Genomic DNA, 72,089 nt, shown 5'->3' on the forward strand with positions numbered 1-72,089 from the left:
TAGGTGTAATACTTATTGTGCCCTGCAGTATATAGGTGTCTAATACATTCATATATTTTTTGTCAGTGTAGGAAGAGGTTGGCGTTTCCAGCAGCGACAGACTTTAGCGACACAAATCGTTACCTAACAGGTCCACAAAATTCCTTTCAAGCACTGATATAGGTGTGCTACTTGCTCTGCAGTATATAGGTGTGTAATACATTCATATATTTTTTTTCAGTGTAGGGACAGGTTGGCATTTCCAGCAGGGACAGAGTTTAGCGACACAAAACGCTACCTAACAGGTCCACAAAAGTCCTTTCAAGCACTGATATAGATGTGCTACTTGCTCTGCAGTATATAGGTGTCTAATACATTCATATATTTTTTGTCAGTGTAGGGAGAGGTTGGCGTTTCCAGCAGGGACAGACTTTAGCGACACAAATTGCTACCTAACAGGTCCACAAAAGTCCTTTCAAGCACTGGTATAGGTGTGCTTCTTGCTGTGCACTGCAGTATATAGGTGTAATTAGACATGTGCATTCGTTTTCGTTAGAATGCATTTTCGTCCGAAAATCTGTTTTTTTCGTTATCGTTTTAACAAACGATAACGAAAGTGCAAGAAACGAAAACTGAAAGATCCGACATAAAAAATGCTTTATTTTTGTTTTCGTTGCGGTAAAAAATCGATATAGAGAGATTCGACATTATAGGGAAAAGATTCGACATCATAGAGAAAAGATTCGACATTATAGAGAAAAGATTCAATGGGACACGGACTTTTAGAAAAAAAAAATGCGCGGAGGTCCCCGCAAATTCAATAACCAGACCCTTTAGGTCTGGTATGGATATTAAGGGGAACCCCGCCGTCATTTTAAAAAAAAAATTATGTGCGGTTCCCCCTAAATATCCATAACCAGACCCTTCAGGTCTGGTATGGATATTCAGGGGAACCCCCGCCGTCAATTTAAAACAAAAATGACGTGCGGTTCCCCCTAAATATCCATAACCAGACCCGTTATCCGAGCACGTTGACCTGGCCGGCCGCAGAAAAGAGGGGGGGACAGAGTGCGGCCCCCCCCCTCTCCTGAACCGCACCAGGCCACATGCCCTCAACATGGGGAGGATGTCCCCATGTTGATGGGGACAAGGGTCTCATCCCCACAACCCTTGCCCGGTGGTTGTGGGGGTATGCAGGCGGGAGGTTTATCAGAATCTGGAAGACCCCTTTAACAAAGGGGACCCCCAGATCCTGACCCCCCCTGTGTGAAATGGTAATGGGGTACACTGTACCCCTACCATTTCACGAAGGAAGTGTAAAGTATTGTACAAAAACACACTGACACCATAGAATAAAGTCCTTTATTAAAAAAAAAAAAAAAAACACTCGTTCCCGGCTTCCTGCGTTGTCCTGATCCTGCGACGGCTGATCTCCCGCGATGAGAAGATCCTGCGATGGCCGGGTGACCTCCGATCCAGCGATGTGAAGATCCATCCGGAGCGCAGAATCCCCGACCTCCTCATCGCCGGACACAGCCCAGCGGAATGACGCACTGGAGCTGTGACATTACTTATATAGAGGAGGCAGGGACACCCGTCACGTGACCCCGCCCCCTCTGACGTACCCTCTGATACGTCACTGGGGAAGCCCAAGAAGAGGGAAGACTATGGGCTTCGCCAGTGACGTAGCAGAGGGTACGTCAGAGGGGGCGGGGTCACGTGACGGGCGTCCCTGCCTCCTCTATATAAGTAATGTCACAGCTCCAGCGCGTCATTCCACTGGGCTGTGTCCGACGATGAGGAGGTCGGGGATGCTACGCTCCGGATGGATCTTCACATCGCTGGATCGGAGGTCACCCGGCCGTCGCAGGATCTTCTCATCGCGGGAGATCAGCCGTCGCAGGATCAGGACGATGCAGGAAGCCGGGAACGAGTGTTTTTTTTTTTTTTTTAATAAAGGACTTTATTCTATGGTGTCAGTGTGTTTTTGTACAATACTTTACACTTCCTTCGTGAAATGGTAGGGGTACAGTGTACCCCATTACCATTTCACACAGGGGGGGTCAGGATCTGGGGGTCCCCTTTGTTAAAGGGGTCTTCCAGATTCTGATAAACCTCCCGCCCGCATACCCCCACAACCACCGGGCAAGGGTTGTGGGGATGGGACCCTTGTCCCCATCAACATGGGGACATCCTCCCCATGTTGAGGGCATGTGGCCTGGTGCGGTTCAGGAGAGGGGGGGCCGCACTCTGTCCCCCCCTATTTTCTGCGGCCAGGTCAACGTGCTCGGATAACGGGTCTGGTTATGGATATTTAGGGGGAACCGCACGTCATTTTTGTTTTAAATTGACTGCGGGGTTCCCCTGAATATCCATACCAGACCTGAAGGGTCTGGTTATGGATATTTAGGGGGAACCGCACGTAATTTTTTTTTAAATTGACGGCGGGGTTCCCCTTAATATCCATACCAGACCTAAAGGGTCTGGTTATTGAATTTGCGGGGACCTCCGCGCATTTTTTTTTTCTAAAAGTCCGTGTCCCATTGAATCTTTTCTCTATAATGTCAAATCTTTTCTCTATGATGTCGAATCTTTTCCCTATAATGTCGAGGGCATGTGGCACGTCATTTTTGTTTTAAATTGGGGTCGAATATTTTTTGACCATTAGACAGAAACCAACAAAGATTCGACGTTCCGGCGAATATTCTTTTGACCATTCGACAGAAACCAAGTATTATTGGATTTTCGGACGAAAGCTATTCCCCAACGAAAAACAAAATAAATCAAAACGATTTTCGGGAGTAACTAAATAAATGTATTTTCCAAACGAAAACGAAAAAACGAAACAAAATATTCCAGTCTGCACATGTCTAGGTGTAATATACACTTATAATATACTTTTGAATATAGAAAGCACATTATAGTGGATTTGTATTGTGCAGCATTGTGACTGGCGGTGTATTTGGTTACTGCTGGATTTTTGCATCTTTCGATGCGTTTCCTCTGCTACACACATTAAAAAAAATCCTGAAAAAAAAAGTTTTATAACCGGTGAAATAAACCAGTGGCCCCCCCAAACAACAGATTTTGTTATATACCTTCTTCCACATATACTGCACTTCTCTAGAGACTTTTGGCACAGGGTCATTTAAAAAATGACAGGCAGAGGAAGAGGCAGGCTCTTCCGCAGGGGTGGTAGGGGTAGTTTAGGAGCACCAGGCCGGAGCCAAAGTGGGAAGTGGCACAATGTTCATTCGATTACGTCAAAGGACGCACCAGACTTGGTTGAGTGGCTCGCCACCACCACCACCACCACCATATACCCTCCGCTTGAGTCACAGGAATTATTTTCTGATCCATCAGAAGACATTTCGGATGCGCAGCCATTCTTGGCATTGGATTAAGAAGAGAAGGTAGCAACAGCCAGCACTCAGCAGTCTGACGACAGTACTCAGATCAGCCCAAGGTGGTTGGTGCCCGCTGTTGCTGCCTACTCCGAGATCTCTATTGTTAGTGATGGGGAAGGTGACGTTGATGATGACTTGTCTACAGACGTCACGTGGGTGCCCACAAGAGAGGAGGGGAGTTCAGAGGGAGAGATGGACCAACAGATAGGAAGGAGAAGCAGGCAGAACTTACATTGCACAGGAGGGACAAAGCAGACTCCTAATGTAGCGGGAGCGAGCCATCAACCATGTTTGGTCACATCTGGCGCTCCCAGGGCGCCGGCCCATGGCTCTGCAGTGTGGGCTTTTTTTAATGTGTCCGCTGCAGACAATAGTGTTGCCATCTGCAGCCTTTGCAGTCAACGCATAAGTCGCGGTAAGCCCAACACTCACCTAGGGACGACCGCCTTAAGAAGGCACCTGGCCTCCCATCACCGAGCCCAGTGGGAGCAACGCCATCAGAACCCACAAAGCCACACTCCAGGCTCTCACCGTCCAGCCTCTTCTCCTTCTCCTTCCCCTCTGTGCTCACAATTGTCCTCCACTCCACCTTCCATCATGCCTTCCTCACGTTTTTCTGCAAAAAGGCAGGCTTCCGTGGCCCAAATGTTCGATCGTAAAAAAAAGATGACGCCGGATAACCCTCTTGCCCAACGGTTGTCCGCTGGCTTGTCGGAACTGATAGCCCGCCAACTACTGTCATATAAACTGGTGGAGTCAGAGGCCTTTAGAAAATTTGTGGCCATTGGAACACCACAATGGAAGGTCCCAGGAAGGAAACATTTTTCACAGAAGGGCATCCCAGAGCTATATGGCCATGTTCAGTGGCAAGCGAATGTATCTCTGGCACACAGTGTCGGTGCCAAGATACATCTGACCACAGACACGTGGTCTAGCAAACACGGGCAGGGAAGGTATATAACTTTCACTGCCCACTGGGTGAACCTTCTGACGGCCGTCAAGCATGTAACCCATGGCACCCATGTAGATTTGGTTTTACCGCCACAAATTACATGCAGGTCTGCCTCTTCTTCTCCTCCTCCTCCTACTCCATCCTCCCTCTCCTCCTCGGCTGACTCCTCATTTTCCGATGCTACCGTCTCTTCCGCTGCCCCACCAAAGATTCTCAGAACCTATTCGACATGCCAGATGAGACGTTGCCATGCTGTGCTGCGTCTGTTGTACCTGGAAGACAAGAGCCACACTGGTCCTGCACTCACTTCAGCTTTGCGTTCACAGGCAGATCAGTGGCTAAAACCGCACAATTTGACAGTTGGTAAAGTGGTGTGCAACAACGGGGCCAATCTGCTGAGCGCACTGAAACAGGGCAAAATTACACACGTGCCATGCATGGCACACGTCCTGAACTTGGTCTGCAGCGATTCGTTGCCAAATACCCAGGGCTCCAGGACGTCTTGCGGCAGGCCAGGAAAATCTCAGCCCATTTCAGAAGATCTTACACGGCCATGGCTCGCTTTGCTGACATTCAACGGCGACACAACCTGCCCGTCAGATGTCTTATTTGTGACTGCATGACACGATGGAACTCAACATTGTATATGCTTGATAGGCTGCTCCAGCAGAAACGTGCAGTTAACGACTACCTATACAAACTCTGCGGAAGGACTGGGGAGCTTGTTTTTTTTGCACTGCGCCAGTGGCTGCTCATGCACGACTCATGTAGACTTCTGTGGCCATTTGATGAAATCACCCAACTGGTCAGTCGCAGCCAGGGCGCCATCAGTGACTTCTTTCTGGAGCGTGCATTGCATTGTGTCATTGATTAAGCCATTGAGGAGCAGGAGCAGGAAGATGAGGAAGTCGCAATGCTGGATGAATTCCCAGGGGGGGCTACTCCACCTGAGACAAGAGGAGTCAGAGGAGGATGGTGCCTGGGTGGAGGAGGAGCAAGAAGATCATGCTTCAAACCTTTCTGGGATCCCTGGTTTTGTCCATGGATGGGGGGAGGAGAACGAGGACAACATTATCCTGGATGATGAGCAGGAGCCAGGCCAGTACAGCCCTTCCAGTTTAGTGCAAATGGGGGCCTTCATGCTCCGGTGTTTTAAGAGGGACCCCCGTATTAAAAGAATAAAGGGCAAGGACCAGTACTGGGTGGCAACGTACTTGGACCCCTGGTTCAAACAAAACATGGCGGAAATGTTACCACCATCACAGAGGGCTATCAGAATGCAGCACTTCCAGGCCTTGCTTTGAGAAATGCTGCATTCTGCTTTTGTGTCCGCTGGCAGAGGAATTTCCACTCACAGAGAAACAGTTTTGGGTACCAATCCAACAGCGCCTGCAAGAAGAGGGAGGTTTGAAGATGCCTTATGCCACATACACACGATAATTTTTCGGCATGTAAAAAACTACGTTTTTAAAAAATGTCATTTAAAACGATCGTGTGTGGGCTTCACATTTTTCGGGTTCTGAAAAACAACAAAAAAAAAATTAAACATGCTGCATTTTTTAACAACGTTTTAAACTATGTCATTTTTCGGGTTGTAAAAAATTATCGTGTGTGGGCTTAAACAACGTGAAAAACCTGCGCATGCTCATAAGCAAGTTATGAGACCGGAGCACACCTTCTGGTAAAACTACCGTTCGTAATGGAGTAAGCACATTCATCACGCTGCAACAGACATAAAAGCGCTAATCATCTTTTACTAACACAAAATCAGCTAAAGCAGCCCAAAGTGGCGCCATCCAAATGTAACTTCCCCTTTATAGTGCCGTTGTACGTGTTGTACATCACCGTGCTTTGCTAGAGCATTTTTTTAACGATCGTGTGTGGGCAACGTCGTTTTAATGATGAAGTTGGAAAAAAATTTGTTTTTTATAGAGGCTGAAAAACATTGTTTTTTACAACCCGAAAAATGATCATGTGTATGCGGCATTAGTCACTAATGATATGAGATCATTCTTTCAGCCGACCCATCGACAGCTGTCCTCCGGATCCAGCATCAGGGAACGCCTAGACCGACAGGTGTCCGACTACATTGGGTTAATGGCCGATGTGGACGCACTGAGAAGTGATGAACCCCTGGACTACTGGGTGGGCAGGCTTGACCTCTGGCCAGAGCTTGCACAATTTGCAATGGAACTGTTGGCTTGCCCCTCGTCCAGTGTCCTGTCCGAAAGGACGTTCAGCATAGCAGGGGGGGTCGTGACCGATAAGTGCACTCGCCTAGCTCACAACAGTGTTGACTACCTCACATTTATAAAAATAAATGAAGCATGGATCTCAGAGGAATTCAAAACATGTGACCAGTAGACCATGTTTCATTCAAATTCTGGTGAACGCCTGTGGGCAAATTTTTTTGGCCTGTACTGGCCGACACTTTATTCTGTATCCAGTGAATGCCTAATGTACCACCAGCCACATAATACAAAGTTGTTTGCTGCTTGGTGAACGCCTGTGGCCGTGGGCTAATTTTTAGGGCCTGTAATGGCCGACACTAACTTCTGTATCCGTTGAATGCCTAATGTACCACCAGCCACAGAATACAAAGTTGTTTGCTGTCCAGTGAACACCTGTGGCCGTGGGCTAATTTTTGGGGTCCTTAATGGCCGACACTTACTTCTGTATCCGGTAAATGCCTAATGTACCACCAGCCACAGAATACAAGGTTGTTTGATGTCAGGTGAATGCCTGTGGGCTAATTTTTGGGGCTTGTAATGGCCAGCACTTACTTATGTATCCGGTTTTTCACTTAATACTTCTGGTAGGTCAGTGTCCATGTTGTGGGACTATTTGTGCACAGCTAGTAAGTATTTTGTGGCTGCAAATATGACCTGAAGGTTTTTAATATTTGCCTGCCTTGAAAAAAACTTGCGGTTTGCGGACATTTGCGATCGTTCGCTGTTAGAGTTTGCGAACCGTCCCGTCGGATGTTCGTCCATCACTAGTGGTGAGCAGGTAATGAATGACTCAATATTGTACTTCCTGTTAGTTACTGTAGATGGAAAGGTCTCGCATGTGCTAAACATTCTAAGTGATACACCACACTGCTTTCAAAAATGAAAGTGAATAAATGTAGCGCTATGTGTCTAAACCTATTAATATCTAATAAAATAAAAGTGCATATAATCATGAATCATAACATGAGTGATAAATAGTACATACATGTGTCTAAACCTATTAATATCTAATAAAATAAAAGTGCATATAATCATGAATCATAACATGAGTGATAAATAGTACATACATTTAATTGAATAAATAAATGCTCTTCTTATGATCATTGTTTCAACACTAATCCACCACGCTCCCCTCCCAGATGAGTTAAATCTCATGAATAGATCTCCCCTTGAGTTCACACAATCTCCTCCTTTAACTGCTTGCCGACCAGCCGCCGCGAGAGCCCGTAGCTATACGTTGGCTCTCAAAATAGCCACTAGGGGCGCGTGCGCGTCGCCAGAGGCGCGTGTGCCCCCCGCTCGCCCCCGACACCCGTGCCCGGCTGGCGCGATCACCGCTGGGCACAAGCAATCTCTCGTTGCAGAGCGAGGACCGGGAGCTGTGTGTGTAAACACACACCTCCCGGTCCTGTCAGGGAGAGAAATGCTGATCTTCTGTTCATATAATGTATGAACAGAAGATCAGTCATTTCCCCATGTCAGTCCACCCCCCACAGTTAGAACACACCCAGGGAACATACCTAACCCCTTCCCTGCCCCCTAGTGTTAACCCCTTCACTGCCAGTGGCATTTTTATAGTAATCCAATGCATTTTTATAGCACTGATCGCTATAAAAAAGCCAATGGTCCCAAAAATGTGTCAAAAGTGTCCGAAGTGTCCACCATAGTGTCGCAGTACCGAAAAAAATCTCTGATCGCCGCCATTACTAGTAAGAAAAAAAATATTAATAAAAATGACATAAAAATACCCCCTATTTTGTAAACGCTATAACTTTTGCACAAACCAATCAATAAACGCTTATTGCGATTTTTTTACGAAAAATATGTAGAAGAATACGGATCGGCCTAAACTGAGGAAATTTTTTTTTATATATATTTTTTGGGGATATTTATTATAGCAAAGAGTAAAAAATATTAATTTGATTCAAATTCTATTTTTGTTTATAGCGCAAAAACTAAAAACCGCAGAGGTGATCAAATACCACCAAAAGAAAGCTCTATTTGTGGGGGAAAAATAGACGCCAATTTTGTTTGGGAACCATGTTGCACGACCGCGCAATTGTCAGTTAAATTGATGCAGTGCCGAATCGCAAAAAGTGCTCTGGTCTTTGACCAGCAATATGGTCCGGGGGTTAAGTGGTTAAACAATCGATGGCAGGTAATCCAACTATTTATTTTTGGGAACTCAGCACACTTGCTTCCCGGGAAACAAACAACCTCTCAGCTTTTGCTCAAGATTCCAGGGATTTCAGGGCATGTAAATGATAAATAGAGAGACCATAGTGTTCTCTGTATACAAAATGTATTTAAAGCCCCCAAAAACAAATCACACTTACAAGATAAAAACTTTAAAACCACATGTAAAAAATCCACAGTAGCACCACCGTCTTACACACTCACGGTGCCTGGCTAGACATCTCATTATCAGCTCCTTCTCTCTAGATGCGTATCGGCCAATCACAGGCCTTCCTCAGTAGAACTTGAAGTAGGTATTAGTAGTAAGACATCCATTCCTGACTACAATATTAAGGTCAAGAAAATGGATCTCTGTCTGGATTGCCTCATATTGTAAGGAAATGCCTCTATCGTTTTTATTGAGCTTTACAAAGAAAGCTTTGAGAGAGGGAAAATCTCCATCCCAAAGGAGAAGGACATCATTGATGTACCTTCTCCAGAGGTGTAGCTCTTTGGGGGGGTTGATGTCAATCACCTCTGATTCCCACCTGGCCATAAATAAATTGGCCAGGCTGGGCACAAACTTAGCACCCATAGCCACGCCACAGGTCTGCAGGAAAAAATTCTCCTCCAAACCAGAAATAATTGTGGCTTGTGGCAAAATTAAGAAGTGTCATAATGAAATCTTTCTGCACTTGTGACAGGGAATGATCCTGTTTCAAATAAAAATGAACTGCTTCAAAACTCTGTTGGTGGGAGATCACAGTATAGAGCGAGGCTACATCGGCCGTTGCTACAATGGAGCCTTTACTCAACTCACACCCATCCAACAGGTTAATGACCTGGGTAGTGTCTCTCAAATCAGAGGGGGGTATTGACTACCAAGCGCTGAAGGAATGTGTCCACATAACGACCTATCCTAGCTGTAACAGAGTCTATGCCGCTAATGATAGGGCGACCTGGAGGTTTTGAAATATTTTTGTGGATTTTAGGCAGATAATACATAAGCAGTACCATTGGGGCAGAGTTCACCAGGTATGCTTTTTCTTTTTTGTTCAGAATATCCTACTTTATGATACAAAAAAAAAGAATATCCCTCTCAAACCCTTCATCAATCAAATGCAAGAGCTCTTTTTTGTATTTTAATGCAAGATTGGTAGCTAAGGGGTATATGTGACACGATCAGATAGAAGCCTCTTCATTTCCTCTAGATAACTGGATTTATCAAGAATGACAATGCCACGCCCTTTATCTGTGGGACGTATAACTATGTCATTACGTTCACAGATTTGTTTCATATTATGATGAAAATCATTTTTTATTGCAGTTTTTTTTTTTGTTAGTGCTACCAAATCTTTTAGTACCAGCTCTTTAAAAACTTGGACTGAAGGTGCAACAAAACCAGGAGGGTTAAATATTGATGTGTTGGTGAGATCTGTATGGTGAATAGGGACATGATTGACACATGTTGCCAAGTTATGAGATAAAGAATCAATACGAATAGATTGAGATGTACCAGCAGGAAGTATTTGACTACAATTGCCAATTGGATTTAAAATGAAATGTCTCTTGATATTGACCTTACGTATAAATCTATGCACATCGATGAATGTTTCAAATTTATTCAATCAATGAGGGAGTGTGAATTTGAGTCTATGGTTCAAAACTCTCTGTTCACCTTCAGACAACTAGACTGAGCTCAAATTGAAGACTCCACTAATATCTAGTGTTTTCTTTTCTTTGGCCCTGATCCTCCTACCCCCTCTAGTACCTCTCTTTCTTTGTGACCCCTTTTTCCTCTGTTGGCCATAGGAAATAAACTAGCCTGACCATTGCTAGAAACATTCGGAGGTGATTCCGAATAGTCATCTCTAGGTTGGGCTGGAAAATCCCTATATCGGTTAGGATGTCTAGTGATGACTTGTCCTCATATAGATCATCCTGATGGTAAGAGAGGAGGGTAAAGCTATTATGGAGGGGGACCTGTCTATCTTGGGGAATAGGTTTTCTTAAACCGGGCCTGTAGTGATCTCTAGGTTCTCCCCTGTATTCCCGTTGTCCTTGGTAATTGTCTCTGGGGTCCCCCCTAGTGGTCCATTGTCTCTGATGTTCATCTCTAGGGTCACCTTTACGGTCCCCGTCCCTTTGATAACCATAGTTAGGGAGTGTGTCCTGTAAGGGATAATTTCCACGAAAACTGTTCCTACAAGGTGAACCTTTATGGTAGGTATGTTGAAATGGTTTAGTTGTTTTATGTTTGGGTTTAACAGCAGGTTGACTCCTCTGGCTATTCAGGGAAGAGATATTAATCGAAGCAGCTGTTGTGTTCCTAATACCTTATGATGTAGATGACACAGTCAAGGAAAGGGTATGGAGAGGGGCTGTGATGGAGGAATGGGGTTGGTAACCATTCCATCATCAGTGTTGGGTTCATCTAAAGCAATCTGCCATTTATAAACCACTTTATTAGTGCAACGTATTGTTCCAGGTAGGCAACATCCCAGCTGGTATGTAGTTCAGATGTTAGCAGATTTTTTTTAATCTGAGAGAGAGACCACCTATTTCATCAGTCTGTTCTATGTTTCCATCAAAAACCCCTTCAGTGTTGATATTGTGTTGGGTTCTATAATCAAAGATATCCATGATGGCTATTCAGCAGCAACTCCTTGATAACTAACAAAGTAAAAATAAAAAACAAAGCCCTAGGGCTGAAGTTGCGCTAGAAAAATAACAGTGATATAAAAATAATTGTGAAACATAAATATAAAAAGACGCCAGCACCAAAAAGTCCAGTATCAAACTCAGAGTGGTCAGTACTCTGGCTAATTGAGTTCACAGAGAATCCATAAAAGTAAAAGCTGGCAACTTGACAGCTCCTCCATAGAAAATGTTGTTGTAGCATTATAGCACTAACATCCAAAAACATAAAAATATGACATTAAAAAACAGGTATATATAAAGAAACAAATCCCCTGAAATTAGAAAGTCAGAACACTTACATTTGTGATGATATTCAAGTGCTTTGTATAAAATATGGCAACAACGGAGTCCCCCCGACGCGTTTCATCTGCTAGGACATCATCTGGCCCAGATTTTGATCATCTCCATCTGTAACTAATTAATGAGATGTTTTTTAATCGAGCTAATACTGCCCCTCTCATTTCAGGGGATTTGATTTTGTTTGTTATATATACCTGTCTTTAATGTCATATTTTTATGCATTTGATTAAGGCTTAGGCCGAAACTCATCAGCATTTTGGATGATGTTAATGCTATAATGCTACAACAACATTTTCTATGGAGGAGCTGTCAAGTTGCCAGCTTTTACTTTTTATGGATTCACTGTGAACTCAATTAGCCAGAGTACTGACCACTCTGCACACTAACTACATTAGACAGCGGTAGAGCTTGGATGAGTTTTCTTTTGTTATTGGTTAGGACTGTCTTATGACCCCTTGGACAATATCAAAACCAGTTCCGAGGTCAGGGCTGGTAACAAACAAGTGTAGTCCAGTAAACAATCTATGGTCACATTTAGGGGGTAATCCAAAATAATTTGGGTACAAAGCATAGTTCAGTAACAAGAGAATCCATAATTACAGCAGATCTGGGTCAAGCAAGAAAACAGACAAGGAGCCGGTAAGCTAATGCTATCACAAACACAGAGTCACAGGCTGATGATGTTTAAATAAGGCACCTCCTGGTCTGAGGGGGTTCCAGCTATGGGCTTTGTGGCCAGACTCAATACCGTACAGCTGATGGAAGAAGATAGAAGACGTGTTAACCCGCAGCTGACAGAAGAAACTGGAAGGCCGCACAACAGTTTCCAGGTCAGTAGTTCAGAATGTATTTAGGCCAGTGGGTCAAGTTAATTGTTAGGCAACTGGCATTCTCAAAAGGAGGCCAACAATATTAGCCAACATGTTTCTTTTATGAAAGGTTTATTTTAAAGTTATGCTCAGTTTGGAAATCCAGAATAGTTGTCTTTTTTTATTTTCAATTCACTATGTCTATATATACCAGAAGGGCCTTACTTTGTACAATATATTTTTGTAAAAATCGAGTGTTTCTGATAAAAAAGGAGTCCTGCTTCTCTTTGTAATTTAGCTCATTGAAATTTTTATATGCCCCTGGAAACTGAAGTTTTTTTAATCAACCACTACAGTATAATTTCAACTTTCAATATAGTTATGACATGCAATGTTCTTGTTAAGAATTGACTGCTGCATGAATTATGCTATTTTACTAGGGGTAATGCAGGTGTGAAGATACATTCCAAGTTTAGCATAGATGAACAAATTTACCACAGTTTTTCCTGCAGAATTACATTTTGATGAGTTTTCTTTTTTGTGTGCTTAAATAATCAGTATTTCTAATATGATTTCAACATTATTTATAGCCTTACTTCTATACAATGTGTGATACAAAACAAAAATTAAAATAACATTTGCATTGTTACATACTGTTCCAAAAGTAATCAGTATACTGTATATATAGAGCCTAAAGTGTATCTAAAGCCAAAGCTATTTTTTAAAATGTTTTATAGAATTAGATAATTCTAGAATACCTTTCAGGATTTATTGCTGTCTGTGATCCTGCTAGGGGGATATATCCTCTCAATTTGCTCTGGTAAAAACAGCAAAAAAGTATAGATTTTAAATAGACCCTTTTACCACCCCCTTCACAGCAGGTAAATGTACTCACATACCAATACCCTAGTCTTCCTTTTATACTTAAATCTGTTTCCCCTGAACGGTCACAGCAATAAGCTGGACCACCATGGGTTAGCTCAAAGGGGTAGCTTGCAGTTCTCCCTGCTTTGTTTCATGTCCGCAGGTTACCAAGGGTTGCAACAGTATCCCTGTGTAGCAACAGCCTGTCAGGGCTCCATTCCCGGCTCCATTGAGCTCCCGCGCATGCGCGGTACGGCAGCGCGCCGTGTGCGTGGAAGCGCGCACGTGCAGGTATGCGGCAACCCTGGGGCCAATCAGAGGCCGGACACTCCTATTTAAACCAGCAGTCTTCTCTGAACAGGTTGCTGGTTTGTCTTCAGCTCCTATGTGTTTACCTGTTGCCGTACCTGCCTGTTTTGACCCGGAATTCCTGACGACTCTCCTCTCACCTGGAACCTCTGACCCTTTGGCTAATGTTACCTGGATTGCTGTTGTCTCCTGCCCCTTGACCTTGGCTTGCTCTCATGGACTCCCTCTGAACTCTCCTGCCCTTGACCCTCGGCCTGTGACTCGGATTTGCCTTCATCTCCTGTGGACCCTACCAGACTTACCTACCAGTTCCTGCCTGACCAACGCTTGTCTCCAGTCTTCTGCACCTGCCCTGCTTCTGTCAGCTGCACCAAGTCTGCCTGCCAGCTCCCGGCACCGGTGCCTCCTTGTGCCGTCCCTCCTCTGTCCCAACTCCAGGGAGTGGTCTGCACAGGGTCGCAAAGGTGAGCCGCCCTCAGCATCTCGGTCTCGGTGAGTACAGGCTCTGACAGTACAAACCAGCCAGATGTCTGAGACCGACAGGGCGCGCTCACCCTTTGAGACGCTGTGCCAACAGGTCTCCGCCTTAGCGGAGGCAGTCCAGAAGCTTCAGGAAGGCTACCTCCAGATTGATGGCCGCCTCCAACAACTGGCCGGTTCCCCAGGTCCATCCGCTGCAGCCCTAGCCTCTTCACCCGGACCTTCTGCTGCCCAAGCTCCTGCAAGCCCTGCCATGATGGGGAGTAATCCCGAACCCCGGGTCTACATGCCCGAGCGATTCTCAGGCGACCGCCGGAAATACCGGGCTTTCAAGAATGCCTGTTCCCTTTACCTGGCCTTGCAACCTAGAACTTTTGCGACCGAAGCTGTTAAGGTTGGATTCGTAATCTCTCTCCTTTCTGAGGAGCCTCAAGCATGGGCACACTCCTTAATGGAACAACGCAGTCCAATACTTGACTCTATGGACACCTTCTTCACCCACATGGGGAAATTATACGACGATCCTCTACGTGCAGCCACAGCAGAGGGTACTCTGCACAGCTTAAATCAAGGGAGACGGCCGGTGGAAGACTACACCGCCGAATTTAGAAAGTGGTCTGCTGACACAGGCTGGAATGAGCTGGCCCTCAGGTACCAATACCGCCAGGGCCTCTCTGAGAACCTAAAGGATGAGCTTGCAAGGTCGGCACCCCCTGCCTCTCTGGAGGATTTAATCCAAACCGCCACTCAGCTGGATAGGCGCCTTCGAGAACGTCGTTCGGAGAGGTTCCAGTCCAACCGGCCTAACTGGGTTCCACCAAGATATGCTCCAGTACCTCCGCCTCACCCAGCTCCACCAAACACCTCATTACCCGACCCAGAGCCGATGAAGCTTGGTATAGTACGGGCCCCTCTGACTCCAGAAGAGAGACTCCGGAGGCGTCAATCTAACCTCTGTCTGTACTGCGGAGCCGCCGGACACTTTTTGCGCACTTGCCCAGTAAGGCCTTGTAAGTCGAAACCTCCATCTGCTATCAATTTCCCTGTTACCAGTTTGCCTCAGACTTATGTTATCCTCTTTCTTTCCCTACAGCTCCCGGAAGGGGCAACACGTCTGCCGGCGATAATTGATTCCGGGGCCTGCAGCTGCTTCTTGGACTCATCCTTGGCCCAAAAGCTGCGTATCCCCTGCCGTACCAAGGATTTTCAGCTGCAAGTTCATCTGGCTGACGGCTCTCTTCCCCGTTCCGGATTGATTACCCAGGAAACCCTTCCTCTTTGTGCCATCTCAGATTCTGGGCACCGGGAGTTCCTCTGTTTGGACTTGATCCCGTCCCCCATGTTCCCTATCATTCTGGGTCTCCCTTGGCTACAAGTTCATCTGCCCTGCATTGATTGGCTCAAGAAAGAAGTCAGCTTCCCTTCCACCTACTGTTCCCAGCACTGTCTCGCACCCGTTCCAGTCTCCTGCTCCACGTTAGCTACTCCACCTGAAGACCTACAGCATGTTCCTCCAGCCTACCTAGACTTCAAGGATGTCTTTGACAAAAAACAAGCCGATTGTCTCCCACCACATCGGTCATATGACTGCCCCATTGACCTCTTGCCCGGATCTGAAATTCCCTTTGGGCGCATATTCCCCTTGTCAGAGACTGAGTTGAAGACCCTCAAGGCCTATATTGAAGAAAATTTAAGTAAGAAGTTCATCCGTCCCTCCTCCTCGCCAGCGGGGGCGGGGATCTTCTTTGTCGAGAAAAAAGATGGATCGCTTAGACCCTGCATTGATTATAGGGAGTTAAACAAAATTACCATCAAGAATCGGTACCCGCTGCCTCTAATCCCCGAGCTCTTTCAAAGGTTCCGATCAGCTCAGGTTTTTTCTAAATTGGACCTCCGGGGCGCCTACAATTTGGTCCGAATAAGGGCAGGAGATGAGTGGAAGACTGCGTTCAGGTCCAGATTCGGGCACTTTGAGTATCTGGTCATGCCCTTTGGGCTTTGTAATGCGCCCGCCACTTTCCAGCATCTAGTCAATGACATTTTTCGACAATTTTTAGATGACTTCCTCGTAGTCTACTTGGACGATATTCTCATCTTTTCAGCCACAAAAGAATTACATCGGCAACATGTCAGGCAGGTTCTCACCATCTTGAGACAACACCGGCTTTATCTCAAATCAGAAAAATGCGAGTTCGAAAAGACATCAGTGCAATTTTTAGGATTCATCATTTCTGTGAATGGGGTAGCCATGGATCCCCAGAAAATCAGTGCTATCCAGGAGTGGGCACCTCCAACAGACAAGAAGGGCGTTCAGCGCTTCATTGGCTTCGCCAATTTTTATAGACGATTCATCATCGGTTTTTCATCAATTGTTTCTCCCATCACCAAGTTGACCCGCCAGGGGCACCGCTTCCAGTGGCCACAAGAGGTTCAGGAGGCCTTTATCAAACTCAAAGCGGCCTTTACCTCGGCACCTGTACTTTGTCATCCGGATTCTACGTTACCTTTTGTTCTAGAAGTGGACGCCTCGGAATCTGCTACAGGCGCTATTCTTTCCCAGAGACAGGGACCGAAGTCGCTTCTTCACCCAGTAGCCTACGCCTCTCGGAAACTAAGTCCTCCTGAGCGCAATTACGACGTAGGCGATAGAGAACTACTGGCCATAAAATTTGCACTGGAGGAGTGGAGGTACCTGCTGGAGGGGGCAGCGCATCCCATTATCATTTTCACTGACCACAGGAACCTGGAATACTTACGGTCTGCAAAACGCCTTAGGCCCAGACAAGCCCGTTGGGCTCTTTTTTTTGCTCGCTTCAATTTCCATATTACCTATCGTCCTGGCGCAAAAAATGGAAAAGCTGATGCCCTCTCCAGGATGTTTCCAGAGACGCCCGATACTTCCGAGCCCAGCACGATCCTGTCACCTCAAAATTTTTTGCTTCTCCCTCAAACAGATTTGTTGACTGCTCTAAAGACCGCATGCCAACGGTGCCCTGATCATGAGGTTTCCTCCTTGGAGAAAAAGGACGACCTGCTGTGGTCTCGTGGGAAGATTTTTGTTCCAACAGAGGCAAGACAGTTAATCCTCAGCACCTTCCATGATCGTAAATTGGCTGGCCATTTTGGTACCCGTAAAACTTCCGAACTGGTCTCTCGCTCCTTCTGGTGGCCTAAATGGAGGTCCGACTGCAAGGATTATGTCTCTTCCTGCATTCGCTGCCAGCGGAGTAAGGGGCCAAACACGAAGACCTGGGGGCTGCTGAAACCCCTTCCTATCCCAGAACGGCCCTGGATTGACATCTCCATGGACTTTATTGTCGATTTGCCTCCTTCAGCCGGGTTTACCACGATCCTAGTCGTGGTGGACCGTCTGTCCAAGATGGCGCATTTCTTGCCCATGGTGGGTACGCCCTCCGCGGCAGACACAGCCAAAATCTTTTTTAAAGAGATTATCAAGCTCCATGGAGTGCCCAAAAGCATAGTATCTGACAGAGGTACTCAATTCACATCCAAATTTTGGAAGGAACTTTGCAGAGCTTTGGAAGTGAAGATCTGTCTGTCCTCGGCCTATCACCCTCAAAGTAATGGCCAGACAGAGCGCACTAATCAAACGCTAGAACAGTATCTACGATGCTTTTGCTCAGTCTCCCAAGACGATTGGTCCTCCTTGTTATCTACAGCCGAGTTCGCTTACAATAATTCCATACATTCTTCCACAAACCAAACCCCGTTCTGGGCTAACTTCGGTTTCCACCCTTCCTTTTTGCCGGACTCCATCCCGGAAACATCTGTGCCAGCGGTCCAGGAACGTGTGACCTGCATCCAGCAAAACTTTCAGAAGTTACAGGAAAGCATGCAGCAAGCTCAGCAGGACTATAAGAGGTTCCATGACAAGGGGAGGAAGGATTGCCCTGTCTTCAAAGTGGGTGAGAAGGTCTGGCTATCCGCCACCAACCTCAAGTTACCTATTCCCTCTCGGAAGCTGGGTCCAAGGTTCATCGGGCCATTTGAGATCAGGCGAGAAATCAACCCAGTAGCTTTTGAGTTGGCTTTACCCAGGTCCTACAAGATCCACCCTGTGTTTCACGCCTCCCTGCTTAAGCCCGTTGTGTCTGACCCCTTCAACGGTAGAGAAGAACTGCCGCCACCACCAGTGGAGATTGAGGGGGAAAAGGAATTTGAGGTGGAGGCCATCTTGAATTGTAGGAAGAGAGGAAGACAATTACAATACCTCATCAAATGGAAGGGGTATCCCCCTGAAGACAACTCCTGGGAGCCTTCCCGAAATCTCCATGCCCCTCGTCTGATTCGGGCCTTTCATGCGGAGCACCCTGAGGTGATGGACAGTTTGGGCGTCCGGAGTCCGCCCCTTGGGAGGGGGCACTGTCAGGGCTCCATTCCCGGCTCCATTGAGCTCCCGCGCATGCGCGGTACGGCAGCGCGCCGTGTGCGTGGAAGCGCGCACGTGCAGGTATGCGGCAACCCTGGGGCCAATCAGAGGCCGGACACTCCTATTTAAAACAGGTTGCTGGTTTGTCTTCAGCTCCTATGTGTTTACCTGTTGCCGTACCTGCCTGTTTTGACCCGGAATTCCTGACGACTCTCCTCTCACCTGGAACCTCTGACCCTTTGGCTAATGTTACCTGGATTGCTGTTGTCTCCTGCCCCTTGACCTTGGCTTGCTCTCATGGACTCCCTCTGAACTCTCCTGCCCTTGACCCTCGGCCTGTGACTCGGATTTGCCTTCATCTCCTGTGGACCCTACCAGACTTACCTACCAGTTCCTGCCTGACCAACGCTTGTCTCCAGTCTTCTGCACCTGCCCTGCTTCTGTCAGCTGCACCAAGTCTGCCTGCCAGCTCCCGGCACCGGTGCCTCCTTGTGCCGTCCCTCCTCTGTCCCAACTCCAGGGAGTGGTCTGCACAGGGTCGCAAAGGTGAGCCGCCCTCAGCATCTCGGTCTCGGTGAGTACAGGCTCTGACACAGCCATGGGATTGGTGGATGAAGGCAAGCCACTGATTGGGCAAATTTGGCGGTTTACTAGCCGGCGCGGAAGAAGTAAAAAAAAGGACCGGGAGCAGTGGCATCACTGACTGTTCCTGACCAGACAGTGACGACCACCCTCCCTATCTCTAGAGAGTCATGTTGTTGTCCAAATTGAGGAGTAGTCATCCAGCTTTGACTGGATGGACACCATTTAATTTTTGCTAAATATATTTTAGCCAAGATGGCTTATTTATTTTAATTTCAAAGATTCATGTTAACCCCTTATGGATAGCACCGTGGCCATTTAAATTCCAAGTTTAAATAAATATGTGTTGAATTATGATGATGTGTTGTCTCATTTATTTTGAAATACCTTTGTGCTAGCCCATGATTTACAGAAGCCATAGATTAAATGTTTAATTGCATCATACAATTCTAGGAGTGTCTGATTCTGTGCTTGCTAGAGCAATGGGGTCTTGGTGGATGTCAGATAGGGGGAGCAGCTGTACAGCGGGCAAGTGAAAATAATACATAAATAAAATTAGATTGACATGTATGTAAATAGATTTACCTGCTATGTCTAACGATGTCCAAGGGGTGGTGACACAGTCTCTTTCACAATTTAATCCCAAATTTCTTGGATATAAAATATGTAAATAATATAAATGTACTAAGGAACCTTTTTGTTGGCTTTGCAATGAAAACTCCAACCAGCAAGTCATATTTTGCTAGTTTGTCAGTCATTTAATTGTGATAAACAACAAAAGTGTTGTGTTTTACCTTGTCCCTTGGGTTCACTGTCAAAACAAAAGACTTTTATATCTATTAAAAATATGAAACTTTTCCAACTGATATATGGTTTTATTTTTGCTACTTAGATTTGAAAGATTCAATCTATGAATATATTTATTTCTCTGAACTTGGTAAGGCATACGCATTGGTAGGCTGCTCTGGCAGACATTTAGAAAAAAATATACTGTAGGTATATGCAGCTAATGATTGCCTCTTAACATTTCAATTCATTATTTTGAGTAAAGACTGTTCATTTAACAAAATTAATGTTTGCTGAACTTAATAAACAAGGCGTGGGTTCAATTCAATCAGCCAATCATGTGCTATCAAGAATTTGTATTTTAATTATCTTGTGAATGGATGGATATTTAAAGTGAGCACATTTAACTGTACAGTGGAACCTTGGATTACGAGCATAATCCATTCCAGGAGAATGCTTGTAATCCTAGGAAATCACATATCAAAGCAAATTTTCTCCAGCTACGAGTAAGCATCACATGATGTGAAACATGTCAGCCACCTTTTTCCATTTGTTTACTTCATTTTGACTGCATCGATTTGGTTGTTTTTTTATAGATTTTATTTGTATAATAAAGACATCGTTTTAAGGAGTGCGGCAGTCCAGGACCTTTTTCTAGCCAATGCACCTGTGCATAGCCAGCACCCTTTTGGTTTAGTGGGACGGAAGCAAAGCCAAGGGATTAGCAGTTTTTAGAGCAGTATAATTTCTCACAAATTTCCCCATAAACGTCAATGGAAATGAAAATAATTTGTTCCGCATTGACTTCTATGGCATGCAATACCGCATGTGGCTAGAGTTGGGGGGGCGGATAGCCTGGGAAATACTCAGAAAGGTTTAGGGACAGCTCGGCTGAACTCGGATAGCCTCGGAAAGATTCAGGAGTTTTCCGAGTATATACGAACAGCTCTGAACAGCTCCGATCGGCTCCGCTCAGCTCCGGGGCCCCCGCACCTTAGGCCAACTGAATGCATGGCTAAATACCTGGTGAAGGAGGGAAGGATGTGGGTTTCTAAAACACAGGGCTGAACTTTCACTGGGGTAAAACCTGATTGCTAAAAATTGTTTGCACCTTGATGGAAGGGGGTCTGTTGTGCTGCTAGAGAGGTTTATGGGAAGGCTGGAAGAGTATGTGAACTAATATTGAGTGGGAGGGTATATTTGATTATAATGAGGCAGACAGGTCAGGCAGGCGTCAGTCTCTAATGTTGGGTGGAATGGGGGAAGATGGGACAGCTCGGCTGAACTCGGATAGCCTCGGAAAGATTCAGGAGTTTTCCGAGTATTTACGAACAGCTCTGAACAGCTCCGATCGGCTCCGCTCAGCTCCGGGGCCCCCACACCTTAGGCCAAATGCGGTACTGCACACCACTGTGGCTTGAATCCTGCTTGTTTTGCGAGAGAACACTCGCAAACAGAGTCAGGATTTAAAAAAAAAGTGCTTGTTTCACTGTAAGTACCAACATACACTTTGCTTATCAAAATAGAAGTATTATTTTTTTACTTTTCTTATAATATAGTTTTGATTGCTGGTGGCATAATAGCAATTCCGATGCTTAGTGTATTACTCTACTGATGTGTCAAATGTATTTATTGTTGCAGTACACTTTATGAAGCAAAAAGTAATTTCAATTCAACATGGCACTATAAATTCAATACATTTTAGTTTTTTGACCAGTATAAATAAGAATGTCAACTACAGGAAAAATATTACAGTAAACTGAATTGGCTGCCTTTTATAATGATTAACTTTGGTTTTATTTTATCCAAAATTGAGACAATATACAGTTTGGCTTTAGATCTATTTTAAAGTTATATTTGTTGTGTGTATTATGAAATGTTTTCCATTTAAAAATTTGTGTTTTCAACTTATCTTTTAGTGGACCCTTTATTATTTGTAACGTTTTACTGGTTTTATATCAAACATATACTTGAACCTTTATTTATAGATATTTATTTATTTTTCAATTCCACTTCTACTTTGTCAGAATGCCAGATTGTGTTTATGTTATGATTTGTTTGCATTCCTTTTGAGGAGAAAGGTGGACTTTGCAAGGAATAGGAGGGCACTGGGCAACAAAGAATAGACCTTCGAGGTGATCTTTTCTGAAATATTGTTTGTGCCATGTGCAACACTGGGAAGCCATGGGGAGCTTAGAAAACTGAATGCATGGCTAAATACCTGGTGAAGGAGGGAAGGATGTGGGTTTCTAAAACACAGGGCTGAACTTTCACTGGGGTAAAACCTGATTGCTAAAAATTGTTTGCACCTTGATGGAAGGGGGTCTGTTGTGCTGCTAGAGAGGTTTATGGGAAGGCTGGAAGAGTATGTGAACTAATATTGAGTGGGAGGGTATATTTGATTATAATGAGGCAGACAGGTCAGGCAGGCGTCAGTCTCTAATGTTGGGTGGAATGGGGGAAGATGGGGCAGGGCTATGGCAGGTCATGAACAGCTTCCCATGTTACAATCAACCATTGGAAATGGTAATATTTGTAAAAAAAAAAAAAAAATACATGTGCAAAATGTGACAATGAATTAGTGTGTTTGCTTTGGTGCATAAAAAAAATAATGTTGATTTAATTGGTATTGCTGAATTGTGGCTTCTCTCTTCATGTGGTTGGGCTAATAATATTCCAGGCTATGAGCTCTGGAGCTTTTGGAGAGACAGGGTAAAATAGAATGATGGTGTTTGTCTCTATGTGAGAAGTGATCTCAAAGCGAGTGTGAAACCTAGTTAATGGAGAGTGGAATGAGGCTGAAGCATTATGAGTGGAACTGCATATGGGTGTGTACTTCAAAGTTAATAATTGGAGTTTGTTATAGGCCATTCAGTGTTAATGAGAAGGTGGAGACTCAGCTCCTTGCACAGATAGAAAAGGCTGCAACGGCTGGCCAGTGGTGATAATGGGGGATTTTAACTACCCTGAAATTGATTGGAGTAATGGAACTGCTGAACAGTTAAAGGACAAAAATGTACATACCATTACAAAACAATTTTATGGGACAGTTCATAGATGCCCCAACTAGAAACTAGCCCCATCCGATCCAGCGATATTCATGATAACCTTGGTTGTATGGGGACTCTGCTTCCTCATTGACTGAGACATCAGCAGAAGCCCATTGGTTCCCACTGCTGTCAATCACAGCCAGTGAACCAATGAGGAGAGAATGGGGGACAGGGCCAAGCCACAGCTCTGTGTCTTATGGGCGCAGGGGGCTGTGGCTTGAAAGCAAGCACACAGTGGCTTTCTCTGGGGGCACTGCTAGAATGGGAGGGGCCAGGAGTGCCAGTGGGGGGGACCCGAAAAGAAGCGGATCGTACCTGCTATGTGCAAAACCACTGCACAGAGCAGGTAACTACAACAAGTTTGTTATTTAAAAAACAAAAATTAAGCTTTAATATTACTTTAAGGTCATCACAGAGGACAAGGGGGCACTCTTTACGTCTGGAAGAACCACTTTACAACCAGCCACCGTCATTATACTGCGGCAGGTCGGCACCTTCCCCCAAATCGCCATAGCTGTATGTCTGCCTTTTAAACAGCTCTAGCAGGCATACATGTGCCCACTGCACGGTGGGGGACACGATGCACATAATCGGTGGCCACAGTGTCTGCTAGCCAATGCGCAATCGTGGGAAAGAGAGCCAGAATGGGGATTTGGGGGTGTAAACACACAACTCCCCATTCTGTCAGGAGAGGAGAGACAGATTGTCTGTTCCTACTAAGTATGAACAGCGATATGTCTCCTCCTCTAGTCAGTCCCATCCCCATACAGTTAGAAATACACAGGAGGGAACACATTTAACCCCTTGATTATCCCCTAGTGTTAAACCCTTCCCTACCAGTGACATTTACACAGTAATCAGTGCATTTGTATAGCATTGATCGCTATATAAAGGTCAATGGTCCCAAAAATGTGTCAAAAGGGTCCGATCTGTCCGCAGCAATGTTGCAGGCCCCCAAAAATTGCAGATTGCTGCCATTACTAGTAAAAATAAAATGCATAATAAAAATTGCATAAATCTATTCCCTATTTTGTAGATGCTAAACTTTTGCGTAAACCAATAAAAACGCTTATTGCAATTGTTTTTACCAAAAATATGTAGAAGAATATATATCTGGATAAACTGATGAAGAAATAAAAAAAAATTGGGGATGTTTATTAAAGCAAAATGTATAAAATATTATTTATTTATTTTCAAAATTGTTGCTCTTTTTTTGTTTATAGCGCAAAAAATAAAAAGCTCTATTTGTGGGGACAAAATTACGTAAATTTTGTTTGGGTACAGTGTTGCACAACCGTGCAATTGTCAGTTAAAGCAACACGGTGCCGTATCGCAAAAAATAGCTTGGTCATTAAGGGGGGAAATCTTCCAAACTAATATTTATAGGTAAAGTTTATCCAGAGAATATTTGATTGCCTCTTGGTGGATCAGGAAGGATCTTTTTCTCCCCAGCTTGAGAAGATTGAATCATACTTTATTGGATTTTTTTCAGCCTTCCTCTGGATCAACTGTGGGTATAGGATTGTGTATATGAAGGTTTTGATTTGTGTGTGTGTGTGTGTGTGTGTGTTTTCTGTGAGTTGAACTGGATGGACTTCAATTGCATATGACACAATTTGTCTTGCAGGCAACTAGACAATTCTTTCCCTACAATGAAAAAGGACAGGTTCCCCAATGGGGTTTTTAGGCAGCAAAAATTATTTAGTGTAGGAAATTACAAAGGCGTACCAATAGTTGTAAAAAAGTAGAAAGAATATTTTAATAAATAGAGAAAATTGATTGTAAAACAATGAGCTCTGGTACAGTTTAACATTGAGAACACATACATATGACGATATAGCATCAAAACTACATGTAATAAAAACCCCATTGGGGAACCTGTCCTTTTTCATTTTCTATTTAGGGGTGAGCAGCACTTTCCCCCATCCTTTTGTGTCCTTATCCTTATTCATATTCTTTCCCTACATAGATAGTAAAGCAACAGAGAAAGAGCAGTAAGCAGAGCAGGTTGTAGAACTCCAGCAGCTTCTTTCTTTTTAACCACTTAAGGACCCATTCACGCCGATATACGTCGGCAGAATGGCACGGCTGGGCACAATCACGTACCTGTACGTGTCTCTTTAAGCCCAGCCGTGGGGTCGCGAGCGCACCGCCGTCGGCGCGCTCGCAACCCAGTCCGAAGCTCCGTGACCGCGCCCGCGGGACCCGTGGACCTGATCGCCGATGGTGTCCCGTCCCCTACAGTTAGAAACACATATGAGGTCACACTTAACCCCTACATTGCCCCCTTGTGGTTATCTCCATAACTGCAATTGTAATTTTCACAGTAAAAAGTGCATTTTTATAGCACTTTTTGCTGTAAAAAATGACAATGGTCCCAAAAATGTGTCAAAATTGTCCGATGTGTCCGCCATAATGTCGCAGTCACAAAAAAAATCGCTGATCGCCGCCATTAGTAGTAAAAAAAAACATTAATAAAAATGCAATAAAACTATCCCCTATTTTGTAAACGCTATAAATTTTGCGCAAACCAATCGATAAACGCTTATTGCGATTTTTTTTACCAAAAATAGGTAGAAGAATACGTATCGGCCTAAAGTGAGGAAAAAACATTTTTTTTATATATATTTTTGGGGGATATTTATTATAGCAATAAGTTCTATTTTTGTTTATAGCGCAAAAAATAAAAACGCAGAGGTGATCAAATACCACCAAAATAAATCTCTATTTGTAAGAAAAAAAGGACACCAATTTTGTTTGGGAGCCACCTCACACGACCGCACATTTTTCAGTTAAAGCGACGCAGTGCCGAATCGCAAAAAGGGGCAAGGTCCTTAACCTGCATAATAGTCCGGGTCTTAAGTGGTTAAAGTACTTTCTATTGGATTTTTTTAACAGAGTCATAAATCACATATCACTTTGATGATCTGTAAAATCAGTACACTATGAGGTAAGCATAGCAATACCAAGATAAGTCCCCTGTAGCAAGGGTTAATAGTCAATGTATACAACCATGAGATGCAACAAAAGGAAAGTAGGTTCTTAATAGCATATAGTAACACAAGGTAAGTATACAAGGTCATCCCTTGTAGTATCATAGAACAGTAATAACTTTCATCCAAGCAGACCAACAACATAACAAAACTGACATATTTGCAGACAACTCAAATGTGCAAGATAGGAGCACAACATGTATTGTACATGGTGTACAACTTTTTCCTTGTCAATATATCTTTATTGTATGTCATGTTTGACAATTGTACAGTCATTTAACAAACAAAATCGATCTTAGACAGAAAGAAATTCCTGCTTTTACAGATAAACTAACAAAATAAAGGATGGCATCATAACTTTGCCTAATACATCTCTCTTGTATCAATAGTGTAACGGTGAACTGAACAGGGATCAAGAGAGATCCGGCAATGCAATATTTAATCCAATAATGTTCTTGTCATTGCGACCATGTGCTATTAGTCCTTGTGTTTCGGTATTTTTGCGTCTCCTGGAACTTCCAGCTTGTCCAAAGCTTCGAGTCGACCATTGATACATGGCTTATCAATTAAATACTCAGTGCTAGGAAAAAAACTACACATTAAGGTGAAATACATTCGGAGGCAGAGAGAGAAAAAAGAGAAGAAAAAATAAATAAAAAAGATAAGAAGAAAGAAGGGGGGGGAGGGGAAGGGAGGGTGGGGTCGGGGGGTCTGCAGGACCAGATCGGGGACCTTTCAATAATGCGGAAGTTTCCGACAGGACGCCTATATGATGGCTGGGCTACCATGGCATCAAAACTTCACCATTAAATGTCTTTTGCGAAACATATTCCATCCAGGGCTTCCAAGTGTCCTCAAACCTGGTGATCGTGTCCAGTTCTATTGCAGACATCTTGGCGTATATCATTGCAGTGTTCATTCTGCTGATAGTTTCATTTAAGTTCAAGTTTGGGGACTTCCAAGCTTTCGCTATAGTTTGTTTTGCTGCTGTTTAAAGCTGTCTTGTTAAAGTGAATCGAGCGTGTGGAATATCATCTGGCTTTAAATTAAGCAGGGCTATTTTGGGGTCCAAGGGGACTATTTTGTTTGTGAGGACTTTAATTATTTAGAACATTTCCAGCCAAAATTCCTGCACTTTTGGGCACGACCACCAGGGATGAATGTAAGTTCCCTTGTCTGAGCATTCTCTAAAACATAAATCAGAGTAAGTTCGTGAGAACTTGGCCACCCTAGTTGGAACTAAGTACCATCTGGAATGTACTTTGAAGTTTGTCTCTGCCGCTAGTATATTGGTGGATTCCGTCTTGGTGTTGTTCCATATTTGGCCCCACTCCGCCTGATCCAATTCTATTCCTAAATCTTCTTCCCACTTACGCACATAAGGCAACTTCCCGGTGCTCGAGTGCGTGAGCAGTTGGGAGTACAAGGTAGATATTACTTTTCTGGCATGAGGGTTGCTGTTACATATATTTTCAAAGGTGGACAATTGGTTTGATACTACTGTCGAGCAGGCTGAGGGCTGAAAGAAATTTTTTATCTGTATATATCGAAAGATTTCCTTAGGGGGTATGCCATGGGTTTTGCTCAAGGTTGGGAAAGGGGTCATTGTCGTCGAATCGAAGAATTTATATTTTTGTGTGCAGTCCCGATCCGCCCATTCCTTAAAGGACTTAGGAGAGACCCAGGCTGGGTAAAATGCCGGATTTTTGATAAAAGACAGCAGGGGGGTTAAAGGTGACATCAAGTGATGCTTATTTTTAACTTTGTCCCATAGGGATAGTGAATGTTTCGTAATGGGATTGGTTATATGCTTTCGTTGTTTTGGGGTGATCCATAATAAGTTTGAAATTGAAATGGGGTCACTTTCCATTGCCTCAATAGACACCCATATCGGTGCCTCTTGCTTAGCGTGGTATTTAGCTAGTGTGGCCATTTGTGCTGCGCGGTAATAATTTGCGAAGCTAGGGTAACCGAGCCCCCCTGCCGTCTTTGGGAGATATAAAATTTGCGGTTTAATCCTTGGTCTGGAGGTTCCCCAGATGAAGGAGGAGACCCTCTTTTGGATTATCCTAAGGTAGTGAGCCGGCACTGATATAGGGAGCACTCTAAAAAGGTATAGGAGCTTGGGTAATAAGGTCATTTTTACAGCCGAGATTCTTCCAAACCAAGAAAGAGGGAGTTGGGCCCAGGATTTTAATAAATTCGTCAAATGTTTTAGGAGGACTGGGTAATTACACGCATAAAGATCCGATATGTCTGCGGTCAAATGTATTCCCAAGTACGGAATGCTTTTGGTTGGCCACTCGAAAGGGAGGCCCACTTTTGCTGCCATCAGTTCCGTGTTGGAGAGAGAAATGTTCAATGCTGAACATTTCCTAGGATTTATTGCCAAGCCTGACATTGACGCAAATTGGTGTAGGATTGGGAGTAAGTTGGGGCCTGATACTTGGGGAGATGAAAGGAACAACAAAATATCATCAGCATAGAGGCATAATTTGTGTTTAACGCCGCCCAGTTCAACACCGAGTACTTTTGGATCCTATCTAATCTTTTGGGCTAAGGGTTCTATAAGGAGGGCAAACAGTAATGGGGATAGTGGGCAACCTTGTCTGGTTCCCCTTTGTATATTGAAGGTTTCTGATTTGTAGCCTGCATATTTCACATACGCTCTCGGATTTTGGTATAATTGCAGGACCCATTTTGTAAAGTTAGGGCCAAAGCCCCATTTCAGCAGCGTGAATTCCATGTACGACCATGAGACTGAATCAAAGGCCTGTCTAACATCCAGGGATAGAAAGCAGGCAGGAATTTTCCTATTTTTAGCTATGCTTGCCAATAAGCTTGCCCTTCTTATATTGTCTCCTGCCTGTCTATTGGGCATAAAGCCCACTTGGTCCCGGTGTATCAGAGATCCTATTATTTTATTCAATCTATTGGCTAAAATCTTACCGAGCAATTTTACGTCAGTGTTTAACATGGAAATTGGTGGAGTCAGAGTGCAATTTGGGTATCATGCAAATTGTGGCTGTGAGAGACTCTTGTCTAAAGGACTTCTGGTTTAGTAGATCATTAAAGGCTTCTACCATCATGGGGGAGAGTAGGTCTCTGAATGATCTATAATAGCGGGCGGTGAACCCGTCCGGACCCGGTCTTTTATTTAATTTTAATTCTGTAATGGCTTGTAGGACGTCCTCTTGCGTGATCGGTTCATCCAGCAGTGTACATTGAGACATGCTCAATTGAGGCAGTTGCAAATCAGAAAAGAAGTTGTCTGCGTCCTGCTTGCTAAATGTGTTAGTTTCTGCGTATAGTTTTTTAAGATGCAAACTGAATTTTTGCACTATTTTGACTGGATTACTAGAGATTATACCGTTAGCTGTTTTAAGTTGTATAGGCTTATATGCTTTATTAATGGAGTTGAGCGACCTTGCAAGAAGAGTTCCTGATTTATTTGCATTTTTGTAGAAAAAGTGTTTGGACCTAAGTATCGTCCTGTCTGCCGTGTCCGTGAGGAATAGGTCATATTCCGTTCGAGCTTTATCTAGTCGGGCTTTCGCTTTGGGTGAGTGATCGAATTGGAAGGCCTCGAAGGCCAATTCGTGTTCCTTTTCTAATTTATTGGATAGTTGCCTTCGTTCTCTTTTAAGAATCCCGGTTTGTCTCTGTATTTTCCCTCGCAGCACTGGTTTGTGTGCCTCCCAAAGTGTAAGTGGGGAGATGTCAGGAGTCTTATTTAATGTTATGTATTCGCTTAAGTCTCGCTCAATTATAGTCCTGTAGGTGGGATGTTTGAGGATTATGTCTGGTAGATACCATGTTGGGTTCTGCTTTTTGGGGATCATAGAGGCCAAGGTGGTGAGAACCGCGTTGTGGTCTGACCAGGGTATAGGGATGATGCCGGAATCTAGTACTTCCGGCAGCATGCCTATCGTCAAGAATATATGGTCTATGCAGCTAGACGATTTATGGGGGTTCGAGTAGTACGTATAGTTGCGTTTAGTGGGGTTCGTTTCCCTCCAGGAGTCCACTAGATTATATTTAGCCAACAAGGTGGACAGGGTCCGTTTAACTTGCTTTGCGGGGGAGAAGGGTGTTTTGTCCAAAAAAGGGAGAAGAACTTGATTAGTGTCCCCACAAATGATAAGGGATCCGAATTTATGCGAATTTACTACTTGCAGTAGATGCGACATAAATGGTAAGGGATTTAAATTTGGTGCATAGTATGATACTACTGTTACTGTGTTATCCAAAATGTGGCCAGTTAGAATGATATAACGACCTTCTGGGTCTATGATTTCTGACTTAACTGTAAATGGCGTAGATCTATGAAAGGCTATGAGGGTGCCCCTTTTTTTGGAACGAGCTGTTGCAGTGTAGACCTGCGGATAGGAGGCATGGAAGAATTTAGGGGTCGTACTCGGGGTGAAGTGCGTCTCCTGCAGACATAGAATGTGTGCTTTCTTGGCTTGGAAGTATCTAAACGCCTTAACCCGCTTCTGTGGTATGTTTAGGCCCTGTACATTCAGTGTTAATACATTCAAAGGAGCCATGATAGCCAAACCATCGCGTAATTCTTACCTTGGTGTCCTGTGCAGTGATTTCCCGATCTAATCCGTGCAGACTGTGGATGAGGGGGGGGGAGGGGAGTCCTGAAAATGATAACCTTCCAAGAAAAAGACAGTACGTTAAAAGAAAATAAACAGATGTGCATCAAAACGTACAATAAACTTGTAAGACTAGCCTGTGATCGGGGGGGAGGTGCCCGGTCAGGGGGAAGAGGGCCCACGTCAGACCCTCGCAAATAGCTGCGGGGGCCAGAGGGGAGCTGTGCGTGGTGCATGTGGATTCCGTTCATTGGAGGCCCGCAACCTAAAAATTTCCTGCAAGTATCCCTAGTGGATACTGTGTGTGCAAAACTATAGGTGTTTCCATGTAATAAGTAGGGGGTATTAGTCTACCTAGGAAGGATAATTTGTGATTTAGGGTAGGGAAGAGAGAACATCGTGGAGTTTCCGACTATGGTTAGGGGGTACTGGAGGATTCTTACATCCGATGCTGGATAATTGGGGCGTTGGCGAGTTGCTGTTGAACAAATAGCATCTTGTAAAGAATGTTCTAAGTGCCGACATTCCAGCTGACAGTTGGCTTGCTAAGTGATAAGGAAAAAGGATGAGGGTAAATAGGGTTAGGTACATCCTAATTACTGGGATGACTTGGCCACCCAACAGGAGGGGTAGTGTGCTGGTCATGTAGTGAAGGGATAAGGAGTTGCTATATGAGTGAGAGGCGAGATACTTATCCTCTGAACAAGGGGAATCTGGGGAGAATGTTAATAAAGAGAAAAGAGAAAAACAAACTCATTTAGATATGAGAGTACAGAGCTTCAGCTCTCATAAACTTATACAACCGAGGTTTGGGTAAAAGACAAATAGTCTGAAGGTGGGTAAAGCAGACTTGCGTGTAGATATCAGTCTTCTTGTTCCTGCGTTTGTTCCACAAATCTACCTCGCTTATGTAGTTGCTGGATGCCATTGTTGTGGTTCTGCTGTGGCGAGTTGTTACGTGGAGAGGTGGAAGCCGATCTTCTACAGGCTGTAGTCGCTGACGGTGGTCTGTCTATTATTTTAAAGTCCAGTAGGGCTTGTTGAAGCTGATCTGGTGTTCTGCATACAATCTTCGTGCCTTGATAAGTGAAACGCAGGGAGAAGGGGAAGCCCCATTGGTACTTAATTTGGCGTTGCTGCAGTTCCTGTAAGAGAGGTCTCATTTCTCTTCTTTTGTTGATTGTCATTTGCGAAATGTCTGCAAAGATTTGATAATCATTCCCCTGAAAGGTTAGCTTACTCTTCTCTCTGGTGGTCTGCAGAATCAGCTCCTTTGTCTTATAGAAATTAAATTTTGCTATGATGTCCCTGGGGGGACCATCAGCCTTCCTGGATGTTAGAGCTCGGTGGACTCTGTCCATTTCCAGCCTGTCAGCAGGTACCCCGGGTAGTATTTCCTGGCACAGTGCCAACATTGTACCATTTAGGTCAATGATAGATTCGGGTATTCCTCTGAACCTCAAGTTAGACCTCCTGGCTCTGTTCTCGAATTCCTCCAATCTATTCTGCAATATCAAGTTCTCTTCCTTTAGGGTGTCAATTTCAGATATGCATTCCTGAGTGAAAGTTTCTAAGTCTTCCATTTTTGTCTCAAGTACTTCTGTGCGGCCACCAAGCTCTCTAATTTATTTAGTCAGATTAGCTGTTATCTGGTCTGAAGTGGTCTGCAGCGCTTTGTGCAGCATCTTCTCAAATTGCCTCAGAACACTTGTGGGTACCGCTGAGCTGTGACATATCGATGAGGGGTTTGTCAGACTGTCATCCTCTTCACTGTCTGAGACAGTATTACTGAGGGAAGCCATCTGTTTTGTGGTTTTAGCAGTGACTTTTTTCAGTTTCACTGAGGAGAATCCCTCTGAGGGGGCTGGCGCCTTTTTCTCTGCAGCGCTCTTAGGATGCTGAGCGCCGCTACTATTGAGTGATTTCCCCCTTCCTTTCACTCCTTTCAGCACCATTGCGGTTTAAATACAGTCTCTCACCCTTCCTAAAGCCGTGCCCGGTGTTCTGCTCGTTTTTGCCCGCTGTGCTCCTCCGTTATTTGCGGGGTAATCTCCGTCACGGAGCGGAGCTCTAGCTCGGCATTACCGACCCGCTAGGCTCCGCGCATGCGCCGGTGTACAACTTTTTAAATCATATCAGGTGTCTAGGTACCTTATCGCTACAGACCATGTAAAGTAAATTGTGCAACAGTTATCAGGGATAAAGGTGCTAGACCAGGGACAGATAATCACAAATCCCAAACTTTTTCAAACTTGTGAAGTGCATATCTGTGTTGGTAAATCAAATGCTGCTTTACAAGGATATAATTAACATAAGTATGCATTCAAATGTAGGAGGATGATCGGCACTATGATATCAATGGGGCATGGTTTTAATCTCTAGGATTCATGGTGCGCCCACACAGGAAAGATGGTCCAAACTTGCCAAGGTATGAGAACAACAGAATGTGGATATTTTCAAATTTGATGAGACAGGAGTGAAATACATTTTCTGGTTCCTATTTTGACACAGTTATATCAGAAAACTATACACTTATTTGGCAAAATTACATGCACAGATCATTCTTTACTCCTACCAGATTATTTAAAAGGGGTGATAAGACCACCCCTATATGTCACAAATGTCAAGTGTTGGTTGGAGAAACTTTCTATGTGGCCTGGAAAATTTCTAAAGTCATACCCTTGTCTTTACAAGTTACTGGATTTATTTTCCACAATAATCGCTAACATATATTATCCAAAGTGGTGCCTTTTTGGTATGTATGAAGACCTACACTTACACAAAGTACAGCCAACGTGAATTTTTCTGAGACTATTACTCTTTTATGCCAGGAAAACCGAGGTTCTTAACTGGATGTCTGTTAATGTCAAACGTACAGTACAAACACTTGGAAATGCTTAGTAAATAAGGACCTTTTACTTTATTGAATCACTTATGAAGCTTGTAGGCTTGCTAATACTGTATATTTATTGACATTTTGGGTGACTGAGTTAAGTATGCTAACTCCTGCGAGCAATATGTTTGGGCTATTAGTTTTCCCTTACACAGTATGCAGGAGGAAGGGAAAAATAAATGACCCCACCATTGTATTTTTGCAATAGGAATTTTATTATGCAAGAATTTAAAAAATGCATTTACAAAATGTTATAGGGCAGAGAACAGTAAATTGTTATTTATTGCTTATGTTTATCTGATTTGCTTTTTGAAAAGTAAAAAAAAATCCAAATCCATTCTTGCAAAATGACACAGTCACATGTATATGCTTATCAGCCTTGACTGTTGGCATTTCCTAAACCTGAATGACATGTACATGTATAATTTTGATATAGCAATACAAATGTACTTAAAAAAAGATGCTGCTGCCAAATGTTATTGCTTCTTATCTTACTGCTGCTTGCATAATTCCAGTTCCTGTCATGTATTGTAATTAATAAGAATTTACCCCCAACCACTAATCAGAATGATAGTAACACAAGCTTTAAAAACATAAATGGTGAGCGCACAGTCAAAGTATGTTAGAACATACACAGTCAGATGTCTTACAAAAAAATGACAGTTGGTATGACATTTGCATATCTTTGAATGTATCATGCAAAGCTGAATCTGCCATAACCTTCTCCTTGATGCAGTCACTGGGTGAGTTCAGCACAGGCACAAGTTCTTTTCCCAATTAAATAGAAATGATTGCCTATCAGTTATAGATATACTGTATAGCCCAACTTGTTGTCAAATCTCTGAAATATTTTATTCTTATTTCTTATGATTAGAAGTGCTTGTTGCAGTACGCAGCTTGATTAACACAAGACGTGAGACAGTATTCCAAAAATAATAAGTTCAACCTGATAATTGCTTTTTTCATGCTTACTTACTCTATTACATACTTTTGGCTGCGAGTTAATAATGCCATTTTTTTGTTAATAATATCTGATGCCTATTCCATTCTTATCTCTCCTGCTTACATTTTTTTTTTTGCACATGGAACAAACTATCCATTCATCAGTTACTTACATTTAGTAAGAGAGCGAGAAAGAGAAAAAGAAAGAGAAAGAGGGAGAGACAGAGAGAAAATATTAGATAGATTGTGAGAAAAGAAAAAAAAAATCTGTAGATGGCAATATGCCAACATATAAGACCAATGTGAAATAAAAATGTAAGAGACACAACATATTTACTTCAACAATTGTCTTTTTTGGTTTCTAATATTTAAATAAAAAATGGTAGAGGTTGCATTCTCTGTTAACTTCCATAGAAAAACCAACTATTATTTACAAATATAGCAGTCAGCTCTGACACAGGGGAAAAATGCTATTATGTTCATATAAGCAATCCATTACTACTGGATATGCTCAGATGAACAGGTCATTCACAGACACAGCTAAACACTAAGCAAACATCCACAGCAAAGGTGCACACTCATGGAGAAATAAGAAGAATCATGTAAATGTATGCACAATACTAGGCTTTATAACAGCTTACATAACATCTAGTATGTCACAGCAAACAATCAATATTACTCCAGAGTTTTAATAAATAAACACGATTTATAACAGTTTGTTTTAATTAAAAAATGATGCAATGAGTGCTAACACTCCTTTTGCACCCACAGTACCACCCTATACAGGTGTACCTCCCATTTGTAAAAAAAAATATATATATATGTATTAGGATTTGATCATCAAATGCAGTTCAATTTATGTTATTTAGGCCTGGGTTTCAAATGCTCTTGTCAGGTAATGTATCTCACCATCCTCTAATACTAAGACTATTAGGTTTGTTCAATGTGTTTGTAATTAAAAGGAGCATACCGTGATTTTGTACATATGAAGATTGGAGACACAACCCATGTGGTATTCATAATGGAGCACACACTGCATGGTGTAGTAGCCTAGGCACTGGGGGAACAGCAGTAGGAGGCAGAGGACTTTGTTGTCTCTGGTCCAGCAGGAACCTTTTCCTACTGACTTCATCCCTGTGAGGCAGAGGATAAAGAAGCAGAAAGGAAGTGTGATGAGAAGTGTTGGGGTGCTGGTGGTGAGGAGGAGGAGCGGTATTGAGGTGTTTGACCGTTGAGATGCTGGAAGATGGCAACATGCGCTTAAGACATTATGAGCATGAAGACCTCCTGCTGCAGGACTCTGAAGGGTCTTTTACTTTTAAAAACCTGGGATGAGGGGGAATTGCTTTTGTGTAAACATTGTTTTATATTCCATTCATTAACCATTGTGTGTCCAGGCTGGAGCACTGGCTGGAGGTGCCTCAATATATGGTTGAGATACTAATTTGCCTTGCTACATGTGTCATCATGTCAGAGAGGGAGTTTACCATAATGAGAGAATTTTGTGACTGAGAATATACATTTATCTGAATTTTAATAAGTGGAGGTGAGGCTGTGTGGTGCTTTGGAAGCACATTATTTTAGTAATCACATTCATAAACTATTGGATGTCCAATACCAAATGCCTTGCTGCATGCATCATGCCAGAGATGTCCTCCAGAAGGGTGATTTTGTGACTGAAAAGCAAAACTTTAATAAACTTGGTTGAAGATGTGGTGGGCGCACTGTGCCATTTTAAATTTTGGGGGATTCAAAGGACACAGTGAGGTGATGGGACAACAAACACAATTCTTGAATAAACTGTCAGTAATAACTTCCTGGTGACATCTCTTTAACATAAGTCATAAAAAATGACGTTATATAAATAAAATAAAACAGCTTATAAACTATTAAAACAATAATAATATTATTTTAGAGACAAAAACAGACTTTTAAAAGAAAAAAATATTTACTACTTCTGTAAAACATATCCAAAAAAATAAAATTAAAGTTATAGGCCCAGATTCTCGAAGGCGTTACGACGGCGCAACACCATTAGCGCCGTCGTAACTCCTCATCTGGCCCCGGGTATTCTTAGAATCAGTTGCGCATAGGTACCCATTAGATCTGACAAGCGTAAGGCTGTTACGCTGTCAGATCTTAAAAGTAATTTTTTTTCCCGCCGCTAGGTGTCGCATCGTCGCTTTTCCCCGTCGTCTATGCAAATGAGGTAAGTACGGCGATTCCCGAACATACGCGAGGTCGACGCAGCGAATTAACGTCGTTTGCGTAGCGTACCCGACGCGTAAGGTTGCCCCTGCTATTAGCAGGGGCAACCAATGTTAACTATGGCCGTCGTTCCCGCGTCGAATTGAATCAAAATTACGTCGTTTGCGTAAGACGTCCGTGAATGGCGCTGGACGCCATTTACGTATACATCTAGGCAAATGACGTCGGGGCGACGTCATTTAGCGCAATGCACGTCGGGTAATTTACCCAACGGAGCATGCGCAGTACGCTCGGCGCGGGAGCGCGCCTAATTTAAATGGTGCCCGCCCCATTTGAATTGGGCGGGCTTGCGCCGAGCAATCTAACGATACACCGCCGCAAGTTTACAGGTAAGTGTTCTGAGAATCAGGATTTAAACCTGTAGACCTGCGGCGGTGTAACGTAGAGCTCATACATTACGCTGCCCAGGAGCAGCGCGAATGTATGAGAATCTGGGCCATAGTGTCTATATAACTAGCTATAACAAATATGTATATATATATATATATATATATATATATATATATATATATATATATATATATATATATATATACTGCTCCAAAAAATTAAAATAAAGGAATACTTTAAAAACATATTAGATCTCAATGGGCAAAAATCTCATGCTGGATATCTATACTGATATGGACTGGGTAATGTGTTAGGAATTAGACATGTGCACAAAAAAAAAATCTTTTTTTTTGTTCTGTTTCGTATCGTTCCGTAGGTTCGTTTTCCTGTTCGTTCCCGTTAGTTTCCCGTACGACGAGATTTTTTCGCATTCCGATCGTTTCGTATTTTCATTACCGTTTTATTTTCGTACATGCGGGATGGTTCGTTATTCTGTTTAATTCATGTTCGTTACTTGTTAGACAATAATTTCCGTGAATTTTCGTCAATGATTTGCATTCTGAGTTTTGGATTCCTTTTTCTGTTCGTGTTTTCGGTCGTGTGTTCGTGTGACATCTATGACAATTTGTTGTGGATGTCATGTGGGCATGCAACTTAAATTTTTTTTGTCATTTTGTACTTTCGTAAATATATCGCGGGATTTGCGGCACTTTCAACACGCGGCTCATCCATATTAACTATTGTTAAGCCCCATACACTTGGTCAGACTTTTTTAACAACAAACATAAAAACGATCGTTTTCCGTTCGTTCTCAGAAAATTTGTTCGTTTTTAAACTCCATCAGAAAACAATTTTTGGGTTCAAAAGCCTGGCCAACTGATCTCCCTTCAGATGAAAATCCACAGAAAAGTTTATTTGGCTTTACTGTACTACTCAGCACAAAAGAGAAGCTGCTTTACTAACTACACTCACTGCCCATTCAAAAAAACGAAAATTACATCTGTGGCAAGGGATTTGCATTCTGTGTTTTGGGTCCTTTTTCTTTTGGTGTTTTCGGTCGTGTGTTCGTGTGACATCTGTGGCAAAAGATTTGCATTCTGTTGAATCCAAAATACAAACAGAAAAAAGGAATTCAAAATACAGGGTGTGGCTCTTTTGTTGTGGATGTCATATGAGCATACGACTGAGGGTGCGAACAGAGAAGGGATTCAAACAAGATACAGAGTGCAAATCTTTTGTTGTGGATGTCGTGTGAACATACGGCTGAGGATACGAGCAAAGAGGGGATTCAAACAAGATACAGAGTGCAAATCTTTTGTTGTGGATGTCGTGTGAACATACAGCTGAGGATACGAGCAGAGAGGGGATTCAAACAGGATACAGAATGCAAATCTTTTGTTGTAGGTGTCATGTGGACATGTGGCTGAGGATACGATCAGAGAGGGGATTCAAACAAGATACAGAGTGCAAATCTTTTGTTGTGGATGTCGTGTGAACATACAGCTGAGGATACGAGCAGAGAGGGGATTCAAACAGGATACAGAATGCAAATCTTTTGTTGTAGGTGTCATGTGGACATGTGGCTGAGGATACGAGCAGAGAGGGGATTCAAACAGGATACAGAATGCAAATCTTTTGTTATAGATGTCATTTTTGCTCTTTTGCCGTTTTCGTTTTGTCGTATTTTCGTCGGATCGTTCGTTCGTATTTGCGGTTGTTTGTTATGCGGCTCATTCGTAATCCCGTTGTTTTCGTATTTTGGTGCTTTAATTTTTTCGTATGTACACATTAAAATAACATTCGTATGAACGGGAATGCACATATCTATTAGGAATGAAAGGATGGCACATCATTTGATGGAAATGAAAATTATCTACTTACAGAGGGCTAAATTCAAAGACATCCCGAAAATCAAAGTGAAAAAATTATGCAGCAAGCTAGTCCATTTTGCTGAAATTTCATTGCAGTAACTCAAAATGGTCCTCAGTAGTTTGTATGGCCCCCATGTGCTTGTATGCATGCCTGACAACATCAGGCCTCTAATGAGACGACGGATGGTGTCCTGGGGTATTTCTTACCAGATCTGGACCAGAGCATCACTGAGCTCTTGAAAAGACTGAGGTGCAACCTGGCAGCACCGGATGGACCGAAACACACAGTATATAATACAGTATGTGGAATTTCTACTACACTTCAGGTGGCATACACAGTATAACATACAGTGCAGTCAGTTTACAGTTTCTAATACAGTGCAGGCGGTGTACACAGTATATACTACAGTGTAGTGTGGTGTTAAAAAATAAAAATCATGTCCAGAAGACCACCAAGGAGAGGCAGCTGCTCACAGGCCACGGAAAGAGGGCAAGGAGCCTCCATGTCTACAGTGAACAGTGGTGTTCGGGGACATGGTGCATCCTCTGCAGGTGGCGGTGGGGCACACTTGTCCTTTTTTTCTGCTGCTGGCCATGTTATTGAGCCACAACGCGCAGAAGAGTTGGTAGAGTGGATAATGAAGCCGTCCTAATTCTCCTCATCCTCTGTCACCCAGGCTTAAAGTAGTTTGCCTTCCAAAGCAGCTGAACCGTTAAAATAATTTTGGTCCCAGCCATCCACACGCTCGGAGTCTAAATGCTAGCTTGGCCAAATTACTAGCACTGCAACGGCTGCCCTTTCAGCTGGTAAACTCTGCATCTTTTGTGAATTTGTGGAATGTATTCTACCACAGTGGCAGGTTCCAAAATGGCATTTCTTTTTACGTAAGGCCATTCTAGCTCTTTACCATCATGTGGAAGGCAATGTTTTGGTAGCAAGGTTCATATTCCCACTGACTCATGGTCCAGCAGGCATGGGCAGGGACATTACCTTTCCTTCACGGCACACTGGGTAACACTGCTGACAGCTGGGAAAGATACAGGACATGATTCAGTGTTGTTGGAGCTTTTTCCGCCACCATGCATCCAAAAAGCTGGTGGTGATTCTGCCTCCACCCCCTCATATTCTTCTTCCTCTTTGGCCTTTTCTGCAGAATTGTCCTCTCTGAACCAGCAGTGCTCCGTAAGCGGTCAAGGGGCAACGCAAGCAATCAGGCTAAAAGAAGCCATGCGCTGCTTGAGTTGGTATACCTAGGGGACAAGAGCCACACTGGAGCAGAGATTATGTCAGCTCTGCAGAGGCAGGCTCAGAGGTGGTTGACGCCATGACAGCTTGAGCCAGAAATGGTTGTGTGCAATAATGGCACCAACCTTTAGGCAGGCCATCAAAGTCTTTGGTCATTTATGTGGTCATTTCTGGCAATCATACAATGCTAGTGCTCCCCTGGCTGACATGCAACCTGCCCATCAACCACATCATTTGTGACATGCCCACCAGGTGGAACTCAACATTGGCAATGCTGCAGTGGCTGCACACACAGCATAGGGCCATCAATGAGTACCAGTGCCAGTATGGCACCAGGACAGGGTCAGGGGAGCTTGGCTTCTTTTTGCCATGCCAGTGGCTACTCTATCAATGATGCATGCACTGTCCTGTCACCATTTGAGAAGGTCACAAGGATGGTGAGCAGCGACAATGCATGCATCAGTGACACTGCCCCTCTAGCCTTCCTATTGGAGCACACACTTTGTGGAATCATGGACAGGACCTTTGAGGTAGAACAGCAGGATAGCAGAGAGCATTCCTGTCAGGCCGCCAAACACACAGGAAGAAGAGGAGGAGGAGTGTCCCTGTTCCTGTGCCCAACAAGAGTAACTGTGAGGGGTTATAGTGTTTTGGCACTACCAAAAACAAAGGCCAATTTTTCTGCCCCAGTTTTACAGGGGCATGTAATTACATTTTTTTAAATAATATTTAACAGCAGGGGCCATTTCTGCGTCCAACAAGTGTAAATGTGAGGAGGAGTTACAGTGTTCTGGCACCACCAAAACCAAAGGCCCAATTTTTCTGCACCTGTTTGACTGGGGCATGTAATTACAATTTTTGAAATTATATTTAACAGCAGGGACCGTTCCTGCACCCAACAAGAGTAATGCTGCGTACACACGATCGGTCAAACCGATGAGAACGGTCTGATGGACCGTTTTCATCGGACCAAACCGATCGTGTGTAGGCCCCATCGGTTATTTATCCATAGGTTAAAAAAAAGCAATCTTGTTTTAAATGTAACCGATGGATGCCTAACCGATAGAAAAAAAGATATCGTTTGTAGGAACGTCCATCGGTTAAAAATCCATGCATGCTCAGAATCAAGTGGACGCATGCTTGGAAGCATTGAACTTCATTTTTTTCAGCACGTCGTTGTGTTTTACGTCACTGCATTCTGACGCGATCGTTTTTTTTAACCGATGGTGTCTAGGCACGACTGACCATCAGTCAGCTTCACCGGTTAATCAATGAAAATGGTCCATCAGACCGTTTTCATCGGATGGACAGATTGTGTGTACAGGGCTTAACTGTTTAAGCACCTGTAGTAAGCCACATTTTAAACAGGACCCACAACAGACAAATTGTATTTAAAAAATAACAGTCCCCAAAATATTGTAATGACTGAGACTTTTATGTGGCCTCCCTGATAGCTTACACGTTGCATTAACTCCTGTCCACATGTTTTCTACACTGTTCCCAGTCCAGGATATCTCTCACGTCAACAATGACTCCTGCTCATGCCTTAAGGAAATAGAGCATATTGTGCTCCAAAACCAACTGGTCTACTAAACAAATACCTCAGCTGCTCATCAACAACTCCAGAAGAATCCATGAGGCCTTCAAGACAGTGATCCCTGGTCATCTGCTTACAACAGCACCGCCAAACCATTTGTTCCCCTACGGTACTTACATTCTAATTGGCACTTTTTCCATGGCTCGTGGTGACACCTCTGTTTTCTCTACTCAACACACTGTCCCTTCTCTTTAGCCTGACATTATTTCTTGCTTAGGAGCTCTAGAAAGCAGGGAGCTGAGGGCCATATGGAGATCCCTCGCCACTAAACTAGAACTGGATCTCCAAACAGAGTGGCTCTAATCTAGCTTTCATAAAAAGCCTGAATTACACTACCTCCAGGATTGAAGACTTGGAGCATGAAAACTGCACAATTCAGCAATGCTTATACACCCTAGCAAATTTATAATGCTCTCTTGAGTGCCAGTTCACCTTGCATAAACTTTTTTTCTGGATGACATAGAAAAACACAACATATGGAACAGTATCAGAATCAGAGGCAGCCCAGGAAGCCAGCCACCTCAGAGTAAAAACTGGGTACAACAGAAACCCATCCTCCCGAGCCAGGGAAAAGGGGGCCATAGAAATAAAGGGAGGGCAACTCTACCTTATGGAATGCTTCCCATAGAGCTAATGTCATGAATAACCACCCTAAGCCTTCTCTGGAACTATTTAAAGTGAAAGGTGTCACATACAATGGAGGGCATTCTTCTCCTCAAATATCAGAATTAGAGTTAAGCGCACACCCTAAAGTTGAAAAAAAAGTTCGGATTCGGGACCCGAACCCGACCCGAACTTTGACCCGAACCCCACTGAAGTCAATGGGGACCCGGACTTTTGACTACTAAAATGTCTCTAAAAAACTAAGGGAAAGGGCTGGAGGGCTGCAAATGGCAGCAACATGTTGGAAAGAGCATGGCAAGTACTCTGGAAATAAATGTGGATAGGGAAATAACTTAAAATAACATAAAAAAAAATCATTTTGACCTAGGAGGACGAGGTCCATATGTAGTAGTAGGTTTAGGTGGATGTGGCGGTGTAGGTGGAAGCGGCGGTGGAGGAGGAGGTAGCCAACACAGCAGATTTTGGTTTTTAATTGATTTATTTTTTAAATTAGGGTAAACCCCAAAAGAGTGAGAAAGATCTAGTGTTGCTACCTCATCCCTTTAAACCTGAAAACAGAGTAATTACACAGGTTCTGGGGCTAATTTAATGCCGATAAGGCACCACGTGAGTTTAATTAGCAGCACCTTAATCAGCCAGAGAACCTGTGCAATTAATATGTTTTTGCTTTTAAAGGGATGAGATGGCAACCCTAGAAAGATCAGAAAAAAAACAATGGCTGGGAAAGGCCGGCCCGGTGTCTATTCTGCACAAGGTACGGACAAGTCCTCTGGGATCCATGCCTGGTTCATTTTAATGAACGTGAGCGTGTCCACATTGGCTCTGGACAGGCAAGGGCACTTGTCTGTGATAACGCCCCCTGCCATGCTAAATACACGTTCAGACAATACACTGGCCGCAGGGCAGGCCAGCACCTCCAAGGCGTAAAGGGCAAGCTCAGGCCATGTGCCCAATTTGGAGACCCAGAAGTTTAAGGGGGCATAGCCGTCATTCAGTACGTGTAGGCGTGTGCACACACTGCTCCACCATGTTGCTGAAATGCTGCGTCCTGCTAAAACGTTCCATATCAGCTGGTGGTGCTGTTTGTTGTGGCATGCTGACAAAGCTTTTCCACATTTTGACCATGCTAACCCTGCCTTCTGAGGTGCTGGGCGGTGCCCCTGCTGCGTTGGCGACCTCTTCCTCCTCCTCTGCCTTCGCCTTGTGCTTCCACTGTACCCCCGCTGCCAGGTGGGAATTGCACCAGCACTGTGTTTACCAGCTTGCGCTTGTACTCGCACATCTTGCGATCACGCTCCAGTGAGGGAATTAAGGATGGTACATTGTCCTTGTAATGGGGATCCAGCAGCGTGGCCACCCAGTAATCAGCACCTGTTAAAATGTGCGAAACACGCCGGTCGTTGCGGAGACACTGCAGCATGTAATCGCTCATGTGTGCCAGGCTGCCCAGAGGCAACGAAAAGCTGTCCTCTGTGGGGGGTGTATCATCTGTGTCCTCAAACAATGTACTGCACAGACAGTATATAACAGGGGACAGGTAGAGTGCTGGTGAAATAGGCAGAGATACACCTATATATTTCTCTACCTATAGCAAGAAGCAGGAACCTAGCCCTAAACAATGTACTGGACAGACAGTATATCACAGGGGACAGGTGGAGTGCTGGTGAAATAGGCAGAGATTCACCTATATATTTCTCTCCCTATAGCAAGAAGCAGGAACCTAGCCCTGAACAATGTACTGCACAGAAAGTATATCACAGGGGACAGGTGGAGTGCTGGTGAAATAGGCAGAGATTCACCTATATATTTCTCTCCCTATAGCAAGAAGCAGGAACCTAGCCCTAAACAATGTACTGCACAGACAGTATATCACAGGGGACAGGTGGAGTGCTGGTGAAATAGGCAGAGATTCACCTATATATTTCTCTCCCTATAACAAGAAGCAGGAACCTAGCCCTAAACAATGTACTGCACAGACAGTATATAACAGGGGACAGGTAGAGTGCTGGTGAAATAGGCAGAGATTCATCTATATATTTCTCTACCTATAGCAAGAAGCAGGAACCTAGCCCTAAACAATGTACTGGACAGACAGTATATCACAGGGGACAGGTGGAGTGCTGGTGAAATAGGCAGAGATTCACCTATATAATTCTTTCCCTATATGAAATAGCTGGAACCTCTCCCTAAACTATGTACTGGACACACACAGTATATCACAGGTGGCAGGTGCAGTGCTGGTGAAATATACAGAGAGTCACCTATATATTGCTGTCCCTATAGGAAATAGCTGGAACCTCTCCCTAAACAATGTACTGGACACACACAGTATATCATAGGTGGCAGGTGCAGTGCTGGTGAAATATACAGAGAGTCACCTATATATTGCTATCCCTGTAGGAAATAACTGGAATCTCTCCCTAAATAGTGTTGCTCACGAATATTCGTATTGCGAATATTCGGCTCGAATATGGCATATTCGAGTATTCGCGATATATTTCGAATTTCGCGGTGAATATTCGCAATTCCGAATATTCGCATTTTTTCAATTTGATTTTTAAAACAGATCACATCCTATCGACGTCTAAAAGCATTGCTGGTATGATTAGAGACCCTGGGCCGAGTAGCTAAGCTGAGGCGATCCTTTTATGTTGCCAAATTGAAAAAAAAAAAATTGCGAATTTTCGATAACTGTGGTAGGAGAACTCTGATTGTCTCTGATGCAAAAGGGGGGGGCTTTGTGTATGTTTCTGTTATGAATATTTGTATGTTTGATATTATTTTTTTTGTAAGAAGGAAAAAATTGCGCATACCTTAAAAAAAGGGGAGAATACAGCAGCAACTCAAAAATGTTATACAACATAATTTAATACAAGACAGAAAATGGAGTCGCTCTACAAGAATAAAAAATATGTCTAGTGACAAGACATGTGGGCAAATTATAAAATAAGCAAGCGCAAATAACTTGTGAAATACACAGTGAAACAAATATATAAAGAAATATAGTCCCAATAATAGAAAAATAATCTTTCATAAAAATGTCTTTGATATGTGAAGTGAAAAAAAGTCCAAAGCATGCAGCATGAACGTGTTCAATCTTCAAGGTGTTTGATTGACAAACGGCTGTGACAGATGGATAGAGTAAAGAATCACCACCAATGCAAAACACTTTTTATTTTCTATTGTAAAATATCACAAATATTCTGAGCCAATCAGAGTGCTCCTTCCGCATTTGCCGAATATTCTCAATTATTTTGTATTGTAAAATATCAAGAATATTCTGAGCCAATCAGAGTGCTCCTTCCGCATTTGCCGAATATTCGCAATTATTTTGTATTGTAAAATATCAAGAATATTCTGAGCCAATCAGAGTGCTCCTTCCGCATTTGCCGAATATTCGCAATTATTTTGTATTGTAAAATATCAAGAATATTCTGAGCCAATCAGAGTGCTCCTTCCGCATTTGCCGAATATTCGCTATTATTTTGTATTGTAAAATATCACGAATATTCTGAGCCAATCAGAGTGCTCCTACAGCATTTGTCGAAATTGCGCAGTAAATATCGCATTCGCATGTTGCGATATTTCGATAAAATATCACGAATATTCTGAGCCAATCAGAGCGCTCCTCCAGCATTTCTCGAAATTGCGCAATAAATATCGCATTCGCATGTTGCGATATTTCGATAAAATATCACGAATATTCTGAGCCAATCAGAGTGCTCCTACCGCAGTTATCAAAAAATCGCAAATATTTTCGCATTCGCAATAGCGAAAAATCGCAATCATTTAATTTCGATAAAATATCACAAATATTCGAATTTAGCGAATATATCTCGAATATTCGAATATATATTCGAGATATATCGCGAAATCGAATATGGCATATTCTGCTCAACACTATCCCTAAACTATGTACTGGACACACACAGTATATCACAGGTGGCAGGTGCAGTGCTGGTGATATTAACAGAGTCACGTATATATTGCTGTCCCTATAGGAAATAACTGGAACCTCTCCCTAAACTATGTACTGGACACACACAGTATATCACAGGTGGCAGGTGCAGTGCTGGTGAAATATACAGAGAGTCACCTATATATTGCTGTCCCTATAGGAAATAGCTGGAACCTCTCCCTAAACTATGTACTGGACACACACAGTATATCACAGGTGACAGGTGCAGTGCTGGTGAAATATACAGAGAGTCACCTATATATTGCTGTCCCTATAGGAAATAGCTGGAACCTCTCCCTAAACTATAAGATGCAAATCTCACAGAAATAAGTGCTTGTGTAGATTTCTGAAGCAGGATACACCTCTCTGACACTGTCCCTCAAACAGCAGCAGCCTCTCCCTACCCTAGCTAAAGCAGAGTGACGAGCCCTAAACGATAAGATGCAGATCGCACAGAAATAAACAGTGCTTGTGTAGATTTCTGAAGCAGAATACACCTCTCTGACACTGTCCCTCAATCAGCAGCAGCCTCTCCCTACACTAGCTAATGCAGAGTGACGACTGTGCTGTGTGCCTCTATCTGATATAGAGGCTGGTCACATGCTGGGTCACATGCTGCACTGGCCAATCACAGCCATGCCATTAGTAGGCATGGCTGTGATGGCTTCCTAGTCACACTAGTAAAACAAATGGCGATTGGCTGCCATGCAGCACGCCATAAAATAGCCGAACTCCGAACCCAAACTTTTTACAATTATTCGGGTTCGCTCAACCCTAATCAGAATACCTATTTTTTTTACATGGAGTTTTTATTGAGCTTTGTATGTAACAAAAATACAACCAGTGACTAATGGGGCAAGAGGAAATGGGAAAAAGGAAATACAAGCAAGAAAAAGAAGAAGAGATTTAACCACTTCTCTACTTTGGGTGTTTTTCAGATTTGGCGTTTACAAGACTAAAACATTTTTTTTTGCTAGAAAATTACTTAAAACCCACAAACATTATATATATATTTTTTTCTAATACCCTAGAGAATAAAATGGCGATCATTGCAATACTTTTTGTCACACCATATTTGCGCAGCGGTCCTACAAGCGCACTTTTTTTGGAAAAAAATCACTTTTTTGAATTAAAAAATAAGACAGCAATAAATTTGGCCCAATTTTTTTATATATTGTGAAAGATAATGTTACGCCGAGTAAAATGGTACCCAACATGTCACGCTTACAAATTGCGCCCGCTCGTGGCATGGCGTCAAACTTTTACCCTTAAAAATCTCGATAGGCGACGTTTAAAAAATTCTATAGGTTGCATTTTTTGAGTTACAGAGTAGGCCTAGGGCTATAATTATTGCTCTCGCTCTAACGATCGCGGCGATACCTCACTTGTGTCGTTTGAACACAGTTTTCATATGCGGGCGCTACTCACGTATGCGTTCGCTTCTGCGCACGAGCTCGTCGGGACGGGGCGCTTTAAACAAATTTTTTTTTTTTTTTTCTTATTTATTTTTATTTATTTTATTATTTTTTACACTGAAAAAAAAAAAAAAAATGATCACTTTTATTCCTATTACAAGGAATGTAAACATCCCTTGTAATAGAAAAAAGCATGACAGGTCCTCTTAAATATGAGATCTGGGGTCAAAAAGACCTCAGATCTTATATTTAGACTAAAATGAGAAAAAAAAAAAAAATTGGAAAATGTCATTTTTTCAAATGACAAAAAAAAAAAATGTTTCTTTAAGAGGCTGGGCGGGACTGACGTTTTGACGTCACTTCCGCCCAGCCGAGCTATGGGGACGGGCGAAGGAGATTTTTCCTTCAGTCTCGTCCCCGCTCAGCTCCCGAACGGTCGCGATCTCCTCCGCCGCTACCGACGGCTCCGGTAAGCGGCGGAGGGCGCGGGAGAGCGGCGGGAGGGGGGGGGCCCCTCTCCCGCCACCGATAACGGCGATCTCGCGGCGCATCCGCCGCGGAGACCGCCGTTATCGTTACCAGAACCGCTGACAGTAAAGATAGATACCTCGGTTGTGGCAGCAGCTGCTGCCGTTACCGAGATATGTATCTTTAAAGTTAGGCCGTATATAGTCGTACAGCGGTCTGGAAGTGGTTAAGTATCAGCACTAAGAATAGCAGTAGAGTGCAGCACATGAGGACTGCTATGTAGGATACTACATAGCAGTCCTCATGTGCTGCACTCTACTGTTATTCTTAGTGCTGATACTTAAATCTCTTCTTCTTTTTCTTGCTTGTCCAATGGACTAAACAAGATTGATGTAATCTGATAAGATTACATCAATCTTGTTTAGTCCATTGAACCCATGATTTCCAAGTGTAACCAAAATATGAGAGTTTGTCTTGTCTACTGGCCAACAATCTTTCATATATACAATGTGGTTGATTTACTAAAACTAGAGCGTGCAAAATAGTGCAGCTGTGCATGTTAACCAATTTCAACTTGTTCGATTAATCTTTGACAAAAAAAAGACTGGAAGCTGATTTGTTTCTGTACAGAGCTGCACCAGAGTTTACACTCTATAGTTTTAGTAAATAAACCCTTTCACACTTGTGAGACTTGTCCTGCGACTTATGCCGCATACACACCATCACTTTATGTGATGAAAAAAAACAACATTTTCTGTGAAGTAAAAAACGACGTTTTTGAAACTTCAATTTTCAAAGACGAAGTTGCCTACACACCATCGTTTTTCTCACAATGTTCTAGCAAAGCGAGGTTACGTTCACCACGTTTTTCCATTGAAGCTCGCTTCATAACTAACTTCTGGGCATGCGCAGGTGTAAAAACGTCATTTTTAACTACGTTTTTTGCTACACACGGTCAATTTCTGTGAAGTAAAAAACAACGTTTTGAAAAACGACACATAAAATTGAAGCATGCTTCAATTTTTTTTTGTCGTTTTTCAGAAGACATAAAACAAAGTTTTCCCCCACACACGGTCATTTAAAGTGACGTTTTTAAAAACTTTGTTTTTTTTCATCACATAAAGTGATGGTGTGTACGCGGCATAAGTGTTGTAACCATTTCAACTGTTTAAGAAGGGTCAGGAGCTTGTTTTTTCTGCCAGTGCCTAGTAATAGTAATCCTGACCACTAGTAGAATAAGAGTGACTATAGTATGAAATTGGGCAGGAAAATACTCTATACCTAAGTTTATAATGGACAAAGCTGAATGAGGAGACGTGATTATACCAGTAGCCTCAGAAAGAATTTGAAAAAAGTTCCTCTAGAAACTGTTCATGTGTTTACAGTTCCAAAATATATATGGCTAATATTCCTGTGGAAATGCATCCTCTACATGCATATAGGGGACTGTGTGTGGTAGAATTAGGCCAAGGAGGCCGCATATTTGTGTGCACTTGGCGTCAAGAGGATAAGTGTACTTATGGTTCAAATTTCACTGCGGTTAAGATGTAATCCTTGAATGGTAATAGTTTAAATTAAAACCATAAAAAACATCTGGCATGTCAGGAATTTAGGCAGTCAGGAGCTGATACTATATTTGTACAAGAAACTAATTTGAACAAAAACTTCTCATTGCAGTTTGCATCCAAGCATTATTCACAGGTTTATCAAGCCTCAAATAGGCTAAATAGAGCAGGTGTGGCTATTCTCATTAACAGATGCTCTCCATTCACATGCATTGACTCAAATTTAGACTTCATTATTCTGAGAGGTAAATGGGCAGGCATCTCATGATATATCCCCTGTGTATTATTTACTCTCCTAATATCAATCAAAATGCATTTATTTTGTGAGTTCATAATTGCCTCTTTCACATGGTGCACAAAGGGGGGACTATAACTTACCCATCTCTGTAATATCAAATGAGATGTGTCTCATAGTCTTGCATATCCAAACATTCTAAACTTTTCTGCCAATTAACTAGGAGACATGCTCTTTTTGATGCTTGGAGCATAACTCACCCATTGGAGCACCAGTATACTCATTACTTCCACCTGCACTTGTCTCGTTCCCACATAGACTATTTTTTCAAGAACAACCCTACATTGTGGGCTCTCAAAACAGCTATGTTCTTGCCTATCTCTTGGTTGGATCAAGTACCCATCCTTCTAACTCTGTCTCTGGAAGCCAATAAATAGAAAACCTACCATTGGCAACTTAATGACTAGAGCAGAACTTGAATCGGTCCCACAACAATACCTGAGCTGGTCCCGAGCTCATAGTACAGCTGCCCAGTTGTCTAATATGTTCAACCCTGGAGGGTGGTTGCCGGCACCATGTTGTCGTAGTCCGAACCTGGCCAGGGGGGAAATAAGGCAGAGAGCTTTTGCAGCTGGGGCCACTATTTTCTCTTGCAGGTGATCCCGTCACCAGATCAGGGGTTAATGAATGCAATGAAAGTGGGAATAGGAGCTGGGTTGTCCGTTAATGCCCTCAAGTAGTGTTGGGTAAACAGTTGGGCCGAGCAAAAGTTCAGCATGAACTTCACCCATTCGGGTGTTCTCCGAACACACACATTTTCTGTATGTTTGGCTGGCTTTTCGTCTGCCAAATGCACAGGCAATATGTTGTTAAGGAGCAGGGCCAGGAACAAGGGTGCCCCCAGATCCCAGCTCCCCCTATGTAAATGAGAATGGGGTACATTGTACCCTTACCTATTCACCAAAGAAATTGTCAAAAATAAATAAAAACTGTAGACAGGTTTTTGACAATTCCCCTATTAAAACAAAAAAATATATACAATGTCCCCTGATGTAGATCTGACTCCTGCTGCACCCAAAAAAACAAAAAAAACAATCCAACGTCAATAAAGGCTGACCACCTACTGCAGGCTCCACTGTTTGACAGTTCTTATATAATTAAGTGGCAGAGCGACCTGGTGAGGTCACATGGTGGCCACACCTCCTTGTGACATCACTGACCCAGCATTCAAATCACTGCTCCTTTTAAAAATTACAGTTTTAATAAAAAAAATGGCCAATTACTTGAGTATAAGCCTTCAAAATAGTCACTTTTGCATTTTCTATTTGAGTCCCATAGACTACAATGGGGTTCATTGTTCAGGGCCAAACTTTTCCCCTGTTCGGGAGTTTTGCTGCAAACCCAACACAGGGGTATTAGGCCCATCTCTACCCTAAAGCTCTGGGGCCTGGAGAGAGTCTCCTCAGATCGCCTCCATCTTCCAACATATAGTGTTTTGGCACTACCAAAAACAAAGGCCAATTTTTCTGCCCCAGTTTTACAGGGACATGTAATTACAATTTTTTAAATAATATTTAACAGCAGGGCCCATTGCTGCGTCCAACAAGAGTAAATGTGAGGAGGAGTTACAGTGTTCTGGCACCACCAAAACCAAAGGCCCAATTTTTCTGCACCTGTTTGACTGGGGCATGTAATTACAATTTTTGAAATTATATTTAACAGCAGGGACCGTTCCTGCGCCCAACAAGTGTAATGCTGTGCACACACGATCGGTCAAACCGATGAGAATGGTCTGATGGACCGTTTTCATCGGACCAAACCGTGTGTAGGCCCCATTGGTTATTTATCCATAGGTTAAAAAAAAGCAATCTTGTTTTAAATTTAACCGATGGATACCTAACCGATAATTTTTTTTCTATCGTTTTGTAGGCACGTCCATCGGTTAAAAATCCATGCATGCTCAGAATCAAGTGGACGCATGCTTGGAAGCATTGAACTTCATTTTTTTCAGCACATCGTTGTGTTTTACGTCACTGCTTTCTGAATCGTTTTTTTTAACCAATGGTGTGTAGGCACGACTGACCAATGCCATCAGTCAGCTTCATCGGTTAACTGATGAAAACGGTCCATCAGACCATTCTGATCCGGATAGACCGATCGTGTGTACAGGGCTTAACTGTTTAAGCACCTGTAGTAAGCCACATTTTGAACAGAACCCACAACAGACAAATTGTATTTAAAAAATAACAGTCCCCAAAATATTGTAATGACTGAGACTTTTATGTGGCCTCCCTGATAGCTTACACATGGCATTAACTCCTGTTCAGGGCCAAACTTTTCCCCTGTTCGGGAGTTCTTCTGCAAACCCAACACAGGGGTATTAGGCCCATCTCTACCCTAAAGCTCTGGGGCCTGGAGAGAGTCTCCTCATATCGCCACCATCTTCCAACACGGTCACCACGGCCCTCTTCAGAATACCTCTTTTTACTTGCAACATGATTCACAACTGCAGGATTCATTCCAATTCCACATTGATACCACAGAATCTCTGATACTCCAGATCAACAAGAGGCTGCCCTAGAAGGAACACACCTGAGCCACTGGAGCCAGCTACAGAGGTTGCTACAACATGACTTGGTTCTCCTCTATGATAAAGTCTGTCAATCAAAAGCCAATGCACACTGAACTTGTGATACAGTGAAAGCCTTCTTAAGGGGCAAAATGATATCCTATGCTTCCTATTACAAGTCCAACACCTTAAACAATACAAAAAAAACAAGTGACTGCCTACGTGCAGCCCAGGCCTTTCTCAACCAGAGCAACTCGTCTGATGATAGAAAGGCATTAATCCAAGCGCTCTTTTGACACCTGGCTGGAACAGCATGAATGCATACATTTTTCCCACGCGGAGCTACACTTCCATAAGTATGGCAACAAAGCCAGAAATGATTTCCACACTTTGTAAAGGAGCGTATAAACCCACTCATATCACAACCTTAAAAGACCATCAGGATCACATAACATCATCCCCTTCATAGATTAATAAACTTTTACAAACTTTTTACATGACCCTATACACTGCGGCTACCATAGATTCCACACAAGCTAAACACTTTTTATATTCAACCATACTCCCGCCAGATTCCCTCAGAACAACCTATATGCCCCATCTCTCAGAAAGAAATCAAGGAAGCTATCACATTGCTGGCTAGCAACAAATTGCCAGGACCAGATGGTTTCTCAGAGGAATTTTACAAATTGGCTCGCTGCTTCCTAATCCCAATTTTGCATAAGGTGTTTAATGGGATCTGGGAGGGGGGGGGCTAGCTCCCTTCTGGACAACATGCCTACATTAAACTAATAGCCAAGAAGGGCAAAGACCTGATGGATCTGGGGTCCTACCACCCTATATCTTTACTCAACGTTGGATCCAAACTACTCTCCAAAATTATAGCCTCATAACTAGCCACTATCCTTCAAACAATGATACACCTGGCACAAACAGATTTTGTCAAGAGCCGTTCAGCCTCCTCAAACATTAGAAAAGTACTAGCAATCCTAGAGCATTCCAAAGCTCACCTAACTGAAGACATTGCGATTGTCACTTTAGATGCCGAGAAGGCTTTTGACAATATAGGCTTTAAATGGTTAGCATTAGTCCTTGAAAAGTGTGTTTTTCAGGCTCATTTTTATATTTTATAGACAGTCTATACACATCTCCTTCAGCCAGGGTAGTTGCACTAGGCCTAGTTTCAGATTCCATACCCCTCCACAAGGGCATGCAAAATGGATGCCTTTTATCACCCCTACTTTTTAACCTGGCCATTGAACCTCTCTCACGTTACCTCAGCACAGAAGCACCCCTACATGGCATCAAGCTAGGCAATCATTACTTCCCTCGTTTAACCCTGCTAGTATTAAGAAGGTTGCTGAACTTTTTTCTAACAACCATCTAACCACCTTCCCCTTAATCCTGCACCCTTGCAAATGTTATGCTCACCCTTTGACTCTATTCAACACTCTCTAAGGCCCCTTTCACACTGGGGTGTTTTTCAAGCGTTATTCAAGTGTTTTTCTAGGGTTATTCGAGCGTTTTTTGAGCGTTTTTTGAGCACAGCCTCATCTGCAATCCCAATGTGCTGGTAAAAGCACCGCTAGGACCCTCATTCATTTCATTCCCCAAAAGCTGCTCCAAAGATGCTGCTTGCAGGACTTTTCTCAACTCCCCGCCAGTGCAACGCCTCAGTGTGAAAGGGTAAGGCATTTTTACAGCGCTTTCAATTAATTTCAATGGAGAGGGGCATTTTTGGAGCTTTTTTTCAGCGCCCAAAAGCTGCTTCAAAGATGCTGCTTGCAGGACTCAGTCTGAAAGGGTCCATTGAGATGCATGGAGAGCGTTTTATGAGCATTTTAATAGCGCTATTTTTAACGCTAAAACACTGTAAAAACGTTTCAGTGTGAAAGGGGTCTAAATCACAAACCTCTCCCTCTCTTCTAGCATCTTCCCCTACTCTCTAAAACATGTGCCAGTCACTTCCATCCTTAAAGCGGAGGTTCACCCAAAAACACAACTTTGTACCATCCAAACTAGCATACTAGCATCAGCTATAGTATTCCTTTTTTTTTTTTGCACTGTACTTACGGTTCAATCCGTAACTTTTGTTTCAGACTCCCGCGGGGAGTAGGCATTCCTATGAAGAGTGGAACATGATTGACGGCCGGCTATGGCGCGTCACACGTTCCGAAAATAGCCGAAGTAGGACTCGGCTCCTCACGGCTCTATGCGGCGCCGGTGCACAGACTAGGAGCTGACTGCGCAGGCGCCGTATATGTCCGCTTCCTATTTCGGCTTTTTTCGGAAGGCATGACGCGCCATAGCTGGACGTCAATCATGTACCCCTCTTCATAGGAATGCCCATTTCCCGGCCGGAGTCTGAAACGAAAGTTACAGATTAAACCGTAAGTACAGCGAAAAAAAAAAAAAAAGCATACTGTAGCTGACGCTAGTATGCTCGTTTGTATGGTAGATAAAGAATTTTTTTTTAGGGTGAACCCCCGCTTTAAAAAGCCCTCACTGGACCCCACCAATCTTCACAACCTGTGCCCCATCTCCTTACTCCCCTTCTCCTCCAAACTCCTTGAACGACTGGTCTACAACCAACTAAGTGACCATCTGACTAAGAACAAAGGGCCAAATCCACAAAAGAGATACTCCGGCGTAAGCCGTCGTATCTCTGGTTCTAACTTTGGAACTGATCCTCAGAAGCAGTTTTCCTAAGTTAGGCAGAAGATCCGACATCTGTAAGGGACTTACACTGCCGGATCTTAGGATGCAGTACCGCATCCGCCACTGGGGGCATTTCGAGTCGAAATGCCTCTGTTAGTATGCAAATTAGCACTTAGGGCGATCCTCAAAGCTTTTGTGCCTAGTTTTTTCGCCGTAAGTGTTAGTTTGCCTGGTGTAAAACTAGGGCTGCTTTTACAAAGTGTAAAGTTAGTCACACCTTGTAAAGGCCCATTCAAGCGACGGCATTTGGTATGCATTCCCGAGGGAGAACTCCACGGCAATTTGTAAATTCCAAACCGGCATGGGTTCCCCCCCAGGAGCATACCAGGCCCGTAGGTCTGTTATGGGTTGTAAGGAGACCCCCCCCTCCGCCGAAAAATCGACGTAGGGGGTCCCCCTACAATCCATACCAGACCCGTATCCAAAGCACGCTACCCGGCCGGCCAGGAAAGGAGTGGGGACGAGCGAGCGCCCCCCCCTCCTGAGCCGTGCCAGGCCGCATGCCCTCAACATGGGGGGGTTGGGTGCTCTGGGGCAGGGGGGCGCACTACGGGCCCCCCCACCCCAGAGCACCCTGTCCCCATGTTGATGAGGACAGGACCTCTTCCCGACAACCCTTGCCATTGGTTGTCGGGGTCTGCGGGCGGAGGCTTATCGGAATCTGGGAGTCCCCTTTAATAAGGGGGCCCCCAGATACCGGCCCCCCACCCTAAGTGAATGGATATGGGGTACATCGTACCCCTATCCATTCACCTGTAGGCAAAAAGTAAAATGTAGTAAACACACAACACAAGGCTTTTTAAAATAATTTATTATTCTGCTCCGGATGCCCCCCCTGTCTTCGTTATTAGCTCAATTACCAGGGGGGGCTTCTTCTTCCACTCTCCGGGGGTCTTCTCCGCTCTCCGGGGGGGCTTCTCCGGACTCCGGGGGGCTTCTTCCATCTTCTCCCCTCTTCCGCTCTTGACTCGGCGAACCCCGGTTCTTCTGCAGCTCTCCGGTGCCTTCTTCTTCAGCGCTGGCTGCCTGCTATGTTTGTGTGTTAGCTCGATTTCAAACAGGCAGCCGGCGCGGTCTTCTGTGGCGTCAGGGTCTTCTGGTCTTCTCCCCTCTTCCGATGTTGCCTCGTCGCCTGTTGTCGCTGTAATGATGGAAGCGCGCCTTGCATCACATTTATATAGGCATCACCGTCCCATCATGCTCCGGCAGGTACCCACGTGGTGGGTGCCTACCCACGTGCACCCACCACGTGGGTACCTACCGGAGCATGATGGGACGGTGATGCCTATATAAATGTGATGCAAGGCGCGCTTCCATCATTACAGCGACAACAGGCGACGAGGCAACATCGGAAGAGGGGAGAAGACCAGAAGACCCTGACGCCACAGAAGACCGCGCCGGCTGCCTGTTTGAAATCGAGCTAACACACAAACATAGCAGGCAGCCAGCGCTGAAGAAGAAGGCACCGGAGAGCTGCAGAAGAACCGGGGTTCGCCGAGTCAAGAGCGGAAGAGGGGAGAAGATGGAAGAAGCCCCCCGGAGTCCGGAGAAGCCCCCCGGAGAGCGGAGAAGACCCCCGGAGAGTGGAAGAAGAAGCCCCCCCTGGTAATTGAGCTAATAACGAAGACAGGGGGGGCATCCGGAGCAGAATAATAAATTATTTTAAAAAGCCTTGTGTTGTGTGTTTACTACATTTTACTTTTTGCCTACAGGTGAATGGATAGGGGTACGATGTACCCCATATCCATTCACTTAGGGTGGGGGGCCGGTATCTGGGGGCCCCCTTATTAAAGGGGACTCCCAGATTCCGATAAGCCTCCGCCCGCAGACCCCGACAACCAATGGCAAGGGTTGTCGGGAAGAGGTCCTGTCCTCATCAACATGGGGACAGGGTGCTCTGGGGTGGGGGGGCCTGTAGTGCGCCCCCCTGCCCCAGAGCACCCAACCCCCCCATGTTGAGGGCATGCGGCCTGGCACGGCTCAGGAGGGGGGGGGCGCTCGCTCGTCCCCACTCCTTTCCTGGCCGGCCGGGTAGCGTGCTTTGGATACGGGTCTGGTATGGATTGTAGGGGGACCCCCTACGTCAATTTTTCGGCGGAGGGGGGTCTCCTTACAACCCATAACAGACCTAAGGGCCTGGTATGCTCCTGGGGGGGGGAACCCATGCCGGTTTTTTCGTTGAAAATTGGCATGGAGTTCTCCCTCTCAGGAATGCATGCTGAGCGACGCTGTCATTTTTTGTTTTAATTATTTGTTTTCCCGGCGCGTCTTTTTTTCACCCGTCGCAACTTTAGTGTCCCGTCGCAATCCACAAAGCCGCCCGGCGTCAATTACGTTCGCGCGATGCACGTCGGGAAAATGACGTCACACGCATGCGCAGTACGGCCGGCGCGGGAGCGCGCCTCATTTAAATTGTAAACGCCCCCCGGAGAGAAGGAACGCCTTACGACGGCGGCACTTAACTTACACGGCTTGAAATTTTTACGTAAGTGCTTTGTGGATCAGGCACTTAGGTAAAAACTTTAAGTCAGTGTAACTTAACTGCTGAAAGTTAAGTTACGCCGCCTGGCTGAGGATTTGGCCCAAAGTTCTTGATCCCCTTCAGTCCAGATTTTTCCCTCAACACTCCACGGAAACTGCTTTACCTAAACTCACAAATGACCTACTAATGGCTAATACCAATGGACACTATTCTGTACTACTCCTCCTGGACCCTTCTGCTGCCTTTGACACAGTGGACCACTCCCTCCCTCTCAAAAAACTCCACTCCCTTGGTCTCCGTGACTTTACTCTTCACTCTTAATATGCGTAGGATGGAACACTTGACTGCTAATATTGAAGACACATTACCCTTCCTTTATAAAATATGGGACAACTGAGTTTCCCTTTGAATCTGAAAACCTTCATACCACATGACCCTCCTGGTGCCACCTTCTGATCATGTTGTGCTTTTTTTATTCAGAGCTACAAATGTTCTACCTGTTATGTTTGCCATAGGATATGGTATGATAACGCTGCATTAATGACCCATTGTTGGAAAACGCTTTTATTTGAATATACTTGTATCCATGTTAAGTTCCACACGTTTATATCTGCACTGCTCTGTACTTTCAACAGTTGAAATGCCTTCTCTTTTGTATTACATTGTATGATGTTTAAAAATTGTTATAAATAAACAAAAATAAAAAAAAAGACTAAAGGGGGTTGAGAACACTGGAACATTAACATAACCGCGTTTAGGCTTTTTGTCGCACAAGAGTGCGCTCTGCAATATTAATAGCTCTATGAACCATGTTCTCACTGTAGCCTCTCTTCAAAAATCTTTTACTCATGCTACTTTTTTACTTTTGAAAACCTTTGTCCCTGCTACATAGTCTTCGCAGTCTTAGAAACTGTCCCACAGGGATGATAAGGATGTCCCGAGTCAGCACGAAGTAACACATTGCCAGAATTAGGCTTCCTATATATGCTAGACTGAACATGGCCATCCCTACTGAAAAGCGTCCTGTCCAAAAAGGAAATAGATTTGCTTTTCATCTGCCCAGTAAACTGCAGGTTCAGTTAACTGTCATTTAAATAATCCACAAAAGGATCCAAATCACCTACAGTACTTGAGAAAACGAACAACAGATTGTCTATGAATCACCGGTAAAACTCTATTCTTGATCGGAAGGGGTTTCCATTACCAAAAAGGCAGTACCTCGCCCACCAACCCATGTACAGGTTGGCGAGAGATGGTGAAAACCAAGCTCCCATAGCTGCTCGGCACTTCTGGAGATAGAAACCCCCATCAAAAAAAAAAAGTTACGTGTCAACAAAAAAATAAACGTTACAAAATGTATTCCTTGTGAGTCACTAAATAGTTGCTGAAACGATCAAGTAAAACCTTCAGTGCCACTTACAACTCTACTACCTCTTCCCTGGGTCAGTTGATTGCCTCCCATGACTTTCAATATAATCTCTACACTGATGACACCCAAATTTATCTCTCCAGCCCTCAGCTCACTCCAACAGTCTCCTTACGCACAACCAACTTACTAACAGACATATCAGCCTGGAAGTCACATGACTTCCTCAAACTCAACCTATCTAAAACCAAGCTCATGATATTTCCTCCCCCACATTTCTATTTTCCTGATTTCTCTGTCAAAATCAACAGCTATACTATTAACCTGCCCCCCTATCCCAAGGTCCCAGGTGCAATCCTAGAACTATCCTTTCGGCCCTATATTCAGTCGATGTCCAAAGCTTGCCGCCTCAACCTCTGCAACATCTCCAAAATATGCCCCTACCTAACCAACGACACCACAAAGCTTCTAATCCACTTCCCAGTAATTTCTCAATTACAGCAACTCCCTCCTCATTGGCTTAGCTTTAAATAGGCCCTTCAGTCCATCATGAACGCTGCTGCCAGGCTCATCCACCTTACAAACCGCTCTGCGTCTGCTACCCCTCTTTGCCAATCCCTCCATTGGCTGCCACTATCCATAACTAGGCCCTCAGCTACATCACTAACCTGGTCTCAAAATACAAACCAAATTTTTCTCTTTATTCCTCCCAGGACCTCCTGCTCTCTAGCTCCCTTGTCACCTCATGCCAAGCTCACCTCCTGGACTTCTCCCGAGACTCTCCCATCCTCTGGAATGCTCTAACCTATTCTCTCTGACTATCAGTGGTGTCGCTGGGGTGCAGGCCGCACCCGGGTGATGCCCGCCAGAGGGGTGACACCCTTGGGTAGCGGCACTGCTAACACTGCCTGCTGCCCTACACTGATCTGCACCTCTCGGGTATCACAGCTGTATCCTGAAGCCACCTCCCCTCCTCTCTGTTTACATCCACAAAGGAGGAGGAGCCTGAGAGACACACACCACTATGTCTATCTGTCCACACTGTCCTGAGGTCTGTACACTTTACTATATGTAGATAGAGGGGAGAGGGGTCTATACTGAGGGGGGTGTCTATACTGAAGGGGGGTCTGCACTGAGGGGGTGTATATACTGATGGGGAGAGGTCTACCCAGATGGGGGTGCCTATACTGATGGGGGTCTGCATTGATGGGGGGTCTGCACTGCTGCATTGAGGGAGTTATATTGATGGGGGTCTGCATTGGGGGGGATTCTATACTCATTTGGAGGTCTGCACTGACATGGTCTATACTGATGGATAAGGGTCTGCCCTGAGGGAGGGGGGTAAGTACTTAGTGGAGGGGGTCTATACTGAGGAAAGGGGGTCTGTACTTAGTGGGGGGGTTTATACTGAGGAAAGGGGGTCTGTACTTTGTGAGGGGGGTCTGTACTGAGGGTGGAGGTCTATACTGAGGGGGAGGTCTATACTGATGGAGGGGGTCTGTACTTAGTGTTGGGGTCTATACTGAAGAAGGGGGGGGTCTGTACTTAGTGAGGGGGTTTGTACTGAGGGAGGGCAATCTATACTGCTGGAGGGGGATCTGTACTTAGTGGGGGGGGGTCTATACTGAGAAGGGGGTTTGTACTTAGGTGGGGGGTCTGTACTTAGGGGGACTATAGTTGGTGGAGGGGGGTGACACCAATTTTTTCCGCACCGGGTGACACCAGCCCTAGTGACGCCACTGCCGACTACCTCCACCTTTGTCCACTTTCAAACGATCCCTGCAAACACATCTCTTCAAAGAATCTGGCCCCCACTGAAAAACTAGATATTTATTTTCTCCATCAGCACATCCACCCACAGTTATCACCTCTTGTATCTCTTGACCCTCCCTCTTAGATTGTAAGCTCTTATGAGCAGGGCTCTCCAATTCTTACTGTTTTAAAGTGTGTATTTTAGTTGTACTGTCCACCCTCAGGTTGTAAAGTCCTGTGTAAACTCTTGGCGCTAAATAAATCCTGTATAATAATAATAATAATAATAATAATAATAATAATAATAATAATAATAATAATAATTTACTTTCCATTTTGTTAAAAGTAAACTAATATTAACACTTCTATTTCTGAATGCATTCTTATATTAGAGTATTTTTTCTTTTTTCACACCTGCTAAAACTTTTGTACAGTAGTGATATATAAACATTTTTAATACCCTTTACTTATTTTTACACTATTGCACTTGCCTTTTTACCAAACTAATATATGTATTTGTTATATAATTTACAGGCAGCTGAAGGAGACACATTTATTTAAATAGAAGTCATGGCATATGATGCTATATTATCCTGACATGCCAAAGAGAAAGACAGGCGTCATTTACCACCTGAAGGGCACATCATGTTTGAACTCTCTGTTATATAATACATCATTGCTCAATGATAAAACTCCTCACACTCTGGTGAAAAGCTGGAACAAACTGATGCAAGCACTATTTTTAGTTAGATGTTTGAATGTGACGGATTTCATGCTGAGCAACAACACCTTTATGTAAGGTTCCCAGTCCAATGACAAGTACGAATTTATAACCATTTCAGTAACCAAGGTATTCGATTTTAACAACGTTCATGTAACAGTATGACGTTTATGCTTAATCTCTATGGGCAGATGTAAATAGCCATGCATTAAATATATCTTAGCTAAGTTATGATTAATAGGTATGTAAGATAACTATCTGTTTTAGCTATCTGCCTCTTTAGTTGCTTCTAGGGATGTGAGAATGTAATTAATTGAATGTAAAACAAATGTCAGGGTGTATTCCATTAGTTCCAGATAATATGCTAAATAAAAGACAATAGGCTGTGAGAATTCCTACCACCAGGTCATTGCTAGATTAGTTTATCTAAACAATAAGAACAAACTTTTCTTTGTCTCCAGATACCAGCTTCAAAGCTTTTCATTTTTATGTAAACAATAGTGAAGGCTTGGATTCTAGTACATAAATTGACTTGTGGGAGCCTATAACACCTGAACATTTTAAATATTCATTCCAAAGTTGTTAACTATTTCACGATTTTCATGAAAAGGGGAAAGGTTATTTTAACAAAACAAAAATAAATCTGAAAGTATGCAAACCTCAGGGGACTAGTTTAATATTATTATGTTAATAATAGCTGTCCATCAATCAGTGTTAGGCCGGATATACACAGTGCAAATGTATTTCCTGCAACCATGGGTTTCAGAAAATAAATTTGCATGATTCCCCATCAACACAGACAGCGCTGAGGGGGAATCAGCAATTTTCTTCTCTTAGCAGGGGGGCCGGCAACTAGCCCGCCCCCCTAGTGCTAGCGCTAGCGATAATTACAAGAGAATCTGGCAGGCTGGCTATACCCAAGCTTGGTACATTCAGCCTGCCCATTAATGTTTCGAATCTCAGGTGGTTCCTGGTGAACTGGCCAAGATTCAAATTGTGTATGGCCTGACCTTAAAGTGATATTAAAGTCTTGTTTTTTTTTGTTTAAAAATAACAAACATGGTTTTGCATTGAACAGTTCAGATCTTCCTCTTCTCAGATCCCCGCCATCACTCCTGGCCCTTCCCTCTTCCCTAGTGACCCCACAGAAAGCAGCTTTCTATGGAGGCAACGAAGCTGACCCACTGCTCTGTGTGTCCATTCAGACAAAGAGCAGCGGCTCAGCCCCACCCTCTCTTTTCTCATTGACTCACTGACCTTGATTTACAGCAGCGGGAGCCAATGGCACTCGCTGCTGTGTCCCAGCCAATCATGAGGGAGAGTCCCAGACAGCCGAGGCTCTTGTTCAACATGGCTAAATCGAGATGGGGCTCAGGTAAACTTTCTGCCTTTAGAACCACATTAAGCTGGCCATTGATGGATCAAAATTCAGCCAGTTCAGCATCTATGAACAGGCTGTTTGTACTGAAGTCGATCTGTTGATCGACTTCAGTACAACCAGCATTTTTTTTTGCTCGATCACTGCCGGTGGCTAATGATCACTTTCAGTGATCATTATATTTTGAGGGCTCGCAAACCGCTTACTGTCAGAATACAATAGCATGCGAGGGAGCCCCCATCAACACAGTGAGTGTTGAAGGGAAGGACATAGTATAATATGTGGCCTGCCTTAGTTCATGGGAGCTAGCCCTATATTAATGGAGAAATCTAAGAGTTAAATTAGTCATTTAACCACCAGAGTTACTGTGAGAGGAACTCTGCACAACTCTGACACATATATGTTTTGTTATATTGTTGTCTATCTGTATATAAATAGATCATTGCTTTGTCATTCGTAGACCTTTCACTGCACACAATGAATTTCTGTTGCTATGTTTGAACTTCACTCAAGTGTCCAAACCTTATTTCCATGTTATATACATGCAGATATGGAGGCCTATAAAGTAGTCATATCTCTAGGTATAAACAAATGGCCACTGCCCCACCTTCAACTGGCCTTTGCAGCAGGGAGCACATGGAAGGGCGATGCATGTCAAACAAAAGAAAATTCCCAGCTCAACTTACTGACCAGCCTGCAAGCAACCAAATTATCCTGTCTAACATTATGCGTTAAAGACAGGGGTTTACCCATACATACTTTATATGATGAGCGACAATACAATTAGCAAAATGTTATCTTCTCATGGCTCTTAAAATTATTTATTTTAATGTACGCAGCCTTAACCTGCCTAGCGTTATTCCAGTCTGGCTCGGGGTGAGATTTTTGTGCTGCGATTGGTAACCCAGAGCCAGACTCGCCTCGCAGCATCTACAGGCACAAGTTACTTACCTTGTCCCTGGATCCTGCGGGTCCTAGCTCGATTCACACAGTGTCCCTGTGTGCCGCCGATCTCCATTCCCTAAAATGTTACAACACACGGGGGCGGAGAACGGCACCAAATAGAAAAAAGTAAACAAACACATTACATACAGTATACTGTAATCTTATAGATTACAGTACTGTATGTAAAAAATACACCCCCCCCCTTGTCCCTAGTGGTCTGCCCAGTGTCCTACATGTACTTTTATAAAATAAAAACTGTTCTTTCTGCCTGCAAACTGTAGATTGTCCATACAGTAGCAACCAAAAAGTGTCCCTTTATGTCAAAAGTGGTTTTAGAGCAGCTAGAAAACAGCGATAATAAATTATAATTTGAATTAGAATATTTGATCACTGGAAGAGGTGAACAAGCACATTCCCGCTCACCAAACCTCAGCAATTTTTATTAATTTTACTTTTTTTTTTACACTGTCCCTTTAATTTTTTATCACTTTTATTCTTATAACAAGGAATGTAAACATCCCTTGTAATAAATATTTGACATTTACATATGTGGGCGCAACTTACGTATGCGTGTGCTTCTGCACTCAAGCTCAGAGGGACAGGGCACTTTAATTTCTTCTTATTATTTATTTTTATTTTTGTTTTTACACTGTCCCTTTAATTTATTTATTTTTTTATCACTTATTTTCCCTTTTACAAGGAATGTAAACATCACTTTTATTACAAATAAGCATGACAGGGCCTTTTTATTGCAAGATCTGGGGTCAATAAGACCTCAGATCTCACATTTACACTTAAAAGCAAAACAAATAAAAAAAAAAGTCACTCCATACCTCCAAGGCTATAGAGCCGAGTGGGGGCTATTTTGCCCTCACTCTGCTACTTGCCCAGCCACGGAGACGACTGGGAAGTGGCGAGAGGGGGGGCACCTCCCACTGCCTCTTAAAGTGGTCCTGTGGCGAATCCACACCGGAATCACTTTTATGTGGAAGAGAATCGCCCACTGTATGAAAAAATAATGGGGCTATGGCAGCTACTACCATAACCACGGTATTTAACGTCAAATGAATGACATATACATACAGTGGGTGGTCTGGAAGTGGTGGTCCAGGCATGCAATAATTAAAGAATACATTTTATTTTAGGAAATAGCTGGTTGTCGCTGGCGTCCTTAACAATAAGTGAATAGTTGGTTGTTAAGGAGCACCCACTGCATCGATAACAACTATGACTCATTTGCTGTCATCGGAATTCCAACTGCCAAAGAGGCTGCATTAAAAAAAAAAAAAAAAATAGCATGGGGTCTCCCCAATCCATGCCAAGCCCTTTGGGTTTAGTATGGATTTTGAGGGGGACCCAATGCCAAAGAAATGGCATGGGGTCCCCCAAAATCCATACAAGACCCTGCATCCCTGCATCCTGGTAGGCCAGGAAAGGAGGAATGAGCGAGCACCCTACCCCCTCCTGAACTATACCAGGCCACATGCCCTCAACATTGGGGGTGCTTTGGGGGTGAGGATAGTGTCCACCCCACCAGGCTTTTTTTTACTGACAACTCTTTACCTATTAGCACAGAAAATTTGGATACTGGGTGCAGGACAGGAGCAAGATCAAGAATGAATGGCAACAGAGTCTGGGAGCAGCATTGCAACAGAGTACAAAGCAGGAGCTGCCAAAACACTGGAGCAGCCTTATATAGCCTAGCAGCTGAAACCAGGTGGAGCTGATCACTGAAACATGCTGGCTTCTGGGAGACACCTGCTGGTGGACACTGGACTCATAGCTATCAGCCCTGAGAACAACAGCACCACCAGCAGATGAACCAGGTCATGGCACCAAGTGTTCATGTCAGCATGCAGGTTCAGAATGAACAGGGGGTGATGAGTGCAGTAATACGAAAGGCAAAGAGCTTGGATATTATATATAAGCTGTGGGGTGGAGAAGAAAAAAAAATACTTTATTATACATAAAATATATAAAAAAAACAAGATACTTTATTGGGGCACATTCTGCCCTGTACAGCTATGCAGGACCTGAGTACACTACTCATGCAGGGCCTACACTACTCTGTAATACAGTTCCAATCCCACAATAAATACATTCATGGTATGATGCCTAATGTGCTGTGTGGAGCTAAGTTCCTCTAAAATGCATGACTTTGTTTACCCTGAAAACATTGTGCATGTCTGACATTGCACATCTTGGTATTTTGGAGATACCTTAGTGGAGTGGAGAAGGAGGGTACATGAATACAAGTTTAATCACTTCAATACTAGGCACTTTCAGCCCCTTCCTACCCAGGCCAATTTTTAGCTTTCAGTGCTGTTGCACTTTTATTTTTTTGATTACAAACATTTTTATTGTAGTATTAAAAAGGCAAAACAAAAAATAGAAATCATATAGAAAGACATAAAATAGCAATGTAAAAGTGTACATCATGAGAAAAGACATCCAATGCATAATATAAAACTAAATGAAACAAAAAAAAACAATTCCAAAGCATACAGAAAAAGACCTGAATAAGAAATACATAAGGTCTTGTTTGTCATGGCATAACAATCTCATATAGACTTTAGCTTTAGTCCAACAAAATGTGCTTATGTGTCTTCCAAGGTCTACTATCTACTATCAAATAGATGTATCCTATTCTGTAGAGCAGTGGTCCCCAACCTTTTTGGCACCGGGGACCGGCTGCATGGAAGAAAATTTTCCAAGGCCCGGTTGGGGATGGCATGCGGGGGGTAATCGATTTTTCGCGGGCAATTTGTCAGCGCATTATTTCTATTTATTACATTGTAGTAAAAAATAAAGTTAAACCCACCATAATGCAGAATCAGTGGGAGCTTTGAGTGTGTCACTTGCCATGCTGCCTGCCACCAGATGCGGATTGTCACTTGCCATGCTGCCTGCCACCAGATGCGGATTGTCACTTGCCATGCTGCCTGCCACCAGATGCGGATTGTCACTTGCCATGCTGCCTGCCACAAGATGTGGTAAGGCCCCAACAGATGAAGCTAGTGCCCCCACTAGGCCCTGCTCACACTCACCCTGTCACTGGTAGTGTTGTCCTACTCTGGGCTCCCCCATTAACAGTACTATCATCTGCCCCTATTTATATCATAACCCCACATTACAGTCCTCAGTCCCCCCCACACATTATAGTCCTCAGCCTTCCCCCCCCCACACATTACAGTCCTCAGCCTTCCCCCCCCACACACATTACAGTCCTCAGCCTCCCCCCCACACATTACAGTCCTCAGCCTTTCCCCCCCCCACACATTACAGTCCTCAGCCTTCCCCCCCACACATTACAGTCCTCGGTTCCGTCCCCCACACATTACAGTCCTCGGTTCCGTCCCCCACACATTACAGTCCTCGGTTCCGTCCCCCACACATTACAGTCCTCGGTTCCGTCCCCCACACATTACAGTCCTCGGTTCCATCCCCCACACATTACAGTCCTCGGTTCCATCCCCCACACATTACAGTCCTCGGTTCCATCCCCCACACATTACAGTCCTCGGTTCCATCCCCCACACTTAGGGACAGATCAGAGGGAGGCACAGCATGAGGAGAAAAGTTGCAGGGAGGGAGGCGGGACAGTTCTGGATGGAGGGCCGAGGTAACAGACAGGTGATTGGCTGCTAGGATGAAGGACAGTCCTGGCAGCCAATCACCTGTTTGATAACCTCGGGCAGCTCCGCCCTCCACCCAGAATTGTTCCGCCTCCCGCTGTCGGCTCTATGAGCGACGCAGGAGGAAGAAAAGTCTCCTTGCGGTCCGAATGGCAGAGTGCCGCGGTTAGGGTTGCCACCTTTTCTGCAAGCCAAACCCGAACACTTTTGCGGCGCCAATTTTTTTGTAGTACATACTATAGGATTGATAAATACCTGGGACACCTTGTGGGTTAACTCAAAGAGAGTAGTAATCAGAATGGACAGTGTCAGTAGGGCAGTGGACGGTGTCAGTAGGGCAGTGGATGGTGTCAGTAGGGCAGTGGACGGTGTCAGTAGGGCAGTGGACGGTGTCAGTAGGGCAGTGGACGGTGTCAGTAGAGCAGTGGACGGTGTCAGTAGAGCAGTGGACGGTGTCAGTAGAGCAGTGGACGGTGTCAGTAGGGCAGAGGGCGGTGTCAGTAGGGCAGAGGGCGGTGTCAGTAGAGCAGTGGATGGTGTCAGTAGGGCAGTGGATGGTGTCAGCAGCATTGTACCTCCATCCAGATCAGACAGTGCCTGTGCCCCCCCCCCCAATAGAAACCTCCATTAAAGCTGGACAACAAAAAAAAAACTTACCTTCCATGAGCCACTGCAAATATGTTTATGTGAACCTGTTAGGGGGCGCAGTCTGTAATATCATGCAAAAGCGTCCCAGTCCAGTGGCCCTCCATTCACTGTCTCTGGTGGCGCCGGCGGCTGGGTGGGAGAGAGAGCACAGACAGTGCTGTATGACCCAGCCGCAGGATATTAGCCCCCTGGAGCCGGAGGAAGAAGGGGGGTGCATGTTGTTTGGGGGTAGCTGACAGAGGAGGAGTGGGGGGTGACCGAGAGGAGGAGTGGGGGGTGACCGAGAGGAGGAGTGGGGGTGACCGAGAGGAGGAGTGGGGGGAGGGGGGGTGACAGAGAGGAGGAGAGGGGGTGACAGAGGAGGAGAGGGGGGTGACAGAGGAGGAGAGGGGGTTGACAGAGGAGGAGGAGGAGGGTGACAGAGGAGGAGGAGGGGGGTGGGTGACAGAGGAGGAGGGGGGTTACAGAAAGGGGGGGTGACAGAGGAGGAGGGGTGGCAGAGGAGGAGGGGGGTTACAGAGAGGGGGGGTGACAAAGGAGGAGGGGGGGTGACAGAGGAGGAGGGGGGTTACAGAGAGGAGGGGTGACAAAGGAGGAGGGGGGGTGACAGAGTAGGAGGGAGGGTTACAGAGAGGGGGGGTGACAGAGGAGGAGGGGGTGACAAAGGAGGAGGGGGGGTTACAGAGGAGGAGGGGGGGTTACAGAGAGGGGGGGTGACAGAGGAGGAGGGGGTGACAGAGAGGGGGGTGACAGAGGAGGAGGGGTGACAGAGGAGGAGGGGTGACAGAGGAGGAGGGGGTGACAGAGGAGGAGGGGGGGGGGGTGATTGATAGGAAGGGGGCTGACTGCCGCTGACAGAGCAGATGAGAGCGACCTTAGGACTGGAGACTCACAGCGTGAGGCAGGACTCGGGAAGGGGTAGCTGACGGGGGTTGTCTGACAGAGGGGGGGGAGTAGCTGAGTAAGCTGACAGAGAAGGGCAGATGAAAAAGATACCTCAGTGAGGAGACATATCGGAGCACACGCCAGGCAAGGGGCGGGGCTACGGGCGGCCGCGATCAACCACAGTCAAACTCCAGCCCCGCTCCAATCACGGACCCTCGTATCTCGTGTGCGCCGCCCGCAAGTGACCTATTCAGCCAATCACAGGCTGAATAGGTATGCCTGCCGCTCGCCGCTGAGCCCGGCTCAGATGCGGAGCGCACAGGCATTACTGTGTGTGTGACGTGACCCTGTAATACTGATGGCGGTCGCAGGAATCGGGTTGCCCCGGTTATATGTGCCCGGGTTTCAGGCGGGTCAAAAATGGACAGGTGGCAACCCTAGCCCGCGGTCCGCATGTGGGGCTCTCTCATGTCGCCTGCTCGCGGCCCGGCTGCAGAAGTGCCGCGGCCCGGTAGTGGGCCGCGGACCGGGGGTTGGGGAACACTGCTGTAGAGGATACAATATAACAGGGGACTTCCAGTGAAGAGCAATGGCCCAGAGAGTAGCTATACAGATAGTATGTATAAGACATTCCCAGATATCGCAGAGGTGACATTAGTCACCTTATTCCAAACAGGGGCGAGGAACCCACAATCCCAAAATATATGTCTGAATGTGCCCCGCATCTGACAGCCCTTAAAGCATAATCCAGACGCTCCCGGGAACATCACCTGGAGTCTGGATGGAGTGTAATACCATCTTGTCATTACTGCTAGTGATTTACTGGCCTTCCGAAAGTTTGCTAGCATGGCGTCCCTATCATCCAGTGTGAAGTGTACGTTACATTTTGTTTCCGACTTTAGTCTGTAAAGAGGATCATCTGAAAAACCTGAAGCCAAAGAAGTTTTATAAAGAGTCGAGATTAGACCCTTAGCTCTTGGGCAGTGGTTCTCAACCTGGGGGTCGGAACCCCCTTGGGGGTCAAATGAGGATTTGCCAGGGGTCACCAAAACCTGGGCTGTTCCTGAAGAACGCGGCCGCCCACTCAGCCTCTTCACAGCTGCCCATTCAGTTCACGGCATAGCTGGGGGGCAGAGACTAGAGGTCAGCTGACTGGTGAGGAATGTGAAGTGGGAGTGCCTGGAGGAGACCCTATCTGCTGATTTCAGCATAGGTGTCACTGCTATGAGAAACCACAAATTCGGAGACACAGTAACACTTCCTGTGATTAGAGTTGCCTTTAAAAGTCCCCACTACAGTTTTCAGATCAGCAGATGACCTTGATCAAGAGCATCTAAGTTGGCTGATCCCAACCCCCACCAGCAATGCCACTGATCCCAACTCCCCGCCAGCACTGCCACTGATCCCATACTGCCCACCAGTAGAGAGGAATAAAAATACAGGGAGTGCAGAATTATTAGGCAAATGAGTATTTTGACCACATCATCCTCTTTATGCATGTTGTCTTACTCCAAGCTGTATAGGCTCGAAAGCCTACTACCAATTAAGCATATTAGGTGATGTGCATCTCTGCAATGAGAAGGGGTGTGGTCTAATGACATCAACATCCTATATCAGGTGTGCATAATTATTAGTCAACTTCCTTTCCTTTGGCAAAATGGGTCAAAAGAAGGACTTGACAGGCTCAGAAAAGTCAAAAATAGTGAGATATCTTGCAGAGGGATGCAGCACTCTTAAAATTGCAAAGCTTCTAAAGCGTGATCATCGAACAATCAAGCGTTTCATTCAAAATAGTCAACAGGGTCGCAAGAAGCGTGTGGAAAAACCAAGGTGCTAAATAACTGCCCATGAACTGAGAAAAGTCAAGCGTGCAGCTGCCAAGATGCCACTTGCCACCAGTTTGGCCATATTTCAGAGCTGCAACATCACTGGAGTGCCCAAAAGCACAAGGTGTGCAATACTCAGAGACATGGCCAAGGTAAGGAAGGCTGAAAGACGACGACCACTGAACAAGACACACAAGCTGAAACGTCAAGACTGTGCCAAGAAATATCTCAAGACTGATTTTTCTAAGGTTTTATGGACTGATGAAATGAGAGTGAGTCTTGATGGGCCAGATGGATGGGCCCGTGGCTGGATTGGTAAAGGGCAGAGAGCTCCAGTCCGACTTAGACGCCAGCAAGGTGGAGGTGGAGTACTTTTTGGGCTGGTATCATCAAAGATGAGCTTGTGGGGCCTTTTCGGGTTGAGGATGGAGTCAAGCTCAACTCCCAGTCCTACTGCCAGTTTCTGGAAGACACCTTCTTCAAGCAGTGGTACAGGAAGAAGTCTGCATCCTTCAAGAAAAACATGATTTTCATGCAGGACAATGCTCCATCACACACGTCCAAGTACTCCACAGCGTGGCTGGCAAGAAAGGGTATAAAAGAAGAAAAACTAATGACATGGCCTCCTTGTTCACCTGATCTGAACCCCATTGAGAACCTGTGGTCCATCATCAAATGTGGGATTTACAAGGAGGGAAAACAGTACACCTCTCTGAACAGTGTCTGGGAGGCTGTGGTTACTGCTGCACGCAATGTTGATGGTGAACAGATCAAAACACTGACAGAATCCATGGATGGCAGGCTTTTGAGTGTCCTTGCAAAGAAAGGTGGCTATATTGGTCACTGATTTGTTTTTGTTTTGTTTTTGAATGTCAGAAATGTATATTTGTGAATGTTGAGATGTTATATTGGTTTCACTGGTAAAAATAAATAATTGAAATGGGTATATATATTTTTTTTGTTAAGTTGCCTAATAATTATGCACAGTAATAGTCACCTGCACACACAGATATCCCCCTAAAATAGCTAAAACTAAAAACAAACTAAAAACTACTTCCAAAAATATTCAGCTTTGATATTAATGAGTTTTTTGGGTTCATTGAGAACATGGTTGTTGTTCAATAATAAAATTAATCCTCAA

Source organism: Rana temporaria, chromosome 2, assembly GCF_905171775.1.
Source record: "Rana temporaria chromosome 2, aRanTem1.1, whole genome shotgun sequence".
Taxonomy (NCBI): domain Eukaryota; kingdom Metazoa; phylum Chordata; class Amphibia; order Anura; family Ranidae; genus Rana; species Rana temporaria.